At 40.0% G+C, this 60,948-nt stretch overlaps 1 protein-coding gene across 1 annotated transcript; it reads left to right on the forward strand.

Annotated features, from left to right (window-relative positions):
* The first annotated feature begins 21,100 nt into the window (after window positions 1–21,100).
* Window positions 21,101–57,690, forward strand: LOC137260039 (mothers against decapentaplegic homolog 6-like). Its single transcript, XM_067797725.1, has 4 exons — window positions 21,101–21,831; window positions 22,764–22,823; window positions 25,707–25,778; window positions 50,287–57,690. The coding sequence occupies exons 1-4, from the start codon at window positions 21,435–21,437 to the stop codon at window positions 50,817–50,819; spliced, it is 1,062 nt and encodes a 353-aa protein (XP_067653826.1). The 5' UTR covers window positions 21,101–21,434; the 3' UTR covers window positions 50,820–57,690.
* Window positions 57,691–60,948: the final 3,258 nt, after the last annotated feature.

Below are 60,948 nucleotides of genomic sequence, written 5' to 3' on the forward strand. Positions count from 1 at the left end.
TGGGTATTTGCCTGTGGCGGACGGCTGTCGGAGGTGTGTAATAACCCTCGACAGTCGCCTGATTACGTCACAGAGCGTGTAGATCACACTGGCATATCACATTAATATACTTATCGTATCAGACAGGCTTTACTGATAACGTCCGGTGTCATTAGGGTGAAATATTCACGCCGTAATTCATTGTAGACTGCGAGATTTCAAGCAGGTATTTGCTATTTTCTGAATCGACGTACACACCGGGAGCAGAGGCGGTAAAGAATGTTACGGAGGAGAAGAAATGTTGGGGTGATTGTGAATCAGATACAGAGAGCAAGGGGACTGGTCACGTAGTAGTTTGTTGTTCTCAGTTATATTTCAATAACCTAATGCAAGGCTAATACTTCTTTTTCATGTCATTCAGTGTGATTCAGTGTGATTTTAAATTTTGTGTGTGAGTTTTGATGCAATGTTTTAGTCCTGTCATACAGACCCTGAAGCAAATATAACCAAGAAAACCCACGCAAGTCTCGGGAATGTGTCATATCTAGATTTCCACAGCTTCTAGCAATGTTTCAACTGCATCGTATTCACCGTTCTTATATTTTGGAGTGAGTAGCTTTACGCCGTCTTTCACAACACTACAGCAATGTAACAGCGGGCATCACACTCTGCACACACTGGGAAATCGAACCGGTCTTCAGCGTGGCGAGCGACCGCTTTAACCAATAGGCTACCCCATTGCCCCTTTTATTTTGGACAGCGTTTAAGTGAATAAAGTCACAGTCCAGTCACAGACTACCCTTTCTGCAATCAGTCCAGACAAAGACTACCCCTTCCACAATCAGTTCAGATACAGACTACCCCCCATCTACAATCAGTCCAGTCACAGTCTACCCTCTCCACTATCAGTCCGATCAGAACATCGGCGTAAGCGTTAGGTCAGTCTCACAGTTCCTAAACCACACTATTTCCTTAATGCTAGCTCTCCCCGCAATGCTTTGAAGCAAGATTCCCCAGGTTTATGTTCTGAATCTCTGGTATCCCAGGAACCAGTTAAGTAGGGATATGTGTAAGTTATATATATTCAGAGACTTCGTGTTAGTCTAGGTCCAAATCATATTTCACAGGACTCCTAAAGAATATCCCTAAATGAAGCAAGTCGACTTTCCACCTGAATCCCCCATCTCACCCGTGACACTGTTTACTTTGAATACAATTAATTGCTTCTTGGACAGTTAATAATATAACTTCATACAAGACTGCCATGTTTGGTAGACAAATTTTTAAATAACCGTCAAACTGTCTCTCTCGCGGTGGCAATAAAGTTCACAGGATTATCTGAGTTTCGGTAAGTTCAAAACAGTTCGTCCACCCAACCCAAGTTAAAAATGTAATAGGATATATAAAATATTCATTTCCATCTCGAAATCTCGAATTATGAGCAGTCATTTCAACATCGTTGACGGTTTTGTGGCCACCTCCAACATCGGCGTGTGTCATTTCCAGCATACGTCTGTCTCCAAGGGTGTGTTTGCTTAATTCGTTTGTTTTGGGAGATATCGCGTCAATATATTCAACTTTTTCCAGTTACCGGTTCCAGATCTGTATGCGTGTTCTAAACACGCGAGTTTATTCTGAAATAAAATCATTACTGAAACACGGACCCGAAGTAAGAACTTTATGATGTCGGACAAACACGAATTCCATGACGTGTGGTGACAAGCTATGTCCTCATATCATTCATCCTCGTTTCATTACTATTCCAGAATTTGAAGTATAAAATAGGAAAACGAACTATATGTCTAGAAACAATACTAACGTCCGCTCGGAAACATACCTCCATTAGCACACCCAACTGTCTTCCGTTAAACCTCGCTATAACGCGGAGTCGCGCCAAGCCAAGAATGCAGTGATGACGAAACCGTTTGTGGATCGCAAATATGCTGAACGCCTTTAAAAGCGCATCGTTGAAGCAAGGGGAATACATACTGGTAAGAAATTTGTTGTTCGGCGTTTATGCGGCTGGGGAAAATATCATCAAGCAGGTGTGTTAAAATATACATAAGACTGTAATTTTGATGACGTGCGACGGTGCAGTGTATAAAGATATACCCTCCCCAATCCTCATGTCTCAATAAAACATATACTGTCAGGGGCTGTAGGACAGATTTAGCGCTTGCATATCTACTAAACAGCGAAAGAAACGCAATTCTGTGATTTCTGGATGTTCTAATTTATATTTTAAATAGAAGAAACAAATATGAACGCTCACGATTATGAGATATCATTTTTCGAAACTTCCATTACTTTTGCTGTTCAGTATATATACAAGTGCTTAGTCTGTCATGCAGATCCTGAAACAAACATATCCAAGAAAGCCCAACAACTCCAGATTACGTGGCAAGTCTAGATTTAAACTGTATCAAATGAAGAAAGTCTTAAGGTTCATTTTCATTATGACTGTATTATATTATTATTAACTGGGTTTTTTTATGTGCAATATGTTATGTGCAATAGAGACTAGTTGTTAGTCTAACAGGTGCTGTAAATAATGTTTAGCCTTTTAAATGTTTTCCTTGGAATTTAAAATATATGGGTTTTTTTTTAATTTAAAATATATGCACCTACCTGGTTCCAGTTTAAATACTTAATTTTTGTTGTTACATTCTTTTACTTAAATTATATGTTGATTTTAACGTACAAATTATCTTGTATGATGTTACATCTGGGATATGTATATTTGGGAATGTTACATTTTCTTCGTAAAGTACAGATTCTAGTACTTTTGATGGGTTCAGTGCCATCCGGGATTCGAAATCACACCCTCAGAGTCAGACACCTAATCGCCAAGACCCAAAGTCAGTCTGAGGGTGTGGGTTAGAAATGACTACTCGCGTCTCCCATAAAGTATATGCATTCAACACTACGCCCTCTCAGCGTTCCCCTGTCGTATGTCCACGGGGATGGCATTCCGTCCGTGAAATGTGAAATATAAGGAAAAACGGGTACACAAAAGCTGAAGAGTAGGTACTGGGTAAATACCCATCGTTGTAGGGTTGAACATATCTTTAAGCGTATTTGTACGGCGGAAATCAAAATATATTGGATAATGGTGCATATATGTACGTCTTTCACGTTGGCACGCAGTAGTTCTGAATATGAGTGCATGTATACATATGAATTCTGTACAGTTGGGAAGCTTAAATGTATCTGTAGCGTACGCGTGACAACACGCCACGTAAGCTGTACCAACTGGTGCAATGGCATAGAATCTGGATACAGATTCCCGAGGGATCATCTTATCAGAGAAATTACATAAAAACTGCTGCACAAATGTCTATAAAATGAAGCATGAATGCGGTTACTTCCGGCGTGGATGACTGTAGAAAACCAAGTCATCATACAGACCCTGAAGCAAACAAGAATCCCCTAGCATGTGGCAAGTCTAGATTTCCACAGTTTTCAGAGAAAACTTTTCATAATATATTACCATTTTCACTATGATGTTTTTATATTGAAAATGCTCATTTCAGAGACTACCTGTTAGTCTGTCCAAAACCGTTAGCGCTACTATTGCCACAAGACTGTGTCAATGCATGAGGTTATGACACTTTCATTGGGTGAGACTGCTTTGCGCCACTGCAGCCAGGAGTGATGTCAAACCTACCAAACTGTGTATCTGGTGGTCGGAAACTTGCGTGTCTAGAGTGATCATCGCTGGTCATGTGTTGAAGTACTGTACCGCTACTGTGGGTAAAGCTGGCTAAAACAATCGATAATAGGGTATATTGTCGATGGGAAAAATTATTAATGATTATCGATGTGAAAATTGTGTTAACGATGATACCGTATATTACCTTTTGTGGTAGAAAGGGTTTTGATTTTCTCACACAGTATTATATTTATGACTTCATTCGTGGTCTGCTTTTATGTTTAGGATGTTGGTTCTGGAGACTGCACAAATCTGTATAATACCACAGAAGTTGATCGATTAAAGATCCTGAGTTTGCATGGGGGTTCCGAGTAAGATAGTTCCTTGCAACAGGTGCTTGCGTGATGTGACTAAATGCAGGTGTTCTAGTACAGGGACTTGGCTGGTGCACGGAATGCCATTATGCCCTATCCCCTGTCTCTCTCAACCCAATTACTGGATTGTGTGATTAAGCCTCAGATTTTGTACAGACCCAAAGCTGAAATACACCCGATTGCCGCGTTACGCAACAAAAAAATATCGATATGCTAGAAGCGGTAATCGTATTGAATAATAATAATAAATAGAACGATATTCGCTGTTGATTTTAATTGTCATGTGGAAAGTGTCAAGTGATGAAGCAATATCAAAGATGGTACAACAGGCGTGGTCCTCATGTATACAATACTGTCGATTTGTTGGTTTGTTGTTGTACGCCGCACTCAGCAATATTCCACTTATATGGCGGCTGTCTGTAAATAATCGAGTCTGGACCAGACAATCCAGTTATCAAAAACTATGGGCATCTATATGTCGAATCTCACGGACGAGTACTGAAAACACTTTGAACATGTTCTGGTGCGGAAATCGCGGGGTTGTTCAACGACACCCCGTAAACTCGTATAAAATTCCGCCAGTCCCCGAAGTCCACTCCAACACCAACGTATGGAATGTTGAGGGGCTTTTCAGAATTAATGTTGTACGATTCACTCAAAATAATTGTTTTGTTGAAAAGCCAAGATTTTCGAAGCTCCCTTAACGCTGAAGATAGTCGTAGGCTAATGTTAATGTAAGGCGCTTAAGACTATCTTAGCGCTAAGGGAGCTTCGAAACTCTCTAGGCCCAATTCTGAATTCATTGATAATTTTACTTTGAACGTTGTGGCTTGAATCTTAATATGAGACCGATGTACGTAGCTGCTTCATTTTCTAATCCTGATTTTGGTGAAACAAATCCCAAATGTGTATTGTGGCTTTCATTAAACATCTCTACCAACGCTCAGAGGTTGTTTATTACAAACATCTCTCGGTTGAAAGCGCCTATCATTAGTTAGTGCCTTATTATTCACAGTCATAACGACCCACATAATGCCCACGTAGAGAAATCAAACATTATTACAAATATAATTTCCATATTTATACCCTAAAAATAGATAAATAAGTAAACAAAAATATAGCTGCGAGCAGCGATGAGGGCTTCTTGGATGTTATGCAATACAGCCATTTGCATCTGTGACGTACTTCCAATAGTAGTCATGGCTAGAGATAATATAGATACATACTACTGTCAGTAATGGGAAATGTGTCATTCTTTAACTTTGAATTCATATTACAGGTAATGGTACCTGTATTAGGATATCAAATGAACAAACATAATGGTTGTCGCTTTGAATTCTTAGTGGTGTTGAAACAGATGCTATTTGTAAAAGAACATCAAAAGAGAAAAAAAAGTTAGTGGTGGTCCATTCAGTAATCAAAGAATGCATACGGTACAACGATCTGTTCAGAATGCCTAAAACATAAAACGTGGTAGCCGAAGCTGAATGTGATTAATAAACATTAAGTAAATCTATCTCAAGCAACATAACAAACATTCCCACTGATCTAAGTTCAAAAACATACAGGAAAAATAACCATTGATCTTAATGACATACGTGAACTTGAATTGTTCCTTTGCTTGCGATGAATCTTGTAAATTCACTCTACTAGCACAAACAGAACCAGTCCAGATGGATTCAGTGTGTTGACTTTCGTGGTTCAACTGATGTAAATTTGACTTAAAATATTCATGCCGTCATACCAGTATCATCTGAATGGTCAATACAAGAGGACGATAGTACATTACTATAATCCAAATCAAATTGGTTGTGACTTTATGAATTTAAAAACAAATTAACAGCAGCTTTTCTTGCTTCAATGACAACATTTCGCTAGATCATCAGCACGAGATACATCAGGTGCTAGATATAATAAATCACTCAGAGTATTTTAAATGACTATTAAAACCTGAACAGAATGACTATTTAAATGGGTTCTGATGTGGGTATAACAGGTATAATTGGTGGTGACACCACTCACATTCCTCAACAAAGGTTTCATTTGGCATTTCTTCTATATGGAGTAAGTACTCAACATTAATTAGTAATTAAGGTCTGATGTGGCAAATGTATTACATGTTATATAATATGTGCATGTAAGGGTTTATCAGCTGAGTTACAAAACCAAACATCGATCAAAGGATTAACCGATAACACGCTGATTGATTAATTACATTTATCTTCAACAGCGGATTTGTCAAAAGGCAATGTGTATAGATGTACTAGTCTATGCTGACTACAACCTGTCATAAAGTGCGAGTGTAAAAACAACATCCTCTCTTCAAAGAATTAACCACCACTGCGTTGACTGATTGATTGCTCATTATTGGTTAACTACATTACTTAGAATGGCGGATATCATACAATTAGTTGCCAAGTGTGCTATCTGGGGTGACCTATGTAAAAGACCTGAAACGATGTGTCACTTTTTCGCAAATTAGACATTTGTAAGACACACGACATAGAGCAGGATTATTTACCAGCTACAGATGAAAGAAATATCGTTCTTTCGTGTGGATATTGATGGATACATTCCTGAACAAGGTAGTAGCCCGCCATTGTTGCTATAACATTAGTCTGTTTTAAATTCATTATTTGCATTTTGTTTTAATTTAGTTGTAGCATTCAGCAGAATCTATATGACAGAAAACACACGCAAGATCGCGCATAGGGTGGGTGTGAAATAGGATCCACATTGGCAGTCTATACAATGTCTAAATGTTACAGTAATGTTAGAAATTTACTATAAGTATAAGCAGACGGTGTGTTCTTTTATTAATTTCAGTGTCAACAAAATGCCATTTGTGATTAATTACTTCAAATGACACCAGCAAGTCAGCCTATCACACCGGTGCCTGGCGAGACGCTCCCGATTTGTTTACTCACGGCCTGGAATGAATTTCACGTGCATTACATGCTCAATCAGAGATAATGAGGGTGAAAAGGAGAGAGGTGCAAGGAAATGGATTTTTAATTGATCTTGACTTTTAAATCCATTCAAATGTATGTAAAATTGTTGATAATATTGAAAGAATACGGAAGGTCGACCGAAAATATAGCATAAGTAATTATGAGTTACATTCATGGTTTCCTCGCGGCATCGGTAAATATCCACACTGTTTTAAGCAAGGAGACTCATCAGAGGCCCCACGCTTAGAACAGAAGGGATATTGACCGATATACTTCGGCCTTAACTTGTTGATGAATTTACTTGTTTGAATCCACGTATCCACTACAAAACAGACAAAACACTTTAACTTTTTCGCATTTTCAGTTAGTTGTTAGATACATTCATAGGCCTATAAAAGGCATTTCAACAAAAAACTCTACTTAATTTTAATTGAAGCTCAGATCAAATGTATTTGGTAAGCGCTAGCACTTTTGACATACACAAAGACACGTTATATTTATATCAACAGAACTCATACATATCGCCAACTTTGAACGAAACGACTGAACTGACAGGCAAGAGTGAGTGCTGGTGCATGAGACAGATGTTTGAAGGCGCGGCCGGCATTGTCCTCCCGCTTTCCTTCAGATTTTCGTGCTCTTTCCAAGTGTTAAACGTGAAATGCTGCACCAAGTTTTGGCACATACCGCCGCGTATTCATGGGCCGTCGGTGATAAAAAGTAGTGCTTATTTCCTTAATATGCAGAAATTTGGGGGTTTTGATGGCTAGTATTGTTTATGGTGACGTGTACATAGAGGCAAGCACTTTCGATAGATATTTAAAGCGGTCTAAGCAGAAATATTAATAAATTTGCTCCGCACTCTTTCCTTTCATGTGGGGTACGTCTCAAATGTTTTATCTTCTTTTTTAGCTAATGCAGTGTGTATCGATGTCAAAACGGTGCATTTTAGCAAAGATGTGACTGTGTGTGGGAAGTGCCTAGAGACAAAGTATGGCAAGTTTGAAAGCGGTAGCTGTTGTAGTTGTAGTGCAGCAGATTTTGGGAGCAAAGTAGTCAGAATTGGGCTGAAAAACAGCAGCAAAAACTTCAATCGCAAATAGCGGCCAAACGGTGCATTTTAGCGACTCGACCCGTCCAGGCGAAATTGTAGACATTTTGATTGCGCATCTGCTCAAGAAGTTTGGTAGTCATTGCAGCTGTAGTTTCGGAGATATTTGCATTTCAAATTGAAAATTTCGAATTAATTTTGATTTATCTCCCCTTTGCTATTGGGCCCACAGCCTAGAGATTTTAATGGGGAATATCTACACCTCGGTGCGCATCTGCCTGATTTTTTTCAAGCGATTCTGTCCACTGGTGCTCTTTGTAGCGCTGGAACAAAATCCGGCGGAAAAATAAATAATAATAATAATAATAAAAACATCAGTAATTACAATAGGTCTTTTGCCTTATGGCAAGAAGCCCTAATAAGAAAATCGTTATTTTTGAGTTTTTCGGGGTTTTGACACTTGCATTTGATAGCATGCCAAACAAACAATTTTTTTAGTCAAGGTCACCAAGGTCACGTGTCAAGGTCATTTAACTGGTTAGACACAAGAAAAAGACCTTTTTTTCGCGAGCTAAGACGACATTGTTATGGCATCTAGGCTGAAAAGAATTAGTGTTTCTGCTTTGCCCGGGCCCGCTGTATCATATGCGCTGGTTAGATTTGCTGACAAACCTGTGCGTTGTCTGTTCGTACGTCTGTCCGTCAAAATACTGTATATCCATTATCTCGGAAACTATTCAACGTACAGAGTTGAGATTTTGCACACCGCATTCCCTTGACTGTGCGTAACATTGCTGTAAAAATCAAGTCATTCGAATTTCAACTTTCGTTGCTATGGATACCCCGATAAACGAAAAACTTCAATCCAAGATGGCGGCCAAACGGTTAGAGATATCGAATTTTGACCCCCGCCCAAAAATGTTCGCCTTCACATGACCAAGCCACATGCAAAATATGGAAGCGATTGGATCAATAGTAAGGGAGTTATATGCTGTTTTATGCCGTTTTAGACGCATATTAGATTTCTCCCATTTTCAAAGCCACATGGCCGCCAAACGATGCAACTTTTGATATACATGTAAGAACACGAAATGTGAAGCATCTCATGCTGATGCACTATGCTGATTTTCACGTCATTCTGTGTAAAACTCTAGTAGCTACAGCGTTTCAAATGTAGTGTCATAAGAATCTGAGGAAATCCAATATGGCGGCCAAACAATTCACATTTTGACATGCATCAAAGAAGAAAAAATGTTCAACACATCAAGTTACAGGACACTGCAAGATTTTAGCTGCGTAGCGGTAATAGTCATGGTGCTGCGATTTTTTGAAAATACATCTGAGTTGAAAATAAACAACAAAAGTAAACATCTCCATATGCGTAACTAAGCAAGATATCGCAACAAACTTTCACTTGCGACATATTTTAGGTAGGTATTCTGTATCTGCAAAATTTCAATGTTCTGCTGGCAAAACTTTCAGAGTTATGGATTGCGGAAAATGCGTACTTCACAAAATCTGCAAATTTCCTTTCAACAGCTTCAATCCAATATGGCGGCCGCATCACGTGACTTTTGATATATGACTAAGAACAAAAATTGTTCACCAGCCAAAAGCAACTTCAGAACATGTATTTCAAGTGTTGTATCTGCTACGTATGGCTTGCAAAAAAATTCAGAGAGAAGCCTGTTTACGTTTTTGTAGTCAACTTTTGAGCCGAAGTAGCATCCAATATGGCGGCCATCGAATCCACATTGTCGCATTTGACGATGTCGTTGCGTAGGGAGGTGGCTAGAGACAAAGTATGGCAAGTTTGAAAGCGGTAGCTGTTGTAGTTGTAGTGCAGCAGATTTTGGGAGCAAAGTAGTCAGAATTGGGCTGAAAAACAGCAGCAAAAACTTCAATCGCAAATAGCGGCCAAACGGTGCATTTTAGCGACTCGACCCGTCCAGGCGAAATTGTAGACATTTTGATTGCGCATCTGCTCAAGAAGTTTGGTAGTCATTGCAGCTGTAGTTTCGGAGATATTTGCATTTCAAATTGAAAATTTCGAATTAATTTTGATTTATCTCCCCTTTGCTATTGGGCCCACAGCCTAGAGATTTTAATGGGGAATATCTACACCTCGGTGCGCATCTGCCTGATTTTTTTCAAGCGATTCTGTCCACTGGTGCTCTTTGTAGCGCTGGAACAAAATCCGGCGGAAAAATAAATAATAATAATAATAATAAAAACATCAGTAATTACAATAGGTCTTTTGCCTTATGGCAAGAAGCCCTAATAAGAAAATCGTTATTTTTGAGTTTTTCGGGGTTTTGACACTTGCATTTGATAGCATGCCAAACAAACAATTTTTTTAGTCAAGGTCACCAAGGTCACGTGTCAAGGTCATTTAACTGGTTAGACACAAGAAAAAGACCTTTTTTTCGCGAGCTAAGACGACATTGTTATGGCATCTAGGCTGAAAAGAATTAGTGTTTCTGCTTTGCCCGGGCCCGCTGTATCATATGCGCTGGTTAGATTTGCTGACAAACCTGTGCGTTGTCTGTTCGTACGTCTGTCCGTCAAAATACTGTATATCCATTATCTCGGAAACTATTCAACGTACAGAGTTGAGATTTTGCACACCGCATTCCCTTGACTGTGCGTAACATTGCTGTAAAAATCAAGTCATTCGAATTTCAACTTTCGTTGCTATGGATACCCCGATAAACGAAAAACTTCAATCCAAGATGGCGGCCAAACGGTTAGAGATATCGAATTTTGACCCCCGCCCAAAAATGTTCGCCTTCACATGACCAAGCCACATGCAAAATATGGAAGCGATTGGATCAATAGTAAGGGAGTTATATGCTGTTTTATGCCGTTTTAGACGCATATTAGATTTCTCCCATTTTCAAAGCCACATGGCCGCCAAACGATGCAACTTTTGATATACATGTAAGAACACGAAATGTGAAGCATCTCATGCTGATGCACTATGCTGATTTTCACGTCATTCTGTGTAAAACTCTAGTAGCTACAGCGTTTCAAATGTAGTGTCATAAGAATCTGAGGAAATCCAATATGGCGGCCAAACAATTCACATTTTGACATGCATCAAAGAAGAAAAAATGTTCAACACATCAAGTTACAGGACACTGCAAGATTTTAGCTGCGTAGCGGTAATAGTCATGGTGCTGCGATTTTTTGAAAATACATCTGAGTTGAAAATAAACAACAAAAGTAAACATCTCCATATGCGTAACTAAGCAAGATATCGCAACAAACTTTCACTTGCGACATATTTTAGGTAGGTATTCTGTATCTGCAAAATTTCAATGTTCTGCTGGCAAAACTTTCAGAGTTATGGATTGCGGAAAATGCGTACTTCACAAAATCTGCAAATTTCCTTTCAACAGCTTCAATCCAATATGGCGGCCGCATCACGTGACTTTTGATATATGACTAAGAACAAAAATTGTTCACCAGCCAAAAGCAACTTCAGAACATGTATTTCAAGTGTTGTATCTGCTACGTATGGCTTGCAAAAAAATTCAGAGAGAAGCCTGTTTACGTTTTTGTAGTCAACTTTTGAGCCGAAGTAGCATCCAATATGGCGGCCATCGAATCCACATTGTCGCATTTGACGATGTCGTTGCGTAGGGAGGTGGCTAGAGACAAAGTATGGCAAGTTTGAAAGCGGTAGCTGTTGTAGTTGTAGTGCAGCAGATTTTGGGAGCAAAGTAGTCAGAATTGGGCTGAAAAACAGCAGCAAAAACTTCAATCGCAAATAGCGGCCAAACGGTGCATTTTAGCGACTCGACCCGTCCAGGCGAAATTGTAGACATTTTGATTGCGCATCTGCTCAAGAAGTTTGGTAGTCATTGCAGCTGTAGTTTCGGAGATATTTGCATTTCAAATTGAAAATTTCGAATTAATTTTGATTTATCTCCCCTTTGCTATTGGGCCCACAGCCTAGAGATTTTAATGGGGAATATCTACACCTCGGTGCGCATCTGCCTGATTTTTTTCAAGCGATTCTGTCCACTGGTGCTCTTTGTAGCGCTGGAACAAAATCCGGCGGAAAAATAAATAATAATAATAATAATAAAAACATCAGTAATTACAATAGGTCTTTTGCCTTATGGCAAGAAGCCCTAATAAGAAAATCGTTATTTTTGAGTTTTTCGGGGTTTTGACACTTGCATTTGATAGCATGCCAAACAAACAATTTTTTTAGTCAAGGTCACCAAGGTCACGTGTCAAGGTCATTTAACTGGTTAGACACAAGAAAAAGACCTTTTTTTCGCGAGCTAAGACGACATTGTTATGGCATCTAGGCTGAAAAGAATTAGTGTTTCTGCTTTGCCCGGGCCCGCTGTATCATATGCGCTGGTTAGATTTGCTGACAAACCTGTGCGTTGTCTGTTCGTACGTCTGTCCGTCAAAATACTGTATATCCATTATCTCGGAAACTATTCAACGTACAGAGTTGAGATTTTGCACACCGCATTCCCTTGACTGTGCGTAACATTGCTGTAAAAATCAAGTCATTCGAATTTCAACTTTCGTTGCTATGGATACCCCGATAAACGAAAAACTTCAATCCAAGATGGCGGCCAAACGGTTAGAGATATCGAATTTTGACCCCCGCCCAAAAATGTTCGCCTTCACATGACCAAGCCACATGCAAAATATGGAAGCGATTGGATCAATAGTAAGGGAGTTATATGCTGTTTTATGCCGTTTTAGACGCATATTAGATTTCTCCCATTTTCAAAGCCACATGGCCGCCAAACGATGCAACTTTTGATATACATGTAAGAACACGAAATGTGAAGCATCTCATGCTGATGCACTATGCTGATTTTCACGTCATTCTGTGTAAAACTCTAGTAGCTACAGCGTTTCAAATGTAGTGTCATAAGAATCTGAGGAAATCCAATATGGCGGCCAAACAATTCACATTTTGACATGCATCAAAGAAGAAAAAATGTTCAACACATCAAGTTACAGGACACTGCAAGATTTTAGCTGCGTAGCGGTAATAGTCATGGTGCTGCGATTTTTTGAAAATACATCTGAGTTGAAAATAAACAACAAAAGTAAACATCTCCATATGCGTAACTAAGCAAGATATCGCAACAAACTTTCACTTGCGACATATTTTAGGTAGGTATTCTGTATCTGCAAAATTTCAATGTTCTGCTGGCAAAACTTTCAGAGTTATGGATTGCGGAAAATGCGTACTTCACAAAATCTGCAAATTTCCTTTCAACAGCTTCAATCCAATATGGCGGCCGCATCACGTGACTTTTGATATATGACTAAGAACAAAAATTGTTCACCAGCCAAAAGCAACTTCAGAACATGTATTTCAAGTGTTGTATCTGCTACGTATGGCTTGCAAAAAAATTCAGAGAGAAGCCTGTTTACGTTTTTGTAGTCAACTTTTGAGCCGAAGTAGCATCCAATATGGCGGCCATCGAATCCACATTGTCGCATTTGACGATGTCGTTGCGTAGGGAGGTGGCTAGAGACAAAGTATGGCAAGTTTGAAAGCGGTAGCTGTTGTAGTTGTAGTGCAGCAGATTTTGGGAGCAAAGTAGTCAGAATTGGGCTGAAAAACAGCAGCAAAAACTTCAATCGCAAATAGCGGCCAAACGGTGCATTTTAGCGACTCGACCCGTCCAGGCGAAATTGTAGACATTTTGATTGCGCATCTGCTCAAGAAGTTTGGTAGTCATTGCAGCTGTAGTTTCGGAGATATTTGCATTTCAAATTGAAAATTTCGAATTAATTTTGATTTATCTCCCCTTTGCTATTGGGCCCACAGCCTAGAGATTTTAATGGGGAATATCTACACCTCGGTGCGCATCTGCCTGATTTTTTTCAAGCGATTCTGTCCACTGGTGCTCTTTGTAGCGCTGGAACAAAATCCGGCGGAAAAATAAATAATAATAATAATAATAAAAACATCAGTAATTACAATAGGTCTTTTGCCTTATGGCAAGAAGCCCTAATAAGAAAATCGTTATTTTTGAGTTTTTCGGGGTTTTGACACTTGCATTTGATAGCATGCCAAACAAACAATTTTTTTAGTCAAGGTCACCAAGGTCACGTGTCAAGGTCATTTAACTGGTTAGACACAAGAAAAAGACCTTTTTTTCGCGAGCTAAGACGACATTGTTATGGCATCTAGGCTGAAAAGAATTAGTGTTTCTGCTTTGCCCGGGCCCGCTGTATCATATGCGCTGGTTAGATTTGCTGACAAACCTGTGCGTTGTCTGTTCGTACGTCTGTCCGTCAAAATACTGTATATCCATTATCTCGGAAACTATTCAACGTACAGAGTTGAGATTTTGCACACCGCATTCCCTTGACTGTGCGTAACATTGCTGTAAAAATCAAGTCATTCGAATTTCAACTTTCGTTGCTATGGATACCCCGATAAACGAAAAACTTCAATCCAAGATGGCGGCCAAACGGTTAGAGATATCGAATTTTGACCCCCGCCCAAAAATGTTCGCCTTCACATGACCAAGCCACATGCAAAATATGGAAGCGATTGGATCAATAGTAAGGGAGTTATATGCTGTTTTATGCCGTTTTAGACGCATATTAGATTTCTCCCATTTTCAAAGCCACATGGCCGCCAAACGATGCAACTTTTGATATACATGTAAGAACACGAAATGTGAAGCATCTCATGCTGATGCACTATGCTGATTTTCACGTCATTCTGTGTAAAACTCTAGTAGCTACAGCGTTTCAAATGTAGTGTCATAAGAATCTGAGGAAATCCAATATGGCGGCCAAACAATTCACATTTTGACATGCATCAAAGAAGAAAAAATGTTCAACACATCAAGTTACAGGACACTGCAAGATTTTAGCTGCGTAGCGGTAATAGTCATGGTGCTGCGATTTTTTGAAAATACATCTGAGTTGAAAATAAACAACAAAAGTAAACATCTCCATATGCGTAACTAAGCAAGATATCGCAACAAACTTTCACTTGCGACATATTTTAGGTAGGTATTCTGTATCTGCAAAATTTCAATGTTCTGCTGGCAAAACTTTCAGAGTTATGGATTGCGGAAAATGCGTACTTCACAAAATCTGCAAATTTCCTTTCAACAGCTTCAATCCAATATGGCGGCCGCATCACGTGACTTTTGATATATGACTAAGAACAAAAATTGTTCACCAGCCAAAAGCAACTTCAGAACATGTATTTCAAGTGTTGTATCTGCTACGTATGGCTTGCAAAAAAATTCAGAGAGAAGCCTGTTTACGTTTTTGTAGTCAACTTTTGAGCCGAAGTAGCATCCAATATGGCGGCCATCGAATCCACATTGTCGCATTTGACGATGTCGTTGCGTAGGGAGGTGGCTAGAGACAAAGTATGGCAAGTTTGAAAGCGGTAGCTGTTGTAGTTGTAGTGCAGCAGATTTTGGGAGCAAAGTAGTCAGAATTGGGCTGAAAAACAGCAGCAAAAACTTCAATCGCAAATAGCGGCCAAACGGTGCATTTTAGCGACTCGACCCGTCCAGGCGAAATTGTAGACATTTTGATTGCGCATCTGCTCAAGAAGTTTGGTAGTCATTGCAGCTGTAGTTTCGGAGATATTTGCATTTCAAATTGAAAATTTCGAATTAATTTTGATTTATCTCCCCTTTGCTATTGGGCCCACAGCCTAGAGATTTTAATGGGGAATATCTACACCTCGGTGCGCATCTGCCTGATTTTTTTCAAGCGATTCTGTCCACTGGTGCTCTTTGTAGCGCTGGAACAAAATCCGGCGGAAAAATAAATAATAATAATAATAATAAAAACATCAGTAATTACAATAGGTCTTTTGCCTTATGGCAAGAAGCCCTAATAAGAAAATCGTTATTTTTGAGTTTTTCGGGGTTTTGACACTTGCATTTGATAGCATGCCAAACAAACAATTTTTTTAGTCAAGGTCACCAAGGTCACGTGTCAAGGTCATTTAACTGGTTAGACACAAGAAAAAGACCTTTTTTTCGCGAGCTAAGACGACATTGTTATGGCATCTAGGCTGAAAAGAATTAGTGTTTCTGCTTTGCCCGGGCCCGCTGTATCATATGCGCTGGTTAGATTTGCTGACAAACCTGTGCGTTGTCTGTTCGTACGTCTGTCCGTCAAAATACTGTATATCCATTATCTCGGAAACTATTCAACGTACAGAGTTGAGATTTTGCACACCGCATTCCCTTGACTGTGCGTAACATTGCTGTAAAAATCAAGTCATTCGAATTTCAACTTTCGTTGCTATGGATACCCCGATAAACGAAAAACTTCAATCCAAGATGGCGGCCAAACGGTTAGAGATATCGAATTTTGACCCCCGCCCAAAAATGTTCGCCTTCACATGACCAAGCCACATGCAAAATATGGAAGCGATTGGATCAATAGTAAGGGAGTTATATGCTGTTTTATGCCGTTTTAGACGCATATTAGATTTCTCCCATTTTCAAAGCCACATGGCCGCCAAACGATGCAACTTTTGATATACATGTAAGAACACGAAATGTGAAGCATCTCATGCTGATGCACTATGCTGATTTTCACGTCATTCTGTGTAAAACTCTAGTAGCTACAGCGTTTCAAATGTAGTGTCATAAGAATCTGAGGAAATCCAATATGGCGGCCAAACAATTCACATTTTGACATGCATCAAAGAAGAAAAAATGTTCAACACATCAAGTTACAGGACACTGCAAGATTTTAGCTGCGTAGCGGTAATAGTCATGGTGCTGCGATTTTTTGAAAATACATCTGAGTTGAAAATAAACAACAAAAGTAAACATCTCCATATGCGTAACTAAGCAAGATATCGCAACAAACTTTCACTTGCGACATATTTTAGGTAGGTATTCTGTATCTGCAAAATTTCAATGTTCTGCTGGCAAAACTTTCAGAGTTATGGATTGCGGAAAATGCGTACTTCACAAAATCTGCAAATTTCCTTTCAACAGCTTCAATCCAATATGGCGGCCGCATCACGTGACTTTTGATATATGACTAAGAACAAAAATTGTTCACCAGCCAAAAGCAACTTCAGAACATGTATTTCAAGTGTTGTATCTGCTACGTATGGCTTGCAAAAAAATTCAGAGAGAAGCCTGTTTACGTTTTTGTAGTCAACTTTTGAGCCGAAGTAGCATCCAATATGGCGGCCATCGAATCCACATTGTCGCATTTGACGATGTCGTTGCGTAGGGAGGTGGCTAGAGACAAAGTATGGCAAGTTTGAAAGCGGTAGCTGTTGTAGTTGTAGTGCAGCAGATTTTGGGAGCAAAGTAGTCAGAATTGGGCTGAAAAACAGCAGCAAAAACTTCAATCGCAAATAGCGGCCAAACGGTGCATTTTAGCGACTCGACCCGTCCAGGCGAAATTGTAGACATTTTGATTGCGCATCTGCTCAAGAAGTTTGGTAGTCATTGCAGCTGTAGTTTCGGAGATATTTGCATTTCAAATTGAAAATTTCGAATTAATTTTGATTTATCTCCCCTTTGCTATTGGGCCCACAGCCTAGAGATTTTAATGGGGAATATCTACACCTCGGTGCGCATCTGCCTGATTTTTTTCAAGCGATTCTGTCCACTGGTGCTCTTTGTAGCGCTGGAACAAAATCCGGCGGAAAAATAAATAATAATAATAATAATAAAAACATCAGTAATTACAATAGGTCTTTTGCCTTATGGCAAGAAGCCCTAATAAGAAAATCGTTATTTTTGAGTTTTTCGGGGTTTTGACACTTGCATTTGATAGCATGCCAAACAAACAATTTTTTTAGTCAAGGTCACCAAGGTCACGTGTCAAGGTCATTTAACTGGTTAGACACAAGAAAAAGACCTTTTTTTCGCGAGCTAAGACGACATTGTTATGGCATCTAGGCTGAAAAGAATTAGTGTTTCTGCTTTGCCCGGGCCCGCTGTATCATATGCGCTGGTTAGATTTGCTGACAAACCTGTGCGTTGTCTGTTCGTACGTCTGTCCGTCAAAATACTGTATATCCATTATCTCGGAAACTATTCAACGTACAGAGTTGAGATTTTGCACACCGCATTCCCTTGACTGTGCGTAACATTGCTGTAAAAATCAAGTCATTCGAATTTCAACTTTCGTTGCTATGGATACCCCGATAAACGAAAAACTTCAATCCAAGATGGCGGCCAAACGGTTAGAGATATCGAATTTTGACCCCCGCCCAAAAATGTTCGCCTTCACATGACCAAGCCACATGCAAAATATGGAAGCGATTGGATCAATAGTAAGGGAGTTATATGCTGTTTTATGCCGTTTTAGACGCATATTAGATTTCTCCCATTTTCAAAGCCACATGGCCGCCAAACGATGCAACTTTTGATATACATGTAAGAACACGAAATGTGAAGCATCTCATGCTGATGCACTATGCTGATTTTCACGTCATTCTGTGTAAAACTCTAGTAGCTACAGCGTTTCAAATGTAGTGTCATAAGAATCTGAGGAAATCCAATATGGCGGCCAAACAATTCACATTTTGACATGCATCAAAGAAGAAAAAATGTTCAACACATCAAGTTACAGGACACTGCAAGATTTTAGCTGCGTAGCGGTAATAGTCATGGTGCTGCGATTTTTTGAAAATACATCTGAGTTGAAAATAAACAACAAAAGTAAACATCTCCATATGCGTAACTAAGCAAGATATCGCAACAAACTTTCACTTGCGACATATTTTAGGTAGGTATTCTGTATCTGCAAAATTTCAATGTTCTGCTGGCAAAACTTTCAGAGTTATGGATTGCGGAAAATGCGTACTTCACAAAATCTGCAAATTTCCTTTCAACAGCTTCAATCCAATATGGCGGCCGCATCACGTGACTTTTGATATATGACTAAGAACAAAAATTGTTCACCAGCCAAAAGCAACTTCAGAACATGTATTTCAAGTGTTGTATCTGCTACGTATGGCTTGCAAAAAAATTCAGAGAGAAGCCTGTTTACGTTTTTGTAGTCAACTTTTGAGCCGAAGTAGCATCCAATATGGCGGCCATCGAATCCACATTGTCGCATTTGACGATGTCGTTGCGTAGGGAGGTGGCTAGAGACAAAGTATGGCAAGTTTGAAAGCGGTAGCTGTTGTAGTTGTAGTGCAGCAGATTTTGGGAGCAAAGTAGTCAGAATTGGGCTGAAAAACAGCAGCAAAAACTTCAATCGCAAATAGCGGCCAAACGGTGCATTTTAGCGACTCGACCCGTCCAGGCGAAATTGTAGACATTTTGATTGCGCATCTGCTCAAGAAGTTTGGTAGTCATTGCAGCTGTAGTTTCGGAGATATTTGCATTTCAAATTGAAAATTTCGAATTAATTTTGATTTATCTCCCCTTTGCTATTGGGCCCACAGCCTAGAGATTTTAATGGGGAATATCTACACCTCGGTGCGCATCTGCCTGATTTTTTTCAAGCGATTCTGTCCACTGGTGCTCTTTGTAGCGCTGGAACAAAATCCGGCGGAAAAATAAATAATAATAATAATAATAAAAACATCAGTAATTACAATAGGTCTTTTGCCTTATGGCAAGAAGCCCTAATAAATTCAGCGAAACACACGAAGCATCGCAGCGTGAACTTTGGTCATTTCACTTTGTTTTACTCAGTCGGAGTCTAGACAAGTGGCGTCCAAGCCCGATTTATTAACCTCCAAAACTGTAATTCACCAAGGGTTGGCTGAAATTCACTCCCAATAAACAAACGGATCATAATATGTCCAAACAGGCGTAAACATTCGCGTTATAGCGAGGCAAGAGCGTGTGACAGGCGGACGATAAATCTTGGCGTGCGAGTAGTCTCAGTGTGCTGGCCGTGGCTCCTGTAGTGTGTGATGGCGTCTGCTGGTCGCTGTTGTGACGCTCCTTCTACCTCCGTATGATATATAGTCCTTGAAGGCATACAACGTCATTAAACATACTCTGTTGGTCGCCAGCCAGACCGTAGTTTGCCTGGACTGGGACCAGCTTAGTTAAACCAAGCAAATTAACTGGGGTCACTATTTAATATCTCGTCATGCCAAAAAGTCCACTTTCTCGGGTTAGTCTGACAGCCTACCTGAAAACTAGATTTAACTCACTTCTTGCTATATATGGATTTTGGCAGTTTCAGCTAACAATATGATAAGTACAAAAATAATTCAGGGAGTGAACAAATATTTTTCAGCAGACTTGCGAATTTGCGGCAAATAAACCCCTCCACTATATCCTCGAGAGCTATGAATCGCAAGCTGGAATCTGTCGTCTGCTAGGAGTCAAGAAACAGGCGAATCCACTTTGTGATAGAGGGAGGGTGTGTAACATGTTGACGTGATGTTATCACAAGTCTACTAAGTCCATGGCGAGCCAACTCATAGAAATCTCGGGCTTCTGATAGGTAATACGATCTCCCAGGTAAAGCTAGGTCCGAATCTAAAAGATAAAGGGGTAAAGATGCGACAACGGTGGGGGACCGTCTCGCACAATGATTTCTCCCCGAGGCGGCACGTCCTTCGACCATGTGTTCAGCTAGCCGTAAACATGGCGAGATAGCGAGAAGTAGACACACACTTTCTTCTCTCACACGGTTACATCCATAGCAAATTGCACTTCAAAATGAAAATTGTGCTGTCTAAAACACTGTCCCATGGAAAATACTTGCTTCGAACTCAAGTTAGGCCGATAGAAGCAGTAATTTGATATGTTATTTGCGCAACAATCATAGTCGACATCAGCCGCGCCAAAAAGTCTAGACACCCACGTGCTACATCTTGGCCAATCAGCGTGCAGCTTTTGTGAAGCCGTATGAGAGTGAGAAGGGTTTACTTAGCAATGACAAAGGGGAGGTGATGGTTGTTGTTTTAACATAAAATCGTGCATTTGTAAGATCATGCTCATTACGGACCGTAATCAACTGTTCTTAGTTGTAAGTGCGCATATGCAAGGCGGACTTCTCTCTTTCTGAGTGCACAGTTGAATTGACAGTGACCCACTGAGGTAGTTTCACCTGTCTACCCTGGGAGTGTAGTGGACTCGGCTGTGGCCACTGTACATTGCAGTGTTATGAAGCTTTACGTAGAAGAAGGCAACAAATTGTTGGATTTCAACTGTTTATTGTGAAATATTTTCAGTAACAGGACCGAGGAAGGAAAAAAAGGAGTTAACGTGTGTTTTGGGTTGATTCTGTGGAGGATTAAATGGGAGTATCTAGTGGGTGCTTCTGGCTGGTCAGTGAGCGTACAACCAGGCAAATGTGAGCACATTTCACCGGTTGGGTTGGAAGGACCAAGGGTAATCGTTGTTGTTATTTACCAATAGTGTAGAGCAAGTTGTGAGACTGTAGTGGAGTGTTTGCGGCTATGATGCTAGGCATAGCGTGGGATTACCTATGCCTGATGCTGTATGTTTCGGTCTAAAAGACACTCCCTCGTGAAACGGCTGTGGAAGCACCGTCTTATTAACGATGAAACCCAAAGTACGCCTGAAAGTCCAGAGGAATTGGAATTAAAATCTGTGGCCCACACAATGCTCAAAAGACTGAAGGAAAAACAGCTGGATATTCTCGTCCAGTCTGTTGAAAGCAAGGGTGGTGAAAATACGGAATGTGTGTTGTTACCAAAAGAACACGTTCGAGTCGGACGGCGGTCGTTCTCTCATCACAACCTGTGTTGTCGACTTTGGCGATGGCCGGACCTAAGTCAAGAGGCGGAATTGAAAAGACTGTCTTGTTGCAATACCGTGAATGATCCCGGCTATGTCTGCTGTAACCCGTATCACTGGAGTCTGCTTCTCAAACCAGGTATGATGTCGATCCTCTCCGCCCCGTCGTCAGCGACCTCCGCACAGCGCGGCCATATTTGTTTTTACTTGTGCTACGAGTGGTTGAATGCAAGGTTTAGACCCAAGGTTTATCATAATATAACACTCGAAGACTTTGCCTTTTCTCAACAGCGCTCTCTTATGTATGTACATAACTTAGTTATTGGTCTAACACTGACGAGAAACCGCTATAAGAGGCTTGTCGGGCGACCGCTTATTCCACATAGCTTCAAAATTTACAAATCTTGTATTTTGTCGTTTTCTTGTGAAATACACATTCTTGTGAGAAGCTTCGTGTTAATTTGAGGACTATGTCTCTCTTTTGATTCAGGCCAAACGCAAAACGCAACGAATTTAATCCGCGAATTGCTACTAAACAACTCGCTGTCAAATTTTGACAAGTATTGTTATAGTAAACGAAACATTTCTTTCTAAGCGTTCTCAATGTGGAAAAGTTTACGCATATTTTATTGATTATCTTCGAATCGTAACATTTTCCCACGTCGAGCTTTGGGCTTATTAGGTAAGACTTGCGATTGTTGCAAAGTTACGGGTAACCTGATTTCTCTTGACGGGCCACAGTCGGGCTGAATTAATGATAACATCAATGGCTAAATAGTAGACCCCATGCTCGGCATTCCTGCAGCATGTAATTTCGAAAATACTTCATAACTTCTCTAGTTTTTTCCTCTTAGTTTTGAGACTATGTGTTCTAAATGCGGTAACCCGCCGTAGGCTGGGAGTCTCGGGTCTGAATTCGACTGGACACACGTCTCGTGGTTAAGCCGCCCAACAGACAAGCAATTATACTCTGGCGCCAGTAGAGCTCTTACACTGTTTATCACATGTCTTGCCAGCATATTGGCGTGACTTCATCCCTCGGCTTTTACCAACCCGACTGCTTTCTTTCAGATACCACGGTAGCAGACCAAACTCGAACACACGAACAGATTGAACGAGTAAAAATTACAGGTGAGGAGGAAGAAGGAAAAATAATTAAACCAGACATCCGTATTCATTATTGATAAGTTTATCACCCGATGTGATGTCGATGTGGAGTTGAACTGAATTGTTTTGATTTAAAAATCAGATGTTAGAATTTCTGACAGAAGGTGTTTAAAGCTATTAAATCAACACAAAGATGCTTTATGATAGTTATAAAGATGAAAATAATGCTTGGCATTATTAATACAAAACTGAATATGAATATTTAGATTTATATCTTCTGAGGAATAATATTAAGATACCCTGCATCTTGAACAAGTTTGAAAAAACATAGTGTCGTGTTTTTTGTCTTCTACTCTTTGATGCAAAACTGTGGGAAGGAACCTTTAACGGTTAAGATACACATTGTTTTACAAATAATGAAACCAAGTTACAGATTGTTTCAAAACACCTCAAACATTTATCCAATGCATTGTATTGTGCGTTGAAACTATGTTTCTGAACCATAATATAGACAATTTCAGGAGCAACTGAAAATTATGCCATAATCAAATAAACATACTTCCATTAGGTAGCTAATTGGAGCACTTTGTCACAATTCTGGCAACTAAAGGTCAAATGTCAGATTAATTTTAAAGTCAATTATCCAAACCACATACTAAGAGTTAGTTTCTCAAATCACCTTGTGTCCAGAGTGTGAACAAACTCATGTAACACTGTCATACCTGAAATGCTTCAGGTGTAATGTATTAATCCATACTTCTTGTTATTTATTAGTTTTAGAAAGACCATCTTGTTTACAGTTATGTATTATGTTGTTAGTCAGTTTGTTAAACCATCCTTATGTTTACAGAAGAACGGGTAAGGATAGAGGTGACTTGTCCATTGACAATCAATGTCTTTCTGATATAAGTGAGATTTGTGGCATATCTTAAATAGGTTATTCACCTGAATGAACACCAAACAATATTTGGGAATAGCCAGCCAGAGAAAGCATGCCACGCTCCGTTTAGCCCAGGCCTGTGTGCGTACTAACTGAATAGCCGCTGAGCCTCGATTAATACACTACTCAACGACGATAGATTGCCCTTAAATCCTAAAAAAAATTCAGTTTACTCAAGTGATAAGAAAACATGGAATACGCAGGACTCACATTCAATCCTTGTGTTTCAAGAAGCCTGTGGTTTTTGAGTCAGATTTTAAAGGTCAAGGTTGATGAGACATATTAAATGCCCTGTTATTTTTGTTAAGGCTGAAATTGCTCATAACTCATTAACAGGATAAATGTATCAATAAAATACAGTTTTGAAAGTACCTACCAGTAATTATGGGAGGCATCCCAGTGCTGAAGGACAGTTTTGTTATTCTCTATAAATTGCGAATTGATTTTCGTAATCTTGAAATAATCATTTTAGCGTGTGATAAGGAGAAAAACGATCATTTATGGATAATGTGTTTTTCAGTATCTTTATTTTTGTCAACTTTTGTCTTCTGAACAAACAGGCCAGTCTTTAATGATGAATTATTTGGTAACTTGACAGAAATTCAATATTCCATTAATTTTTTAAATAGAACCATTTACGTACATGAACATCAATCTCTAGTAATGAGATCACCATAAATTGTCTACACTTCTTCTCAGATAATCAGCTTCCTTATAATGTTTCGTTGAAAGTCATTGTTGCATTTGGGCCACTTTTGCAGTCGTTGACTTTGAGGAGAAAGTTACTGTGATATAATCATATTTTGACTTCAGGTTAGCAATATTTCATCTGCTTAGCAGAAATTAACTTAGTATTGAGCAGCTGGATGTTTTTTTTAAATATTTTAGAAGGCCTCTGTTATGTAATATTTAGTAAATTGTTTTTAATGAGAGTGTTTGAAAAACAATAAAACAAGTGGAAGACCTTTACAGATGCAGATGATTTGAAAACATACACAAACAATACATGCTTGTGAATGGATTTGTCTTCACAATGTGGCCAGCCTTATTTAATTTCAATGGTAAATGTAGCACAATTATTCATGAAATTAGAGAAAGAGTGTTTGTATGGTTTTGTTCAGGCTCATTCTACTTACTACTTGTGTATGAGACAGAAGTCTTTAAATGATCTTATCAGGCTCCAGTCCAGGATGGCAGGTTATTAGGCTGGAGCGCCTAGCTACTTGTTCTGACAGCTATGTAGACATCGGTGATGTGATTATCACTGACGGAAGTGCAGCACTTGACTCCTAGAATGATCTATGTCCGATAATAGGAAATGTGGCTTCTACTCTTTATTACCAATAGACTGTAGGACTGGAAGGGAAGCCCTTGTGTTAACCGACTGCATGCTTGGCCCAACATGGAGGGTGGGGGGTGCTCTGCTCTCACAGCGCAGAGCAATACTGATCCATTTAGGACCTTGTTTGCCTTCATTCATTAATCAACACACAGAAAGCTGGTGTGGATGGTAGATGGATATGTGTGGAATTTCATTTGGAAGACTTCTTTGAGAGTCATTTTTAGAAGTTGGAAGTCAGATAGAATAAGTATGTATGGATGACAACTTCTATTATTGTTTCAAAATGTTGTGCTGTAGAATTAAAGAAGTTGTCATCCATATATACTTGTTCTGTTTGATTTGGAAGAGACATTTCATTTCCATGCTTGTTCAAGTTTCCCAGTTTGTGGTTTTGAAGTTTACATTTTAAAAGTACTTGAGTATTTCTTAGCATGGTTGGGCGTCAGTTTGTTTTAAATTCCAAGTTTTAAGTATTCAGTTCCAATAAAAATGCTTCAATTTTCCAGTATTTTGTAGTTAGACATTCATCATGAAAACACATTTGTAATGCTCATATTTGTTTAACTGTTGTTTTATATTAAGTTCGATATGCTATTCATAACTAATCAGCTGTTTCCAATTACAGATGATCTTCTACGTGCTAACGAGTCAACAGAAACGGGTATGACTCCGACCACGAGAAGGTGTACATACTCAGGTGAGTGGATCACTATTATAGTAATATTGTGACAGTTTGTTACATGAGGGATGGAAGATTAGGGAGCGATCTCCCCATACTTCAGATTCTCCACTTGTAATGAAGTACACTGGGATGAAGCCAAGCTACACCTCTAAGGTGAATGGAATCCATGGATACCTACAAGAAGTTACAAGACAGCATAAGGAGCTTTTGTTACGGCATTCTGCATCACGTTGACAGCTTTGTTGTTGGCAGCTTTCTCATCACAAATGTTTCCATTTGAATTGTAATGAGTTCTGTCTCTGAAGTGGAATTGAAATGGTGAAATATGGAAAATTGAATTGTCTAAATTTCAGATATTGTTTTTATGATGGAAGCTATTAAAGGTTCCCAGTTACAGATTCCACAAATCAATAGTAGTGCTAAGATGATTGTAACCTGCATACTTTAACTTAGATTTACGACTGTCATAACTACTATGATCACCTTGTGAAACATGGACATGGGCCTAGATTTCGAAGCTGTCTTACCACTGTGATAGTTGTAAGTGCCATACATTATATTAACTTACGACTATCTTAGCACTAACAGAGCTTAGAAAATCTAGGCCCTTGTCAATATGGGCTCTGATGCTTACAAGTCTTTAGTGTTTAACTTGTCTGGACGAGCTTTCAGGTAGGTAAGTGTCAAGACGTCATGCATATGCTTGGCAGTCACCAGGACTTGTGGAATATGCAAGCTTTTAGACTCTCACTGTCCCTTGAAGTCAGGCTTTTGTCTGAGTTAAGCCTAGGAAATATCATCCACACTTGATATTCATGGAAACAATATGGGGAGGTTGACAGAATCACAACCTGATTTCCAGCTGTCCAGGGTCTCTGAATATTCACATTTCAACTCTATATTTTCCAGTGGTTTTAAGAATCCTATGTAACTGTTGCTTGCTAGTGTATAGTATCAGGGTTTCATATAGCAGTGTACTATGGAGGGAACCTCCCACAATCTTTGAACTTTGACTTGCACAGAATTTGAATGTGTGATTTCACAGAGTCAAATTACGTTTTCAAGTTTAGCAAGAGTTCTGATTAACTTAACTACATTATTAGATGGAATATTTGACTGAATTAGGAATCCAAAAATGATTTATGTGAATGTGAAACAAGATGAATGGGTATACATGAAAGTGCAGTACATGGATGCTGTCATGTTCAGTGTTAATGTGATAGATTGTTGTGCAGAACCTCTTTGGGCTATACTGAAGAGCCACTAATTTGGATTGAACCAATGTTTATTCTTGTGCCTAAACAGCATATTATGCTGATATATTTTGGAATCTTCAACAATTCAACCAAAAATTGTGTTTACATTATAACTGCTGGATTGCAGCTTAGTATAAATGTGCCTCACCGAAGTCACCTGATAATGGGTTCATTAAGACGTGCTCTTGCAATGTGACATCACTAAGATGTCATCAGTGTGCCCCTTGGAAATCCTTTGTGTATAATAGTAATTTTGATGCAGTCTTTGAAATGAGTGACACAGATCTTACTGTGATCTAGAAAAAGGTAATTCAGCAAATATACCCCCTCCATTTGTGAGGTGGATGAGGCACCTTTTAGTTTTCGGACTGTCAGTTACATTTTTATAGTTCTGTGGATTTAAATTCTCAGACTTTCATCTACCACTTTACATTTGAGGAACAGTTGCAATGTGACTGAAGTATAGCTGATGTGATGCTTTTCTTTTACTTACTCACTTGCTCTGAATAATTATATTAATTACTGGCTCCATGTTACAAAATGTTTTTGTAGACTTTGCAAATTGAGAACATAACAACTCCCGCCATGTAGCTGCTACTTCAGCTACCTGTTACCATGAATTCTGAGATAGATGTTGTGTTTAGGTGGAAGACATACACCTGTCACATGGTGTCACATGGTGATTGATTTATCTGTTATTTATCCTCTAGTCTCCCTGTAGCTACAAGAGACCAGGTCGTTAGATACACTCGCTTGTCCTCTCTGACAGTTGTTTGGACACTGTGTGGTTTTTTTAAGGGGGGAGCTCATTCAAATTGTGTACTTAAGAGAAACTAGTTTGAATTCTTTTATAAATATTTCATGGATTTGCAATATTCTGTTATTGTTTGAAGTTGTATGAAACTGTTAACTTTAGTGTAATCTATATTTACAATACATTTTGTTCAAATATGAGGCAGTATGTGTTCAAATATAATATGACAATTTAAATACAGATTTTTAGTGTGACTTGGGACAAGCAGTATACATTTTAGAAACTGATAGAAAATATAAAATGAACAAAACTTGCACGAAACATGTTTTGTCTCAGTTATGAAAGGTCTGAAGTTGCAAGTGGTTTTTCTGACTCAGATGTATGGAAGAATTTCAGTCATGCTGTTATTAAAATATTTCCATACCTAAATTATATCATGTCAAGTATTTCATACGGCATATTGTGTATCATATCACACAACCCTAGTATTGAAATATAGGTCTTGTCACAACAAATGTGTCATTACAATCAGTTTATGCAGTACAGAGGTGCTTGGGTTCACCTTGCTGGTACTGGTGAAATCCATATTACCATTTTGCCACTTTGTTGATTCCAGTCAATAACACGGAAAAAGCGAGAGACTTTAGCTTATTGTTGAGAAACCGTTAAACATTGATGTGGTCTATTTTAATGTCAAGTATTTCATACGTCATATTGTGTATCATACCACACAACCCTAGTATTGAAATATAGGTCTTGTCTCCACAAATGTGTTATTACAATCAGTTTATACAGTACAAAGGTAACATATGTCATATTTGGGATTTCACTTTCTTAGTAAAGTACAAATTCTAGTACTAACAGTACAAAGGTGCTTGGATTCACCTTGCTGGTACTGGTGAAATCCATATTACCATTTTGCCACTTTGTTGATTCCAGTCAGTAACATGGAAAAAGCCAGAGACTTTAGCATATTGTTGAGAAACCGTTAAACATTGATGTGGTCTATTTTAAGTTTTGTCTTACCTTGAAAACCTAATGCATCTTTAAATTTAATTTGCTCACTTAACTATACAACCAGATGTTGGTCTGTTACAAATTATTCACGTGTATGTGGGCTGTAATTGTCTATGAATGTTAACAGTTCATGCTTCTTTTCACTGATAGTCAATGTTGGGACCATGCTTACTTTATGCATTCAAACTTTGCAGAAAGTTTGTCCATGGTTGAGGAACTTGCTTTTACTTAACCATTCATACTTGTTGTATAGACATGATCCTTGTTTGAAAATCATGAAATCCAGTTATAACCTTTTCACCGACGTTAACTTTCACTGGAGGGACAGAACCACAGTCACAGAACCACATTATTTCCTTTACTACCGAGGCCTTCCCTGCAGTGCTAAAGCCCTATATGAAATCAGTCTAGATTTCCCCAGGTCTCTCTTGCGCTCATTTTCAATTTATATGGGTTTGTTTTTACGATCAAAATTACATATTTTCAGAGACTAAACATTAGTCTAGAGGGAGGGAGGACTTTCACACGTAACTTTTCATCTCTATTTCAGTGAAAGACTCCATCACTTGAAAATTGACATTAGGGAAAAGAACTTGAAAACTGGAGTGACTTAACAGCTTTGATACTTTTCAGTATTCAGCATGTGTGGCAGGTACAGGCATGTCTAAATTCGATTGTATTTGCTTTCAAATATAATTTCACTGCTGTAAAAATTATTAATTTCTAATCTGGGTCCTGATGGAAATTGCAATGTGTGTCATACAAGGGCCTCAGGTGAACACACTGGACTAGATCCTGCTTGTATTACTCTGAATACTTTACCGGTGGGAAAGGGAAAATTAATATTTAAGAAAGGCAGCTACCACGATCACTTTGTTTCTTTTCTGAGGTGGACATTTTGAATCAGTTGCAGTTCCTTTACTGAGGATCTTTAGGGACAGTGGGTAATCATGGCCAAAACCTGGGTTTGATTCCCCACATGGGTACAGTGTGTAAAGCACATTTCTGGTGTTACCCACCATGATATTGAGGGAATATTGTTAAAAGCGGCATAAAACCAAACTCGCTGACCAGTGACACTATAATGATGGTGGCACTGGGCAGATGCTTCATGGTGTTTGTGTTGTAGTAGAACCACCTCTATTCGTACCGGATGTCAGTCTGTATATACTGACATATGATCAGCCCTAATATCATTTGTCCACACTACCCTTTACCTGTCTGCTTCTGACTACAAGTTTCCTGGGGTGGGATATTGACTTGGGGAGGGTAGGGGGGAGTGAATGGTACAAGGGTGGGTGTTTCTGTAGGTTCAAGAGGAGTGAGTGATGCTACGTGGGGCCATGGTTCTGGGTGGCGCTACATGGGATCATGGTTCTGGAGTACATTTTGGGTGGTTGCTTCTTAGAAATCATTATTTGTACATTCAGATATTTACAAAATTGACGTAATTGTTAGGTAGTAACTTTCAGTGAGTGAGTTTAGTTTTACGCTGCACTCCGCAATATTCCTGCTATTTGGTGGCGGTCTGTAAATAATCGAGTCTGGACCAGACAGTCCAGTGATCAACAACATAAGCATTGGCATTGATCTGAGCAATTGGGAACTGATGACATGTGTTAACCAAGTCAGTGAGCCTGACCACCCGATCCCAGTAGTCGCCTCTTACGACAAGCATAGTTTTATGGCAAGCATGGGTTGCTGAAGGCCTGTTCTAACCCGGGACCTTCAAGGGTCTAGTGTGTTTCATGTGCATGATAGTATCATTCTGGAATATGCAATATGAGAGTCTGTGTTTGACTCCTGGATCAGACTCCTAATGACCAGAGTCTGTATGTAACTCAGAAAGTGTAATTCCAGATATTTCAGATGTTATGTTTTCGAATTTTCATTGTGTATTGAAAATTACTTTTAGTCTAAACCTGAAAGAATTCCTGGAAAGCAAGTGTCCCTCAGTAGTTTGGAATTTTGAACTGCGTAATTAGTCTTTTATATGTGTGGTTGAAATTATTAATCAAAATACTGAATTACAGTTGTAACTGGTGAAACTCTCAAACAGGACCAATCAGGTACATTACTCTTTACTCACTTATGCCTGTGCTGTCAAGTTTCTTAGGTAATTTAATGAAGACCAGATTTCTCCAAATATTTGAAGTATAATTATATATTATAATCCATATATTTTGAAAGTGACACACACTATTTGGGAATATAGGGAAGTGATACACACATTGTGTTGGTTTCCAAGCTGCACTGGTTCTGCTTTAGGTCTGATGTTTGACATTCAGGCAGTCACACTCAAAAATAATCCCCTATTTACACAGCCAAGAATTCAAAGGGGATACCTAAACATGAAGATATTTCATCAATGTGAAAAACTAGCCCATAAAGCACTACTTCATTAACAGACAGGTACCCTACTCAAGTAGCCCTTTGTCAGTGGGGAGCACCAAAGGGGGACAGACTCCCAGGATATAGGCCACAACCTGCCACCCCTCTGGCAATAATAGCTTGACCTTTTGTGCAAGCAACAATGGGGCATCTGGGTGTCTCCACTGCTTCAAGATAGGGATCTAGGGAGTTAGACAGGGGATAGTTGAACAAACTGGATATGGAGGCTGTCTCTTGCTGTTGGAGACACTCAGACTGCAGGCTGTTGTGGCCTATGCTTGTATCCCAGCCATATACTTTCCTCGCTTTAAGGCTAATATTACCTTCATACTTGAGATGGAATTCAGGCCCCCTTCATTATAAGGTGTTCACCCGGACTTGTTCTTTTGACGAGCCACAGCTTTTTGTTGGAGTGTTTGCATAAAAAGATGACTTTTTATGTGGGTGTATTTGATTGCAAATGTGCTCTGTTCAAACAACTCATGAATGTGGTTATCTCTGTTAAAACCTCAAGTGTTATGAGACTAGTTCTGTGCCAACATCACTTTAACTTTCAAAATCTTCTCTGAAATAATTACTCCACACTAGAATGATAGTTTGTAAAAGGATCGGAAAACATTCTTTGTTCAAAAGATAAATAGGCCTTTGTGAAGTAGTTTGCTAAATCCTTGCTGCTTGTAGACTGAATTTGGGCAAAAACACATGCAAAAAATATTCCCTGCTTCTGACTGAATGTACTTATACATGCATAAATAAATCTGGGAATTTATTAATATTTAATTCTCTTGAGTAGTGTGCTGACAATCACACAGAGAGTTGCATTTGTTGGTGTTTCTTTTCATGTGGTTAAAAAGCAAAGATTCACTACACAGCGTTTCACTTGTGTTTGTTGTGTTGGAGTTTTGAGAACAACAGTATTTAAGGGTTGCGATAAAATGGATTAGGGACATGTTACAAAAAAAACCCTTAAAAACCATAAAAACTTCCCCCATATAACTAATGATGAAACAATAATTAGGATAAAATGGAATTTTGTTTGCACACAAATCATGTGTACAGATGAATTATGTGTTGTTTATCTACCTGCTTTTGTAGTGTTAAGATTTAGTGTACATATTCTGGCAGAATATATTTTGAGTGTCATGTGTGGTTTGATTTCATCCTAATGACCAAGTCTTGAGAGGACCATACAGGATAAATGTGTCTACACTAATGATCCTTGGCCACATACCAAGGTCTACCTACCCCCTCGTCAAGCCTGACTCTGCACATCTCAACAGGAGTATGCTGACAAAAAACACTTTAATTGTGTTTTAAGTAGGTCAGCAGCATGCCTATATCAGTCTCTCCTCTCCTAATGAAATTAGAGACACATTCTAAAGTCTTAGTTATTGTGTCTTTTGTCTGCGGGATAACCTCACAATGATCTTGCATTCTTGTATACGGTAAACCTCCTACACGCCAGTGAGCGGCACCTGTTTGTTTGGCTTGTGATGCTCTTAGTTGTCCGTTTCCATTGGGAGACATTGCCACCTCCATCGTCATGGATGAAACACATCATTCAGTCATTATTCCTGCTATAGGAGGATCATTGATGGACTGTTGGAGCAGATTTCATGTATTTAGTTCAGATCCAGTTTCAGAGGTCTGTAGGTCAGAGAGAAGTATGAGTTGTTACAAAATAGGAAATATATTACCTCTTCTTCAGATTTTTGGTTAGTGTTAGCGAGTTTCAGGTTAAGCAGTGTGCAGGGAACTTGGACAAAGTACTGTGACTGTGTGTTCCAGTCCACCCAGCTGTGAATGGGTACCTCATAGGGATGGGAAAGCCACCATAACTCTGTGCATTTTGTGGGTGCAAGAGTTGTATGATCCCAGGGGAGCTGAGATTGATAATATGATGTGCCGTAAAGTTGATCAAGGGGAATAAATACCAGCACCTCGAGCATGTACTAGTTGCCTGAGCATGTACTATGTACACCTTAAAAATATCCTTTGATGAGAGCTTTTCATGATTGATAAACTTTGGATCAGACATTCTAGAAACCCTGTTTATATACATATTGTAACAACACCTTAGATTATGTTTTACATATTTTTATTGTTACAAAAGCATTTCTGACCAATGTTGATAAATCACAACTATATGAAATAGCAGTAGTGTTTGAGAAGTCAGTATTTGATGCCTGTTTGATGACTATGCTGTGGTTAGACAAGTAATACTGTGGTTAGACAAGTAATACTGTGGTTAGACAAGTAATGCGGGTGTCCCATGGTCCAGTCTAAGACCCCACAGATCCCTTCTCCCCTCAACACCGCACCTGTAGCAGCAGCAGCAGCAGCAGGAGTAACATCAGTAGTGTAGGGGAAGCTGTGTTAGCTCTGCTCACTTTTCATAAAGCTGATCTGTTCCACTGTGGTTTCTATGACTGATCATGAGAAAATAAAGAAACTTCTGATAAGAGAAGTATCTTTATGAGGACATAGTATCAACTACTTGTGAAGAATGTTACCCGAGTTTAGGAAGGATTTTATGACACTAGATGGGTAGTAGGTCATCTTGTAGTGGACTGTAGATCTCTTTCTCACAGTCCCTGGACACAGTATTTTCTCTGCAGCCTAACCTACAGTGCAATGTAGTCTGTCTGGCAACCTCTTAACCACAGTGTTTTGCCTATAGCCTACCCTCCCTGCAATGTAGTATGTCTCACAGTCCCTGAATCACAGTATTTTCCTTACTGCCGAACCCTATCTCCAGTGTAGTCTGTCTCACAGTCACTGAAACACGTTACTTTTCCTACAGCCTAGCTCTCCCTGCAGCGTAGTCTGTCGCAGTCCCTGAGCAACAGTATTTTCCCTATAGCCTAGCCCACCCAGCAGTCTAGTCTGTGTCTCAGTCCCAGAACCACATTATTTTTCCTACAGCTAAGCCCTCCCAGCAATGTAATCTGTCTCACCGTCCCAGAACCACATTATTTCCCCTACTTACTGCAAGACTGGGAATGAGTAAGTATAGTTTTAAGCCACTTTTGGTAATATTCCAGCAATAAGATGGGGAACACCATAAATGTGCTTCACACATTGTACCCATATTGAGAATTGAACCCTTGTGTTCAGCGTGATGAGCAAACACTTTAACCACTAGGCTATCAAACCACCACCTATGTGTAAGGGATGGGACAGATAGTTCCAGGATGGTAATAGGACTATCTCTGTCACTGATTCTTGATGTGATGTAGGGTCATATACAACAAGGAAAACACAGTCAGCTTCATGAGACGGGACCCATGAACTGAAGGTCCCGGGGTAGAATAGGCCTTCAGCAACCCATGCTTGTCATAAAAGGTGACTATGCTTGGTGTAAAAGGCGTCTGACTAACGGGATTGAGTGGTCAGACTCGCTGACTTCGTTGGCACATGTCATCAGTTCCCAATTGCACAGATCGATGCTCATGTTGTTGATTTTCTGGTCCAGACTCGATTATTTGACAGACCCCCTCCATATAGCTGGAATGTTGCTGAGTGCGGCATAAAACTAAACTCACTCACTCACTCATGAGATGGGAGTCTTTGCCGGACACTCATTCATTCACTCACCCCATCACTCAGTTGGTGCCAAGTCATTGAGATTTACATGGAGTCCAGGATGACATGGTCAAGAGAAAAGATTGACAGGCCATAACCTTAGATTTATGTTGTTATTGTCCTGTTGCTGAGTACTACACTATTTGCTGTACAAGGGGGAGTGGGACCATCATATCTTTGTGGCTAGTGGCTGCCACTCCAAACATATCACACTGACACCACCTGAGAGATTGACGTGCAGCTGGGGATTGCCCCTCCAAGTGTAGGCTATACCTGGTTTATGGAAGGCCTGATACAGAGGTAGTAGAATTGAATCTAAATAAGATTCCATGATACCTCACTACCATTGAAACCCCTCTGACAAAGGTCTGACTTCTACGTCAAGACAAATAAATTTTGGATAACATTTTCCTTGATGTTGTAGATGTCTACTGCTTGTTATATGTCTATTTGAAGCTGATTTCAAAAATTTCATGTAGATTCTGATATGGCCCTCTGATACTCCTTGACTCAGTCCTCTTGAAGACCGATAGGGATGTGTATGTCATGTTGTATGTCTAGTGAGCTAAATAGTTTCCAAATTTTGCTAGCCTGTCAGACTGGTCATGCCTGAAAGTTGCTAGCCCACAACATAATTCACTAGCCAGAAAATTGAACGTAGACACATATTTCATCATTAAGCTGCTAATATGTACAGGCCATAATCTTGCATGATTTAGAATTGACTTGGCAAGGGTGATATGTTTACAAAATGACCCCATGAAAGTTCACAAGTCAGTCAAGCTGGACTGTGGATATTTACTGATAAATCAGGATTTTTACATGGGCGTAATGGTTATTTTGCATGCTGTGTACGTCTGATAAAGCAGAAAGTGCAGAACTTGCTGCATACAGACAAATAATGTAGGTGACTGTATTTTGACGTGACAAGTCTCTTAGTACAGGCCTGTTGGCTGGCGTCAGTGTTCCTGTCAGTTCCTGCTTCGACTCTCCTCCTTGCACATCAAACAATTCATTACCCATCTTGATTATCAGGACACATGATATGAAGCTTTGAACAATAATGATAAGGATATGATTGTGCATGTTGTGTGCCTAACTACCGTCAATTTATGAGGTATTCGTCCCCAGATGGCACTGCGGGCTCTGTGTACTATGGTCCTCATGTAGTGGATGGGTCTCGCTGGCAAAGTAAAAGTCGCTTTATGGTTGTGTTTTCATTTGTCAGCCAGCAGTAAAACCCACACAAGCCATAGAGAATTCAGATATGGTGAAACATCAAAGGAAAGGGAGAAACAGAGGTTCAGAAATACAGGTTTCTTGAGCTTTGACCACACATGCTCATAGGGAAAAGACCAGCCTGTATCTTGTACATATCAGCAGTCTGGGGTTGGTTCTGGGTTGAAGTATCTCGGAGTACAGTGAAAGCTGTCAAAACTGACATCTGTCCAATCCGGCAAAGTGTCAACACTGTCACAAAATCTCAGTCATATCGGTGGCTTGTACATTTATCACCAGCTCCACAATCCAGCACTTTATCAAAACCGGATTATTTCTTCAGTCCCACTGAGTGCCGGTTTAGACAGCTTTCTCTGTACTTGTAAAAGTGGGGTCATTATTGTGACTAGATTATCGGTGATTGGCTGTTTTTACCACAAATATTGATACACCTGTGACTGACAAGTTTCTCATCAGGGTAGAGCTAATGGAGCATCTGTTGCAAAGCAACAGTGCTGACTTTAGTGTTGTGGCAATGAAAGTCCTCTAGTGTTGAGCCTGTATAGTGCTTGTAGTGTTGTGGAAGTGGAGTGCAAGTAGTGTTGTGGCTGTGGAGTGCTTGTAGTGTCACAGCATTGGACTGTCATAGCAGTGGAGTGCTCGTAGAGTCATGACAGTAGGGTACCTGTAGTGTTGTGGGAGTGGAGTGCAGTAGTGTTGTGGCAGTGGAGTGCTTGTAGCATCTTAGCAGTAAGTGCTTGTAGAGTCATGACAGTAGGGTACCTGTAGTGTTGTGGCAGTGGAGTGCTTGTAGCGTCTTAGCAGTGGAGTGCTTGTAGAGTCATGACAGTGGGGTACCTGTAGCGTTGTGGGAGTGGAGTGCTGTAGTGTTGTGGCAGTGGAGTGCCAGTAGTGTTGTGGCAGTGTACCAGATCGCCCCATGTCTATGACTCCCAACACATAGAGGTTTATGGCTTCCAGCTTGGTGGTTGCTAAGCTCCTTCATGGATAGGGAAATTTACACAGCTATTGTAAATACATCAAGATATAATTTCAGGCATAAAGGGACAAGCAACAGATAGCCGGGTTGACCTGGAGAGATCTGGTAGGCAATGGGGATCACGAAGGACGGGTTGACCTGGAGAGATCTGGTAGGCAATGGGGATCACGAAGGACGGTTTGTCAGGTTGATCACTGTACAACAGGCACACACAGATGGGAGGGTGGAGCTCAGATATGCTGTAACATACACACTCATGTCCATTGTAATGAAGGCATTCTTAAGGAAACAAAATGATTTAGCTGCTGTTTGTATTGTTAGTTGAAATGAAAGCAAATGTGAAACTGTTCGGCCATTTTCCCATCAGATCGCATTATTCTCATGGTCTGTAATGTACAAGAGTAGCCTGAATAAGAGTGCTAGTTTATTCCTGAGTTTGAATATTTCTGAAGAATCAGGGACCTAAACATGACACATTTACAACATTCCAAATCATCTTTGCCACAGAACCAATTGCACCAGTTGATGACTAGTCTTGCTCCAGCAGCAGACATGAAGGTGCTGGCGTGTGTAGAGCTGGGGGATCACTGGGAGCACTTGAGCAAGGAGAACCAAATGTCCTGCTGCTGCTTTAACTCCATAATTACTGCTTCCATGTTTTCTGGCACTTTGTTCCTTGGACACTGCATTCCCCCAAAGTCCTCAGGGGAGACAACCCCTGCACTAAAACAGCCTGGTTGTCATAATGGGCTTTGATAAACGCTAGGGAGTTTGGTACAGTACCACCTGTTTGGGATTGAGTATGTGAAAGCAGTGCTTTCTGTAGCCGAGTGCTCCACAGTTCACCAGACGTCAGACTAGGAGCCTGCTTCAGTGAGCACATCTTAGTTCAGTGCTTTAAGGTGCAAGGGACAATGTAGACATTCTTCTAAAATTGGAAAGATTATAGCTAAAAACCTGGATTAGAATTTAAAAGCCTAAGGACCTATGTCTGTAATGAGAAATACCTTTTGACCATAAGAAAATGGTGATTCCTTGGTCAGATATATGAATAGGAGGGTGTGTAATGGACAGACAAGGGGGACCTTCATAATATATAGGGAATCATCATTACACACATGCACACACACACACACGCACGCATACACATTCACACACCCTAGCCATTATGTATAAATGGTCCCTTGGTGACCTTTGTGAGAGTAATGTCTGTAACATGTTTCAGGAGTTTATGTGCCAATATACTGACTGTAACATATGTGATTACATCGGCATGACGACATCCTGATTCTTGATGCCATCTTGACAGCTGAGCCTAGAACCACTTAGAGGCTGACAAGTCTCGCTCATTAAGTAGTGAAAAGCAAGTGGCGACGGTGTTGTTGTGTGCGTGGTGTTGAGGGGGATGCGAGGTTGACCAGCGACACCCCTGCCCCATCTTTCTACACCGTGTTGACTTGGCCACAGCCACCAGTCTCACGGTAAGCTCTTTGTAAATGATGGCAAAAAATGAGTTTGCTTTTTGAAGGTTACGACTGCGCGCTCAAGCTATGAAGATGAAGTGAAGAGGCGATTTCTTGTAATTTGACAGCACTTGCCAAAACTGACAGTAGGGCTAGAATGACTTTCATAGTAGTAACTGTAGGCAAGTATTATGGATAATTATACAAGCGTTGTGGAGAAATGCAGTACTATTGATTTTCTTTGTGAAATAGTGCAGTAAACAACCTCAATTTTGATGTGCCAATTTGTGATAGTTTTGTGTTTGGCTTTTAATGGTAAGCGGTCACTCAAAACACAGGCTCTGAACAAAAGCATATTGAAAGTTTCAAAAAGAAAATGTTTTCAATTTGAGTAACCATTATTTTATACAGAATAAATGATTGAAATTGTGTGAGTTGTCAGGTGTATAGGAATATAGAATGGTTGGTAAATAAATAAATAAATAAATAAATAAATAAATAAATAAATAAATAAATAACATTCTTCTGTTTTGCCATTGTGTGAAGACATGAAGTATTTAAGAATATGCAAGTTATCTGCTGGTGTATAATCTTGGACACTGATGGTGGTAACCCTTACCTAGGAGTGCGATGTTCCTGGTGGTTATCAAGGGTTATTTGCCTTATCTCCTGCCAACATGCTTTTTCACACTCAGTATTCAGTCTTAAGTACTTAAAATGGGATGCCAGAATATCATCTTGTGTGTAATGAGAAGTGATGTGTGGTGTAGACTCGTCCTTACAGTCACAAAGGAGGGAGAAATGGGAAGAAACCCATGTTGCATCAACAAAGCTTCATTGAGGGAAGGAAGAAGGATGCCTTGTGTGGCTGGGAGCCCAGCTTCCAGCTCCCGCTATCATGTCTACCACAAATCTTATCTCCTAAGCTATTTTCTTTTCCATTTCGTATCAAGTCGGATAGAATAAACACTCTCTACAGTGTAGACAACCACCCAAGAAAAATTTCGAACTTTTTCCACCAAATGTTTAGCTTCTATTTCATGGATCAGGCCCCTAATCTGTTGCAAGGTTTGTGGTGCTAACGAGGAATTATTAAGCATAACGAAAAATAACGGGACCTTAATCAAATTCTTGAAATGCCGATGAGTGACGGGCCGGAATTGCCTGTGTATAAGGTGTGGTAATATGCTGGTGTGGCACGATAGGGCCACTGACTGATAGGGCCATCTATCTGTATGTATGTACGGTCTGTTATACACTGGGGCTTGTTTTAGAAAGTTCATAACAGGTTGGCCAATTAATGTTTATTGCAGCATGGCCTGTAGGATCACCATGAGCTCTGAAGACCCCAGGCAACCAGTGTCTTTTGTAAAGATTGCGTGATGAGAAAGCAAACCTTTGTAACTCAAATGGACATTTATAGCATACTGTTGCTGCAGTTTTAATGAGATTGCTTAGATCTGAAGATTTAACCCTCCCGAGAGGAAATATTTCAAATTACCTATCATCAGAGACTTTCAGCTTCGTGTGATAACATTGCTTGTCTTCTTAAGCTCAAAACTTGGGCATCACGAACATTTAGTATTGATCTGTAACCGGACCTCAGCAGTGAGCCAGGCATTTTTTGATGTGACGTTTGTATAAAGTTTAAGCAACTTGTAGGACACACTAAAGAAAGCCATGTCGACAGGTAGGGTCGCTTCCTGGCGAGGGAATGCTGGTGTATTTAATGATTACAGAGCATGAGTCTCAGTGCTGTAGCTCCACTGCCAGATCGATGATAAAATGTGAATGAATTACATGTAAGGATCTTCAAATTGATTCACTCGGCCTTTCATGCAGCTCATTCAAAGAGGTGGCCAAGCATGCCACCATTGTTCACCTGCCTACCCTCTTATAGAATGGACTCCTCTTTTTTCCTCACATTAACACAATACAAGCAAAAATATGAGGAGAGGCTATTGTTTTTGTAGGGTTGTCAAGCTGCTAATTGTATTCATTCACCGAATGGAAACGCCAGCAAGTAGCAGTTGTTTCTACAAGTGTGACTTCGCTTGTCCCGAAGGATAGAGTAATACAGAAGGAGGCCAGCCAGGCAGGCCTGTGTGCAGTGCATTATATGGTGTGTCTGTGGTGGTAGAGGACACCACGTGTCAATGTTGTGTTAACAGCTAGTTTCACTGCTTTCATACAACATGATGACAACCTTAATTGAGTGACAATTTTCACCTCCAACCACAGGTTTTACAGGACAAAATGAATGAAGACAGATCACTTTCAAACTATACATCTGTACTTTGGGTTTTTGGGGGGTTCCCAATTATTTAAGATAATTTCAATACTTTCATATATATTGTTATGTAAATAATAATTCTTGAGTGTTACGTTAAGAGTCAACCTTGTAGCAGATATTGTGTCCTGTATGCATGAAAGGGAAAGATTTTATTGCATGGGCGGAAGAAAAGTAATTCTGTTGATTGTCAATACCAGGAGCATGACCTTAAATAAACTGGTGACATCAGAGTTTACTCAGTCCGTAAGTTTTGTCGCCATGCACAGAGATGCCAGCTCATATGGTTTTATTGTATTCATTACGAAGAACAACAACACAAAATATGCACCTACGACAGCAGTTATAATATATAGTATATAAAAAAATACATTAGATGAAGTTATCAAATAGCAGATGTACCATATACAGTAAATGCCACATTCTATTCACTATCAAGCTATATGCTGCTTACTACTGAAGTAGGCGAGTACTATGTGAATAGCAAATACTTAGAATATCTGTATATTGTTTAATAAAGACAAAAGTTCTTTGGAAAAGTAAAATACTAATTTTTGCATCCAGTTTTTGGCTGAAATACTAATTAGGCTAAATCAGTATTGGCATCTCTGCATTCAGCAGTATGTTCAACCTTATGTTGCACTTCCCAAATGCTTCCGAGTTGAGTTTTTCGTAATGCAGTGTCTTTGGGACTCCCACTCAGATTGTCACCGGTAATGTGATCACATGATCAAAGGTGGCTGTTCCTTTAAGTAATGAAAACTTGTTTGTCTCGAATATTTTGTGCTGTTGCCTTCTAAGGGTGTTCATCAAGGGATTATGTAAGTCAGTTCTGTCAGGTCCCCTCTTTGTAAAGATACATTATTGCATAGTTGCACAGCAGCACTCTGTGAAGTACACCTGTGTAGGGAGATATGAGATATACTGTACGGGTAGAGTTGTGATATAACTGTGACATAATGGCTGGTTACAACTCAGTACCCACTGAGCTAAACCCATGTTGGAGCAGGGAGGACTACTTGACCATAGCTTCTCTCAGGTGTAGCCTGTGAGCTCGGTTACCCTCATCAAGTTGCACCTATCTTTACACAGGCTTTGCCTTTGTGGTTGACATGACAGCACAGATCATCACCAGATATTATTCATGGAAGTCCCCTAACATGAAGTCCATGGTCATGCTGCCTATACCTCATTATAAGGCTTGTGGGTTTCCTGGCTGAGGCACTTGGGAACACATGCTTCGTTTTAAAGCTACTGTTTCTGAGTAACTGACAACCTCAGTCTAATGCTAGTGTGTTTCAAATGCAAGTGTTTCATGCTAGTGTGTTTCGGTGCTTCAATGTTACTGTTTCAGTGCTTCAGTGCTAGTGTGTTTCAGTGTTTCAGTGCTTCAGTGCTAGAGTATTTCATTGCTTCAGTGCTAGTGTGTTTCAGTGCTTCAATGCCAGTAAGTTTCAATGATAGAGTGTTTCAATACTTCAGTGCTAGTGTTTCAGTGCTTCAATACCATTGTGTTCTAATGCTTTAATGGCAGTAGGTTTCAATGCTTCAGTGCTAGTTGGTTTCAATGCTTCATTGTTAGTGTATTTTGATGCCAGTGTGCTTAAGAAATTATTCCTGATCAGATGTTGAGAATGTTGTCAGGACAACATGTAGGTCCAAATGACATCTCTCTGAGCAGCAGTCAACTTGTCACAGATTTTAGTATTAAGGGCATCTTTCACAAGCAATGTCCAGCTCAGTCATTGTTCTGTATGATGTACTCTATGTTAAACTCCTCCCAAAATATACTGGAACTTGCTCTAGTGAGTGTTTGAATATACGCAACACTGTTTAGTGTCATTTTGGCAATTACAGTTAGGAGATCAAGCTTAAATCCTCTTCCACAGAAATTGGCAAACAGTTGCAGCCATTTTGAGTCAAAGTCGAACTTGGGCTTTTCTTTTGTCCAATGACAAGAGAGAGGAGGAAAAGGTGACTGTTTACGCTACTTGGGATGTATTTGAGGAGGATTTCAAGGCGGATGCAGTGGGTCCAACTGGAGGGAACGGGTCTGCGGAAGTGGAGGTGTAGACGTGATATTACCCCGAGATGAAATACACTAGCCCCTAGCACAGCTAGCCGCTTTGAAAAATGGCCCATGTGACTTTGAAAAACGTTACCCTGTATTTGTTCATTGAACTGGCCATAATATTTGAACAGTTTGCTGAGAAAGAATGTTTTCCAAAATGTCAAAGACAAATTTAGCTCTGTAATGGAGCAAGCTAAAAGACGTTTTAGCATGGGTCTTAGCTTTGAAATATTGAAGGCTTGGCAAAGTTATTGAAATGCTGTTCCTTGGCTTGGGTCAGCTTGGCTTGTGTATGGCATAGGTCTCTCAACATGGCTGTAGCAGGGGGTGTATGTAGCATAGGTCCTTAGCAGGGTTGCAGCAGGGTAGTGGTTGTGTAACCTTTTTCCTTAGAAGGGCTTTATCAGGATATGGGTTGTGTAACATTGGTCCTTAGCAAGGCTGTATCAGGATGGGGGTTGTATAACCTAGGTCCTTAGCAGGACTATATCAGGGTTGCATCGGTAATCAAGGGATACTACAAAATTATCATGTACTGTTTCCTATAAAGTCTGGTTCACTTTAGAACACCTTGAGCACAGCTAAGCCACCGTGTGGGAATATTGTACTAGGCTGTAGTTGGCAGGTCACTTGATGCACTGCTCTGCTTCAGTAGAAGTGGGGTTGATTGAGTGGTTGTTGTGATCACAGACCCTGATGGCTGGAGTATGACCAGCAATCATGTACAGTGTACTTATTACATTACTGTGACAGGGACGTGAAGAGCTACCACACCTCCTGTCTGCCAGTGTGACTCCCTCTATCACACCAAGCAATACTTTACTTGTTTTTTCCTACAAGAGGCAGAACATTGTCTTCCATGATTACAAGTTAGGGAGAAGTAATTGTGGACTCTTGCTATACTGATTACATGTAGACAAAAAATTCAGACGAAGTAATCTCAGATTTGCTCTGAACTGGGAGAAGTGTGTCTTTCCTATGGATGATACTTGCAGCGTTCTTTGGTTTTAACTTGTCGGTATCAGTTCAAAAATAAGTGATTAATGTGAACAATTAGGTTTGACTGCTAGTTCAGTAGACAAGTGGACTCGTCAGGGATTTCACCAACAGCCAGCAAACCTGCGGTTGTGTAAGTTTGTGTGAAATTACCATCCCTTGTGAGTTTGTAACATTATGATATAGAGCACTGTCACTACAACGGCTTCACCAAGCAGGACAAAATACTACAGTTTTGCATTACAGATTGAATTATGAAAAATCAAAGTGAAACATTGATTGATTATTTGGGATTTGAAAAGAAATATCTTTTACAACACATGTTTACAGCATGTAAATTGCATTACACGTGAGAGATCAAATTGCACTGAAATATGATGAGGAATTTGAACAATTCAATTTAATGGTTTCTATTGTGACCTTTTGTTCAGCTTGTGGCAAGAACCAACTGTATTGGGTGGTTTAGTGCCAGGTCAGCTGACTGTTGACTTGAAAGGTCAGACTGGTGATTCTTCTGGTTCACATAATCATAGCACAAGCCAGTCACTTTCACAATATGACAGTGTTGTATGACATTGAGAGTGATTCTACTCTTGCCATTTCCTTCTCAATCTTGAAGGGGCCATGAGTTTGTTGAGTGGCTGAATACTTCACTGATTATGAAGAAAAATAGGTTTGATTCCCCAAATGTGTAGAAGGTGTTAGGATGTAGGTATGATGTTGAATGCTGTTGAAAAGTACTTTGTGATAAATATGTTTGATAAATGTCTTGAAATTAACATGTGACAATTCAAAGGGGTGAATTAGCCTAATCCAGATGCTGTTCTTATAGTATTTATGAGTATTTACGAAAGAGAAGTCCAACGCTTGCATGAGGCAATACCTGAGATGTGTTTGTTTCTAGTCTGTCTGACAGTCCCTGAACCACATTATTTCACCTGCAGTCAGGTCTGTGTCACAGTCCCAGGATCACATTCTTTTCACTACTGCCTTGCCCTCCCTGCAATGCTGAATCCTTAAATGAAGTAGGTTGTGATTTCCAAAGGTTCAGGGTCTTGGGTCTCCGGAGGGCTCCTCTTCAATATATATGGGTTTGTTTGTTACTATCAAAATTATGTATGTTCAGAGACAAAGGGTTGGTCTACATACAGGATATCCTTCCATGCAGTGCTAAAGCTCTAAATGAAACAAGTCAAATTTCTCCAGGTTCTAAATCTCCCATATCAAAGGGGATCCTTTTTAATTAAATGGATTATTTGTTACATTCAAAATTATAAATATTCAGGAACTAAGCATTAGTCTTAGTATTTCATCAATTTTAGTAATGTGTGTCATGTATGGCCACTACACACCCAAAGTGCAGTCATCCTAATGTAGCAATGTGGGTTTTATATCTTTCCAACATTAACACACATAAAGCTGCTGTGGAGTCTAAATTTCTATGTGGAATGGCAATTACTAGATCATTGCCCTCACTTTCAGTATCAATGGGTAGTTAGTTATTACTGCAGAGTGCACCCTTTTGATGGTGAAGGGAGCTTACGATACAATATACTGGGTATGTGTAAATCGTTATACCACACACAGTGTTGTGTTCAGTTCTGTATGGAAGTGTTGAAGGAACCAGTGCCTGACAGTGTGTGGAGCTTGCAGATGGCGTAACCTGTTTATATGTTTTGTTCCATCTCCCATACTGTGTACTTAGTGAGGTATCAAACCAATAGATGTATCTTTCTGCTCTTGACTTGGATATTGACGATTTCTCCTTCAAAATATACTACCTTACTGCTGCCTTTCTGTCTGTGTTTACAGTGAGACTCCCCTACATTGCTTATTGTTGTTCAAGCGACAACGAGTCGAAAAGACCTTTGTTGCCGACGCAGCCTCCTTTCATATGAGTGTGAAAGCAAAGACTCTCACCTAAATAGCTTGAGAGAGTCCGCTCTATGCATAAGGCGCCAATGTCACCCTCTTTTTTCTCTCTTAACATTGTTGTTGCTTGTAGTATAGAGTGAGCTAACCCTCCAAGGTTAAAAGTTGGCCTCCATTTGGTTGGGACAGGTCTGGCTTGCTTGTTGGAGAGTTATTAACAGTGTCCTTTACATATAGAAGCATATGAATTGACTGCAGGGTTGTTGCGGGTCATAAACCAATGCCCCTGTTGACAAGTTGATGATAGAGAATATTTAAACTGTATTACACACCTATCTGGAACCATAGACTGTTGAATGTACTCTCTCTGTACAAACTGTACTTTATCATTGCCCTAGACAGAACATGTTGTTGTTGTACAAAGCGATGTTACCGCTAATGTGACTGTAACAACCATACCTTAACATAGACTTACAGGTAGTCTTAATGCTAAGGTTGTTTTGTACAACAGCACCCAGGAGTAGTTCGCATTATAAATACACGTAATACTACGTTACAGTGAGTGAGCAGAAACTTCTCATATGTGTACATTAATTTGGAACCAATTTTCCACTTGCATTTTGTGCAAAATTTTGTTTTTTTTCTGTGAGGATATGAATTTTTAGAGGGCTACGCTAATGTTGATATGGTATGCTTCTGAGTGGGGAATAATTTCTAGTTATTATCTTAATAATCTGATGACAGAACTTTTGATTACCTTTTAGAAAGCTAGGCTGCCAACGGATACTTACAAGAGTTGAAGAGATTGCTGATTTGATGTTCATGTTTACTCATAAATCCCTCACTCGTCCAACATAAATGGTTACATTCTCTGCCTCTGCTTGGATCCCTCAGTTTGCAAGTTTGACTCACTATTGGTAGATACCTGCCTCCCTGTCACCACAAGCTCCACCACTGAGCTTGCCTCTATTTGCAATCTAGCTGAAGTAAGAAAGAAAAGATTGATTCAGAACATTGAACCTTTTGTGTCATTCGGATGTGATGGCACATACTGTTTCATGTTCAGGACAGTGGTGTAAACAGTTCTTGGTCATGACATGATATGTTGATACATCAGTGGATGGCATGAGGAAGTGAAGACCTCTTCCACAATCTTAATATATATTAAACAATGGGAGTTTAGATCCTTAGGAGCCTGATTTCTTCATGGAAAAGATGCTGTGGATTTGGCAGTCACATTAATATTTACATGATTATTACATTTGTGTGTGACAGACTTGTAAAGCCAGCACATAGCATGCTTGGGAAACCAGTGCATGGCAGGCTTGTGAGGCCAGTACATGGAAGGCTTGGGAAACCAGTGCATGGCAGGCTTGTGAGGCCAGTACATGGAAGGCTTGGGAAACCAGTGCATGGCAGGCTAGTGAGGCCAGTACATGGCAGGCTTTTAAGGCCATTATAGGGCCAGCATATTGTGAGATAGTCTGTAGATGACAAGGAGAGGTGGGTGGGTGTGTGATTATGTTTACTAATGCAAGGACTGTCGTCATCTAACAATCACAGGGTCTAGACAGGGACTCCCGTGAGTCTCCAGGTCAGCTTCAGGCCCTTCACTTAAGCAGTTTTATGATATGTTCCTACAGTCAACCAACCGACCCCTTGTTCAAACCCATCATGGCTGTCCTTTGTTTAGATGTTGTGGAGCCTGTCTAAGGAGTGTCTCAGTCAGAGACTTAATTTGCCTGCTTGCCTGCCCACAAGGGCGATATCAGATGAACTGGACTGTGGGTCATGGTGGAGAGAACAGGACTGGGGATTCTATATGTTTTGCTGGAGAATGTTCAGGAGATTCTGTCAGAATGTGGTTTGTTTGATATTAGATGATGTGAGCTGGCAATCATAACTGGAGATTGGTCAGGGGTTAACAGTGGGAAACAGATAGCTAACTAATTGTAGATTAGATTAAAAAAATGATTAATGATGCATCATGTATATGACAACATAGGGCCCAACATTCCAGTGTTATAATGGGTCCTCATATGGCCTCACAGTCCTGTATCACATGACACATGGCCTCACAGTCCTGTGCCACACAACACATGGCGTCACAGTCCTGTGTCACATGACACATGGCCTCACAGTCCTGTGTCACAACTGGTTCACTCTGATGACACATGGCTCTGTCTTAACTAGTCAAGGACATATAGCCCCTAATGCGTGTGTTTGTAGCCTGCCATACAGACCTGTGGGAGACTGTGTTCTGTGTACAGTGTGAATCCACAATATGTGCATTGCCGGGTCTCCTTATTATACACATCATTATCTGCACAATGGCTTTCACCTTTACAATATGGCGCTACAGCAGCATATATTTTATTTCTTATCAATGTACAGATACAGTTGGCCTAGACACAAATCCTAGCCCTCTAACAAACCTACCGATTATCTGGAAATAATTCATTGTTTGGTTGAAAAAGTTAAGTGTTTAATAACACAGTGTTGTTTGAACTGCAGTCACGGTTGTTAGCATGAAAGAAATTATTGAAGGTATACACTCTGCGCTGATATGATTTGTGTGATGCTCTAGTCAGTGCTACTGACGGAATGTTAGTATCAACTGGATACAACAAACATGTGGGCAGACGGGCATAGAGGAGTTGAAGAATCACTGGGATATGCCGGTGTTCAAATAAACAATCAAATGTTGACCATGCTGGAAATGAAGGAAATCACCCCGTCTCTAATGAGAGAGTCAACAATATGAAAGTGAGGTGTGAAAAACAGTGTGGTAATGTTTAAACCTGAGATTTGGGACTACCAAAGAACTCTTCCCAGAAAAAGCCTTGTAAGTTTGTCGTGAGTTTAATTGTGAGTTTTAACATTGGATCGGCAAAAGGTTGAAAATAGCACACATACTGGGGCCCTTGCTCTCAGCCTGCTGGGGAATACACAGATCTGTGGCTCCCCGGACCGATCCACTCCAACCTCTGAGAGGGCAGACAGGTCGCAGGCCTCAACAAGCACACCACCTAAACCACCATTACTCTCTTCAAATTTATACCAAACCTATTATTCAAGATCCAGCAAATCATATATTTATGATATACAAGGAAACTATTTTAAGGAGATATGGAGTTTGGTGGTTTGGCCGGCAGCTGTTATGTTGGCTCTCCTGCACATTCCTCAAATAGACCCTGCTTGAGGTATACATTCATCATGAGGTGCTCCTTGCGATGGGCAGGGAGTGATAAGCGTTGTGGCTTTTAGGAGTAGAGCTAGCATTGAGGTTCCCTGTCTCAAATTCACTGATAGCGCTAGACCCTATTGCAGACTGGTGCCTCTCTGTCGCCTAGCTATCACTCTTCTCTTCCCTTATGTCGCCCTCTTATAACGTGTCTGCTGGGACACATTCCCCTCCCTCATTATAACACAAGCTGGTTTATTTTCATTACCGTGATCTGAACTTTTGTAGTGTGGAAGAATGAGGATTTATATAAACGTGTGTTATTTTAATTGCGTGAAAAATGTTTTATTGATAGAGTTGTTGCTCATTGAAACTGTTGCTTGTTTAACTTGCCTGAACTAACTCTGTGTACCAGAAAATGATTCATACATTGTCTGTTTGTTGGAGAATTTCTAAGCCTGTGTTTTCTGTTCTTCACAAGAATGTGTGATTACTAGGTGTTACGATCTCATCCAGGAAATGTTGTAACTTTCAAGTTAGAAAGCACCTCACGTTGAACTGGCCTTGATTGATCTGTGATACCACAGACAAGCTGAATAGTTGCCACACAACATTACCACAACTCATTTAGTTAGCAAAATCATGAAGGAACAAAACTGTTCATGAATCAGTTGTTTTACATAGTTTTGTTTTGGTGTAAAACCCACAAAATTTGATGCGCAGGAAGTTTGTTGAAATTCACAAAAGTGTCAAAATAAAACAAACGAATGTAGAGATGTTAAATATATGGAAGGGAAGATATTTTCAGCCTCTGTATTCCATACAGTTTTTTCTAATCACTGACTTGTTTCACATTTCATTTTCCAGTTGTTTCACATTTTATTATGCTGTTTCACAATTCACCTTGCAGTTGTTTCATTATCCACTCTCCTGTTCTTTCACTTGTAATTTCCTTGTTCTCATTATTGACTTTCATTCATTCACACTATTCACTTACCCAGTTTTTCATTGTTCACCCTGTTGTGTCAATGTTCACTTCCCTGCCATTGTCTGGTCCTCAACAGATAGTCATAATGCTAAAACTAGAGACAACTTATTTCATTATGTGAAACAGAATTTAAGAATACCTACACTGTGATGTTTCATATGTTGCTAAAAACAGCATAAATGTACCTTTTCCCAGATTGTACCTCACCCATATGCTTGCTTGCTCACTCACTCACTCACTTGCTCACTCACTCACTCACTCACTCTCCTCAGTATCCCCTTTCACCTTGTGACTGTATGACTATTCACTGTATGCCTATGTTATTTCATCACTCACTTCTCTTCGTATTCTCCATTTCTACATTCACATGCTGTAGTCCCTAGTCAATATGGCAATCACTGTTCAGTGTAACTAATTGTGCGATTTTATGTTTTTCAGACAGCGTCAATGCCATGAGCGGCCCACACTGGTGCAACATCGCCTACTGGGAGCAGCGGCAGCGTGTCGGGCGGCTCTTCACAGTATTCGAACCCAGCATTAGCATCTTCCAAGTTCTGCCACACGGAGATGGCATGTGTTTGGAGATACTACAACAAGACTCAAACTTAGAATCTGTGCGACGGACTCGAGAGAAGATAGGGTTTGGTATCATCCTCAGTCAGGAGGGGGACGGGGTGTGGGTGTATAACCGCTCCCTATTCCCCATATTTGTCAATTCTCCAACACTGGAACTTCCCAATTCTCGGATGTTAGTGGTGCGTAAAGTCATGCCAGGATATTCAATCAAAATCTTCGATTATGATGAGGCAGAGACGTTGGAACGAACTCGAGACCCTCTGCAGTATGATGGGCCTTACGACCCAAGCTCAATTCGGATAAGTTTTGCCAAGGGATGGGGCCCGTGCTACTCCCGCCAGTTTGTGACTTCATGTCCATGTTGGGTGGAAATACTTTTAAACATTAACAGGTGATAGTGGCTTGTATTGGGACCGAAAGGTCTTGGAATTGTGTCACAACTCTGGGCATTCAAACCAAAAGTATCCCCCCTCCCCTTCCACCCAGGGGTCAAGAAGCACCTGCTCGAGGGGAGGCTTGTGATGATTATGCATGGGATGAGGCTTATAAGGGCCTCGGCCTTCAGTCCTCCTCACCTGGAGGACGTGATACCTCATCTGGTCCCAGCTGACCCACCATGGCCGAGGTCCTCCGAGCTGCGTCCCATAGCATGATACCAAAATGGCGGCCCCACTTGGGGTCTTCGGAAAGAAACGGGTCTAACGTACTGCTTACTGGATTATTGTTAGCATTTCAGTGTGGCTCTGTTCTTGGACAGGGTCAGAAATGGAAAACTGGGATTTGCCCACGATTTAAGTATTCGGGAAAAAACCTGCATAAAATGATGGTGCAGAGGTGGGCGTGGATCGGGCCGATGACGCCAGCCTCATTTCCAAACAAAGTGCCTTCTTTGTCAATGTCAAGGTCACGTACATCTCACTATGCAGAAAACAAGTCAACTGGCCGTGTTATAAATCGTGAATATTTCCCATCATGCAATAACAGATGCCCAGGCGGAAGCAGGAAAAGAAAATACTAGTTACCTCCCTTGAATACTGAACTACCTACATACATACCTATATGAAATATGTATATATGCAGAAATCAAATTAACAGGGCCTGGAGTGGTCCATAACCTGTGAAATGGTACATGAATGGAGGGCAAAACAAATTAGCCCAGTTATAAATATTTTATATAAGCATACCATGTGCCTGTGCATACGTGTCTGTACATATGGTCCAAACATTTTTATCATGTAATTTATGACATCAGAAGTGCAATGCATTTGGCACTTTTTGTCCTGTTAAATAAGAAATAGATACGGAATTAAGGGAATGTTGTGCCAAGACCACTGGTGTGCAATTCTTTGTCAACACGAGTTGTGTAATTCAGTTATGCCCTCTTCAGCTCTACTACACTTTGTAATGAAGTTTTATGTTTGAGGGTTGCCATGGTAACAGAATGTTTTTGTTGCCATGGGAATGCTACCTGAGACAATGTGCAAGTATTTTTAACTCTCACAAGCAGCCAATTCAAGACTTGGTAAGATTTTAACAACAGGATTTGTTTAGTTTTGACATTTGTTTTACATCTGTTAAGTGTTTTAGATGAAACCCATTGACAGGTCCATTTTCTAAAGTTATTACAAGATGACAAGAAAACTGACTTCAAGTCATTGCTGTAATGAAGATACTAGAAGATTAGAATTCCCCGATGGGGAGTTTTATAGCAAAATACTGCAGTGTTCCTGACAAAAATTTTCTCGGTAGTCTTGACTCGGCTGTCTGTTGATGTTTAGCAGCATTTTAATATGAATCTACCTCATTAGCCAGTGTCGTCATGTTCTGTTACTGCTATGTTATATGTTTGTTACCTCACACACACGGCAGGCCCTGGGGGTGGTGCAGTCTGCCTGTCACCCCTTGGCACCAGCATGGGCAGGGGGCTCTACAAGTTGTGGCTGAAAGTGTCCAAATTTGAAATAATTTCATAAAACTGTTTGAATGAATTTAAAATTTTGAAAATTGTTTCTTTATTTTGTACATTGTACAAAGCAACTGTTATGAGTTTGATGTTGTTGGTGCCTGGTGCGTGCATTGTGTAGATGACTGACTCCCTCTCACAAACGTGTTGCACAACACAGGGACGGAGGGCTACCTCCATCCTCATGGTGGCCGAGGCAGTACTGGAACATTTGCTACATTTAGGACTGGTGTAAACTCCCCAAACCTGAAGTAATGTTGAAATTAAATGATTATTTTTTTCATAAAATTACCTGTATGTAGTAAAATGGAAATCATTATATGTTGTTGTGGAAATTCTGATGTTAAATATTGAAAAGGAAATTCTGATGTAGAAGAGGGCAAAGATCATTTAGGGCTGGTCACTGTTGTGTGGGCCTGACTGTTTTGGCCTCATTGTCAGTGGATGCCTCTCACGATACTGGACAATTAACCCTGTTCAGGGTGTCACTAACACAGAGGCCAGGAGTTTGGGGCAAGCTCTCACTAGCTGGCAGCCATAGATGGGAGGAGGGACGCATCGCGATGTCATGGTGATAGGTACTTAATGGGTGTGACATGACGAGAGTGTGACTGGGATAGGGGTGACGTGATGACACTGTGATTGAGATAGGGCTGATATGATGACCTTGAGTTGGTGGGCACTGGAAGGTGGAGGATAAAGACATTAGGAGAATTTAGGGATGACAGGTTATTTTGTTATTCTTACCTTTAGTAAAGGGGGAGTAGCCAAGTGGTGAAAGCATTTGCTAAAGGTCCATGTTCATTTCCCCCATTTGTGAAGCTCATTCTGATGTCCCCGCCATAATATTGCTAGAATATTGCTAAAAGTGATGTAAAAGCCACCTCACTCCTCAGGGACATGAAGAGGGTGTGTTGTAAGCAGGTTGATCAGTGCAGGTCGAGAATGTATGTGAATATGTAATATGATGTAGCTATTTCGGTCTGAGGATATAAAGCGCAACAATAGATCAATCCGAATTTCTGATGAATGTGATGATGAATTTAATCAGTTTGTACTGGTATAAGATGAATGTTTGATGTAGCTGTGTCTTAAGGAGGCCACTCATAATAAGATCAGTCTCGAGCAGATTGAAGTCTAACACAGCAGATTATCAACCAGGTTGTATCTTCTCTCCAGAATGACAGATTTTCAGAATAATTAAGCAGTGATGGTAACATAGTGGGATGTCGGCTGTGCTCGAGCAGGCCACTTGAGCAAATCTATATCTTCTGTCGAAGTACTGGGACATGCTCAGGTGAAACTCGCGACTCACAGCGACATTGGATAGCAGGGATTGTGAAACGTAAATGCAAATAGGACAATATGAGAAGGTGACTGAGCAGGAATTGATGTCTCCTGCAGTTTACAAGGCTCTTGATCTGCAAGGATTAACTCCAGGACCTGCTCTAGGCTGACGAAGCTTCTTGCTGAACTACATGTAGTAAACATGTTGTTGGTCAGTGTAGGTAGATACTGTAGACAGTTTTTGTTTTCATTATCCCGCCATAAATATGTACAGTTTGAAATCCGATATTACATATACTTGAGAATGATTTAAAAGGGAGTGTTGTTTGATCTTGATTGGAACAAATACTTGCTGTTTAAGCTGTACCTTGTCATGTTTTCTTGGCATACAACCTCTCTGAAAATGGTGGTTACTTTTGATTTTGTCCAACTTTTGATATTACAGTGACATTGTAGAGGTGGTTTGTCCAATGGGGGTTGTTTTTAAATGAACAAAGGAGTTATTAAGGAGGTTTAATAATGTCCATTAGAATTGTTACGTGATGGTGGTGTTCAGTAGTGATATTGTCAGGGAAGTGAATACATTGTGGGTTGGCATGGATGTGGATGACCACGACAGACTTGCTTACCTGAAAATCTGACCTAGTTCAGAAATGGCAATTTTGGTGGATTTTTGCCATTTTTATTTCAAGTTGATCAATATTCAAGCCACCCATTCAATGACAAAAGGTTTATTTTTCAGCTGCAAATATATTTTCCTGTTGCCATCCTTCATAGTTGTACCTAATAATGTGAGAAACAGATTTACTTGAGAATGGCAGACGGAGTTACCTTAAACTATGACACAGATTTACCTGACGATAACAGACAGATTTAGCTGAAAGTACAACACAGATTTACCTGAGAATGAAAGACAGATGTACCTGAGAATGACAGACAGAATTACCTGAGAACATCCATCCCAAAACATCCTGAGAATATGACTGAGGATTTACTTGTATGCGTACAGTAATTATACAAGATGTGAGATACATACCCCTCTTCCCCCAACCCACCCCCTGTGGACTGCCTGATCGAGACTCCCAACAATGACTATGGGTTTCTTGAGTCTCCCTGTTCTAAAAGCCCCTTGTTCCCCTTGTTGTAAATAGCCTGCTGTTATTGTGGGTCCTCCTCGGCCCCCAGTTGACTGTCTTACATGGCTTTTACATTTCAATAAGGGAAAACCATTTGCTGGAGAATGGGTCTGGGGTGAAATGTTTGGCTAGTGATGTGAGAAAAATGATGGACTCCCAACACAATAGAATATCATAGAGCTTGCTTCATGATCCCTGTAGTTTGAAGAGGGCAGGCTGAGGGTCTGGACGGGAGAGGGGATGAGCCAAGGGGAGGAGGCAACAACAGCCACTGTCACTTACATCAAATCCTTCATTTTTATATCAAAAAGAAAGCCACATTTCAATTTACATGACATTTGGTGTGTTATTTTTCACATTTGGAAAAGAACAATTTGATTAATTTTTATTTTAAATAGAAATAAATATTTGTTGTAAATTTCTTTATATTTCATTTTAAATAGAAACATATATTATAAGTTTGAACTTGAATATAAAAAAAGAACAGCTGACTGATAGTCCTTAGGTCAGTAAACAGGGGATAATAATTAGATAAATGTTTGAAATATTATTTAAGAGACCAGTCTATGTCAGTCTAAGTCTGGTAGGAGTTAAATGCTACATGTTCCAGTATTTGCGGGAAGTTACTTGTTTTGTGTTGTATTTATTTGTTTGGCTGTCAGTGTTGTAGAGTATGGTGTGTGAGAGAGGGCTGCAGGAGCTACTGAAGGTACAGACAATGCCGCTACACTTGAACAATCTCCGGAATGTTGTTTGTTGCACTCTTGAATGGCGTGGGGAGAGGCCAGACATGCTGGCTCCTGGGTCAGGGGAGATAACTGTGCCGTAATCTCACTCCTAGCCAAACATTGGCAGGACGGTTGTGGCTGTACTTGAATGCAACAATTTGTATTGTTTCAGAGCTTTTCATCATGAAAATGTCAATATTTATTGTGTTTTAGACCAGACAGATCTGACTTTTGAAGTTTATTTTAAGATGTGATAAAAAAGATGCTAGCATTATATGCTTCTATAAAAGACCACAGGATGCTCTGTCAATGTATGTTTCATTGACTTATGTTCTGTTTTCACAAGAACCATTCAGATGAAACTTGTACTCTATTTTTGGAGATGGAAATCTGTACACAACAGACCATCATCAAAACTTGTTTGGTGGACAATCTTTCAAACTTTGCAGAATATAATGCATATAAGCCTACAGAGTAATGACAGTGATAACACATTTGTGAGGCTTAACAGCCAGATAACAGAGCTGATATGCTGATAACAGATATTGATATGTATTGTATGTTGCTGTGAAGGTCAGTGTGTTAGTACTGAGATGGTTCAAGTATGGCGGCAATGGTGCCGTGATGTGTGACGTCTTGGCACAGGATTCCCAGTACAGTTTACACAGAAGCATGGCCAGAAACTCCCTCATTGCACACTGCTGTATCTTGTACCTTGTACCAATACAAGTCATGTACCTCATTGTATTGATACGAACATGTACACTTTGTGTCAGTGCAAGTATTGTACCTACACAAATAATGTACCTTATTGTATTGATGCAAGTATGGTACTGATGTACCAATAGGTAACACCTATGTGTCCAGTATCTTGTATTGATACAGAGCATGGTACATTTGTATTGATTATTGTTCTGTCAGATGTTGATCATCAAATTCAAAATCATCCCAAACCTTCAACTTCATCACACAACTTACAGGAACATATAGCAGTCATCATCATTACATATTATTCTGAATGGAGAAAGATTGATTATTTCAAGGATATTGACTGTTTCAAAATATTATTTTCATGATATAATGGTAATTCTAATGATCACTGTTACAACATTGTTTAGCAAAAGAAATTTCTTCATGTGATCATAAATTGCACATTTTTAAGAATAAGTGATATATTATATATAATATATGTATATTGGCAAGTTTTCTCTATAGGATATTATGTTTTGGAGGTACTTATTTTGACCAGCTCTTAAGAATATTGTTAAATTCAGAAATCTCTTAATGGAAAAATATGTTAACCTGTTCAGCGCCAATTACCTGATCATTCTGTTCTCTTCATTAAGTTCCATATATATATCACAAATATGTCTTGTATGAAGTTCAACCAGAGATTCATGTAGATTCAGCAAGAAAACCTGGTCTGTATGTGTATGTTTGTGTGTAGGGGGCCCAGCGGTCCAGGGTGTTGCAATTGTCGAGGCAGAGTTACCTCCCTTAGACATGCCAGATGCCTATGGTCGGGGGTCTGACTTCCAGATTTGTTGTTTGGTTTGTCAACACAGTGCTTGTGGATTTCAGCAAAGTTGTGAATGTAATACCTGCCTCACTTTGGTCGTATCTCCACTTTCAACCAAAGTGTATGATATGACTGGAACAGAGTTAAAAGCAGTCTTGAACCCAACTCACTCGCTCACTCTATTTATGTGTTGATTTGCCATACTCAGACTTGTTTTAAAAGCCTGAGCCAACTTGAGTCCACACTGAGATAAATACTCTACCTCCTCAAAGCTTTAATTCTCTTTTCTACCAATAGCAGTAATTGAAAACAATTTGGAACCATGGAACTGGGTTGCTATCAGTTGTTAAGACGTTGGTAAGATAAGGCGGTATTTTGTTATTATTGTGTTGATATTTATTTGTTTGCTGGCATTACATGGCAATGTGAAATAAGATTGCTGATGACTGAAGAAGCAAATGGCAACTTGTTATTAGTGCTATATTTATTGTATTGTCAGCAGTGAGGGAGTTTTCAGCCAATCGGATTGTAGCATCTGTACAGTCAACCAATCAACTGTCAGTACTCAACCTACTGAACGTTATGGGGCAGTGATTCCCCAAAATTTATGAAATAAAACAAAAATGTGAATTTTAGTACGACTTTGTTGTGTATGTATAGTTTACTGTTACATTGGAAAGGAATATGTACAACTATATCGCAGCACCTACTATCTAAACTGGACACCAAGATGACATTGTGTCTCTGGAGGGTTATAAAATCATCCAATGAACAGCATATTACTGGCAGACAAGGGTAAGTTTAGCACCCACCTAACAGCTGACCCTTAATAGCATGTATGAGAGCCCCCCACTGGTGCTTGAATGACCAAAGGGTCCCCAGATGGTCCACTATCAAGTGTAGTTTGATGAGTTAGGTCATTGTCGTGCACTGCACGTGCTCTAGTCTACATGTGCAGAAGTGTTAAGGGCTGGGTGTACTGATGTTAAATCATACCCAGCTGTCACAAGACGGCTTTCATGCTGTGAGTTTATACCCTGCTGTTAGTAGCTGGTTACACTGGTGTAAATTCATACTCATCGCTTGTAAGGTGGCTATGCAGACCCAGCTGTTATAAACTGGCTGAACTGCTGGCTCTGTTGGTGTAAATTCACAGACACCTGCTAAACGCTGGCTGTACTGTGTAAATTCATAGACACCTGTTATAAGATGGCTGAACTGGTGTAAATTCACACACAACACTGTTATAACCTTGCTGCACCTGTGAAAATTCATACACAATAGTAATAAGCTCGCTGTGTTGGTGAACATTCTTACACAACACTGTTTTAGCTGGCAGCGCTGGTGTAAATTCATACACAGCACTGTTATAACCTTGCTGCACCTGTGAAAATTCATACACAACTGTAATAAGCTCGCTGTGTTGGTGAACATTCTTACACAACACTATTATAAGCTGACAGTGATGGTGTAAATTCAGACACACTTGTAAGCTGGCTATGTTGACGTAAATTCATACACAACACTTATTATCTGGCTGTGCCGGTGTTAATTCATACGCAACACTGTTCAAAGCTAGCTGTCCTGGGGGTAAATCAAGACACAACAGTTATTCAATGGTTGTGCTGGTGTAAATTCATACCCAGCTGTATTTTGCCCTCAGATAACGGAATCTTCCTGGTTAGTAGAATGTGAAAAAAGGCTAAACTGAAGCTGTCATCAAACTGTGCTATCCGTCGCACTGTTTTTTTTTCAAGTTAATGACTGAGTCAAAAGTGTTTGATATGAAGTGAAGTCTTTAAGTCCATCCTATTATCTTATAACCAATCAGATTGCAGCACACTCTAATATTCTTGTAAAATGATGGCTTTTCGCTGACACACGCGAGAACTGCTGCTCGTGTCCTATCAGGGCTTGAGAGCTATACATTAGTGAAACCAGCAGGCCCAGATAGTTACTGTTACATTTAAGAACAAACATTTGCTCTCTCCTGCACGTTATACCTTACGTTGTAACTGTTACTCAGGTCTTGATTTTCGAAGCTCTCTTAGCGCTACTTGTTGAAGGTTATTGTTAACTTATAGTTGGTGAGAAATCATACGCAGTTATGGGTTGGCTATGATGGTGTTAATTCAGGCCCAAATGTTACAAGCTGTTCAAACAATATAATTTCACAATTTTCGTACGGTAAGCAGACTCGCCTTTTATGGCAAGCATGGGTTGCTGAAGACCTTATCTTCACAGGTCGAAAGGCAGGAGTGAGTGAGTTTGGTTTTACGCCGCTTTTAGCAATATTCCAGCGATACCACGGCGGGGGACACCAGAAAATGGGCCTTACACGTTGTACCCATGTAGGGAGGCGAACCCGGGTCTGCGGCGTGACGAGCGAACGCTTTAACAACTAGGCTACCCCATCGCCCCTCGAAAAAAAAAGGAAGCTTTCGGAGGAGAAAGCAGAGTCACCAAATGAGAGCGTTGACGAAGACATTACAAATATTATAGCCGAAATCACCAATACTACCTTCAATTACAGATTGTTTGAGATACGTTGGTAGATATTCAGAGGGGAAATGCTTTTGTTACATGTCAACCGACAAAACACTTCCAACATAACACATAACATTCCACTTATTCATGGAAGTTATCACATAATGTTCATGTCACACTACAGACGAATATGTGATACCAGTGACTAAAGATATCAGTGCTCACTGGAAAACAGGTTACAGATTGTTTCACGGCTGCTTTGTCCGATTTATGTCTGGATAGAAAAACCCCTTGCGTACGTTGTGCTAGGAGATTCCACGTTCCAAATTATGATCCATCCTTTTCCAGTATCAACTTTGTTGTCCCAAGTTTGAATATTTTAAATTCAAATAATTGTGAAACAACCCCTCATGACATAAAACTAGGCATCATATCTCGCGTGACGCTGTCTCAAAATCGTCAATACAGTCTGCAGTTTTCTGGATGTAATATGAATATTCATTCCTGTTGTATATACCGATACTGTGACAGTTCAATTCACCAAATGAAGCACACCAAACTGCTTATTTTAAGTTAAATCAGCTCTGAAATGGATTTTTACAAACTGCAATAAATACTCACATGACTTACCCTTAGCGACCGTAGCATCAAATTAATAAAATGCCGTGATTATTATATCATACTAGCCTTTCCTGACACAGTAATGTTTCAGGAAAACAAATGTATTAGTTGAATTTCTCTTTACGACAAATGTAGATAACAAACCAATGAAATCGAAAGCATCAGCACTGTTTGGAGTCAAAGGGTCATAACTTATTAAATTCACATTTAAAACAATTCCAGTGAGCAGATCAATTTCAAATACCTCATCTAAATACTAGATACTCAATCTATGATTGACACTATTTTTACAATATAGGTATAAGTATGATGAAATGTACCGGTCACCATGACGCAACCGAAGTTATTCTACGGTAGCGAGCCGTTACTCAGATCGTAACGGCCACTAGGAAACGCTGCTGCTGCGTGTTACAGGGTGTTACAGGGTGTTACAGGGTGTAGATAGGCTGCTCTTATTCAACTTCATACCCATCTATCACAAGCAGGCTGTCTTGGTGTGAATTCATATCCAAATGTAATAGACTGTCTGTCCTGGTGTGAATCCATAACCAGCTGTTATACGCTGGCTGTGCTGGGGTAAATTCATACCCAACTGTTATACGCTGGCTGTGCTGGGGTAAATTCATACCCAATTGTTACAAGCTGGCTGTGCTGGGGTAAATTCATACCCAACTGTTATAAGCTGGCTGTGTTGGTGTGAATTCATACCCAACGGTTATATGCAGTATGTGCTGGTGTGAATCCACACCCAGCTGTTGTGAGCTGGTTGCCCTGGTTGACCAC

The sequence above is a fragment of the Haliotis asinina genome, chromosome 13 (assembly GCF_037392515.1).
Source record: "Haliotis asinina isolate JCU_RB_2024 chromosome 13, JCU_Hal_asi_v2, whole genome shotgun sequence".
NCBI lineage: Eukaryota > Metazoa > Mollusca > Gastropoda > Lepetellida > Haliotidae > Haliotis > Haliotis asinina.

Coding starts and splice junctions, on each gene's coding strand:
- LOC137260039 (XM_067797725.1), top strand. CDS start 21,435: ATGTTTCGGTCTAAAAGACACTCCCTCGTGAAACGGCTGTGGAAGCAC. Junction 21,832..22,763: donor GAGTCTGCTTCTCAAACCAG/GTATGATGTCGA, acceptor GCTTTCTTTCAG/ATACCACGGTAGCAGACCAA. Junction 22,824..25,706: donor TGAACGAGTAAAAATTACAG/GTGAGGAGGAAG, acceptor TTCCAATTACAG/ATGATCTTCTACGTGCTAAC.